The sequence below is a fragment of the Bos taurus genome, chromosome 9, assembly GCF_002263795.3.
Source record: "Bos taurus isolate L1 Dominette 01449 registration number 42190680 breed Hereford chromosome 9, ARS-UCD2.0, whole genome shotgun sequence".
In the NCBI taxonomy this organism is placed as follows: Eukaryota; Metazoa; Chordata; class Mammalia; order Artiodactyla; family Bovidae; genus Bos; species Bos taurus.
This window is the reverse complement of record NC_037336.1, coordinates 3,600,092-3,672,180: the sequence shown is the minus strand read 5'-3', so window position 1 is coordinate 3,672,180 and position 72,089 is coordinate 3,600,092.

Sequence of the window (72,089 nt, the reverse complement as noted above, 5' to 3'; positions counted from 1 at the left end):
AATGTTTAGAAAGATCAAATAAGGAAAGAGAAATGAGCTCCTATCTTTAGTTAAGAGTTAGAACAGCTGAAGGTAGTTGTAGGTTAGTAAAGAAATTGAAGATGAAGAAAATTTGATGTGTAAAAAGATTTGATGTAAAATAGTCAGAAGATCAGAAACTTTAAACACCAGCTAAACTGGAGGCTTCTATAAGTGTGTGTGCATGTGTATACACAGGTTAAGAATGTGAAATACACTACAGGAACTTCTCCACAGACAAAACACTTCCATTCCAAGAGCACATTCATAAGTCCAACAAAATTATCACAGAGAAAGAAAGAAAGTGAAATCACTCAGTTGTATCAGCCTCTTTGCAACCCCATGAACTGTAGTCTGCCATGCTCCTCCACCGATGGGATTTTCCAGGCAAGAATACTGGAGTGGATTGCCATTTCCTTCTCCAGGGAGTCTTCCCAGGGATAGAACCTGGGTCTCCTGCACTGCAGGCAGACTCTTTACCATCTGAGCCACCAGAGAAGCCCAAAATTTAGCCTAGGTACTCAGTTAACAGAAGCAGCTATATACTGCTGCTTTTATACTATCTTGAAGACAAGCTGAGCTTGAAATAAAGATACTGTACTACTGTATTGAGTTAGTTTCACTGAGTTAGAGTTAGACAAGGCTGTGATTCTAGTGTGATTAGACTGACTTGTTTTCTGTGATTATGGTTTCAGTGTGTCTGCCCTCTGATGCCCTCTTGCAACACCTACCATCTTACTTGGGTTTCTCTTACCTTGGACATGGGGTATCTCTTCACGGCTGCTCCAGCAAAGCGCAACTGCTGCTCCTTTCCTTGGATGATGGGTATCTCCTCACCGCCGCCCCTTCTGAACTTGAACATGGAATATCTCCTCTAGGCCCTCCTGTGCCCATGCAGCCACCACTCCTCGGGTGTGGGGTAGTTACTCCCGGCTGCCGCCCTTGGCCTGGGGCAAAGGGTAGCTCATTCCAGCCACCGCCCTTGACCTCAGATGTGGGGTAGCTCCTCTCGGCTGCTCCTGTGCTGTTGCAGCCTGGCACTCTTGGCTGCTGACCCTGACCTCAGACGCGGGGTAGCTCCTCTCAGCCACCGCCCCTGACCTCAGGCAGGGGTAGCGCTTCTCGGCTGCTCCTGCACTGTTTCAGCCCGGCACTCTTGCTGCCGCCCCTTGGGCATGAGGTCTTCCCAGCTTCTGCCCCTGACCTCGGACGTGGGGTAGCTCCTCTCGGCCACACTATATGCAACGTTGCAGCTGCCCACGCTATGTGCGCCATTGCAGCCGCCCATCAAGATGGGTGGGTTATGGTGGAGAGGGCTGACATGCAGTTCACTGGAGAAGGGAATGGCAAACCTCTTCAGGATTGTTGCCTTGACAACCCCATGAACAGTATGAAAAGGAAAAATGATAGAATACTGAAAGAGGAACTCCCCAGGTCAGTATGTGCCCAATATACTGCTGGAGATCAGTGGGGAAATAACTCCAGAAAGAATGAAGGGATGGAGCCAAAGGGAAAACAATACCCAGCTGTGGATGTGACTGGTGATAGAAGCAAGGTCCGATGCTCTAAAGAACAATATTGCATAGGAACCTGGAATGTCAGGTCCATGAATCAAGGCAAATTCGAAGTGATCAAACAGGAGATGGCAAGAGTGAACGTCAACATTCTAGGAATCAGCGAACTAAAATGGACTGGAATGGGTGAATTTAACTCAGATGACCATTATATCTACTACTGCGGGCAGGAATCCCTCAGAAAAAATGGAGTAGCCATCATGGTCAACGAAAGTGTCCGAAATGCAGTACTTGGATGCAATCTGAAAAACGACAGAATCATCTCTGTTCATTTCCAAGGCAAACCATTCAATATCACAGTAACCCAAGTCTATGCCCCAACCAGTAACGCTAAAGAAGCTGAAGTTGAATGATTCTAGGAAGACCTACAAGATTTTATAGAATTAACACCCAAAAAAAGATGTCCTTTTCATTATAGGGGACTGGAATGCAAAGGTAGGAAGTCAAGAAACACCTGGAGTAACGGGCAAATTTGGCCTTGGAATGCGGAATGAAACAGGGCAAAGACTAATAGAGTTTTGCCAAGAAAATGCACTGGTCATAGCAAACACCCTCTTCCAACAACACAATAGAAGGCTCTACACATGGACATCACCACATGGTCAACACCGAAATTGGATTGATTATATTCTTTGCAGCCAAAGATGGAGAAGCTCTATACAGTCAACAAAAAACAAGACCAGGAGCTGACTGTGGCTCAGATCCTGAACTCCTTATTGCCAAATTCAGACTGAAATTGAAGAAAGTGGGGAAAACCACTAGGCCATTCACGTATGACCTAAACCAAATCCCATATGATCATACAGTGGAAGTGAGAAATAGATTTAAGGGCCTTGATCTGATAGAGTGCCTGATGAACTATGGACGGAGGTTCATGACATTGTACAAGAGACAGGGATCAAGACCATCCCCATGGAAAAGAAATGCAAAAAAGCAAAATGGCTGTCTGAGGAGGCCTTACAAATAGCTGTGAAAAGAACAGAAGTGAAAAGCAAAGGAGAAAAGGAAAGATATAAACATCTGAATGCAGAGTTCCAAAGAATAGCAAGAAGACATAAGAAAGCCTTCCTCAGCGATCAATGCAAAGAAATAGAAGAAAACAACAGAATGGGAAAGACTAGAAATCTCTTCAAGAAAATTAGAGATACCAAGGGAACATTTCATGCAAAGATGAGCTCGATAAAGGACAGAAATGGTATGGACATAACATAAAAAGAATATATTAAGAAGATGTGGCAGGAGTACACAGAAGAACTCTACAAAAAAGATCTTCACAACCAAGATAATCACAATGGTGTGATCAATCACCTAGAGCCAGACATCCTGGAATGTGAAGTCAAGTGGGCCCTAGAAAGCATCAGTACGAACAAAGCTAATGGAGGTGATGGACTTCCAGTTGAACTATTTCAAATCCTGAAAGATGATGCTGTGAAAGTGCTGCAGTCAATATGCCAGCAAATTTGGAAGACTCAGCAGTGGCCACAGGACTGGAAAAGGTCAGTTTTCATTCCAATCCCAAAGAAAAGCAATGCCAAAGAATGCTTAAACTACCGCACAATTGCACTAATCTCACACACTGGTAAAGTAATGCTCAAAATTCTCCAAGCCAGGCTTCAGCAATACGTGAACCGTGAACCTCCTGTTGTTCAAAAGCTGGTTTTAGAAAAGGCAGAGGAACCAGAGATCAAATTGCCAACACCTGCTGGATCATGGAAAAAGCAAGAGAGTTCCAGAATAAACATCTATTTCTGCTTTATTGACTATGCCAAAGCCTTTGACTGTGTAGATCACAATAAACTGTGGAAAATTCTGAAAGAGATGGGAATGCCATACCACCCGACCTGCCTCTTGAGAAACCTATATGCAGGTCAGGAAGCAACAGTTAGAACTGGACATGGAACAACAGACTGGTTGCCAATAGGAAAAGGAGTACATCAAGGCTGTATATTGCCGCCCAGCTTATTTAACTTATATGCAGAGTACATCATGAGAAATGCTGGGATGGGAGAAGCACAAGTTGGAATCAATATTGCTGGGAGAAATATCAATAACCTCCGATATGCAGATGACACCAACTTTATGGCAGAAAGTGAAGACGACCTAAAAAGCCTCTTGATGAAAGTGAAAGTGGAGAGTGAAAAAGTTGGCTTAAAGCTCAACATTCAGAAAACTAAGATCATGGCATCTGGTCCCATCACTTCATGGGAAATAGATGGGGAAACAGTGTCAGACTTTATTTTTGGGGGCTCCAAAATCACTGCATATGGTTATTGCAGCCATGAAATGAAAAGATACTTACTCCTTGGAAGGAAAGTTATGACCAACCTATATAGCATATTCAGAAACAGAGCCATTACTTTGCCAATAAAGGTCACTCTGGTCAAGGCTATGGTTTTTCCAGTGGTCATGTATGGATGTGAGAGTTGGGCTGTGAAGAAAGCTGAGCACCGAGGAATCGATGCTTTTGAACTGTGGTGTTGGAGAAGACTCTTGAGAGTCCCTTGGACTGCAAGGAGATCCAACCAGTCCATTCTGAAGGAGATGAGGCCTGGGATTTCTTTGGAAGGAATGATGCTAAAGTTGAAACTCCAGTACTTTGGCCACTTCATGCGAAGAGTTGACTCATGAAAAAGACTCTGATGCTGGGAGGGACTGGGGGCAGGAGGAGAAGGGGATGACAGAGGATGATATGGCCAGATGGCATCACTGACTCAATGGACATGCGTCTGAGTATCTCCAGGAGTTGGTGATGCACAGGAAGGCCTGGCGTGCTGTGATTCATGGGCTCGCAAAGAGTCGGATATGACAGAGCGACTGAACTGAACTTAACTGACTTTTTTTTTTTTAATTTTATTTTATTTTTAAACTTTACAATATTGTGTTAGTTTTGCCAAATATCAAAATGAATCTGCCACAGGTATACCTGTGTTCCCCATCCTGAACCCTCCTTCCTCCTCCCTCCCCATACCCTCCCTCTGGGTCGTCCCAGTGCACCAGCCCCAAGCATCCAGTATTGTGCATCGAACCTGGACTGGCGACTCGTTTCTTACATGATATTATACATGTTTCAATGCCATTCTCCCAAATCTCCGCACCCTCTCCCTCTCCCACAGAGTCCATAAGACTGATCTATACATCAGTGTCTCTTTTGCTGTCTCGTACACAGGGTTATTGTTACCATCTTTCTAAATTCCATATATATGCATTAGTATACTGTATTGGTGTTTTTCTTTCTGGCTTACTTCACTCTGTATAATAGGTTCCAGTTTCATCCATCTCATTAGAACCGATTCAAAGAATTGAACTGACTTTCTTTGGAATAGAGTACTATACATCACAGTACACAAAAGCTCAATCACTTGTATAGAGGATGCGTACACATGACAATGTGCATCCTACAAGTGAACTAACTTACAAGATTGGACATTGAATGCATGCATGTTCACACTTTTGAAAGTTTGCAATATGAAGTTTTGCATCTGGAGGACTTAATGTATATCTAAATATGTAAGGATCATTGGCTAAAATTCAGCTAATATAATGAGGAAAGTATTCTTTTAATTACAAATGAAACTTAAAACATGTTTTTAGTAGAACCCAAACACTGATTTAGGGGCTTCCCTTGTGGCTTAGTGGTAAAGAATCCACGTACAATGTAGGAGACATGCGTTCTATCCCTGAGTCCAGAAGATCCCTTGGCGAAGGAAATGGCAACCCACTCCAGTGTTTTTGCCTGAGAATCTCATAGATGGAGGAGTCTGGTGGGCTCTAGTCCATGGGGTCACAAAAGAGACCTGACTTAGCAATCAAACAACAACAACCACAAACACTGATTTTATTCCATGTCACTTCTTAAACTAGTTAAGTGATTTCTCATAAACATTAGAAAAATGTAATTAATGAGTTTGGGCAAAATGTGGAAGTTCAGACATTAACTGAACCTTAAAATAAGAACAATAAGATAAAACTAGAGTGTTTTCTGGTGCAGTGACTGAACTGGCAGAGTGATTTAACTTGATTGAACAAATTCATCTCTTACAGATGGCAGAACTACAACTGCTTGAAGTCATTTGAGCTGCCAGTACTGAGATAGAAAAGATCCTTGAATTTCTACTTTGGAAAATGTGTGAAATACAGAAATAGCTTCCAAAGCAGTTCAAGGAAAAGAAGTTGTTCAGTCAAATTCAGAGAGTATCCATCATTTTCAAAGTGACTACACACAATTAGGGTCATGATCTACAGAATCAGTCTCTATCCGAATTAATTTGAGCTGGCTACACCTGCTCCAGAGAAGTGTCCTGATTTTCTGATTTAGAATACAGGAGTGGAGGATGGCAGTTCAGGGATCTCTGCTTCCATGGGTGACTTTCATCCTCAGTAAAGGCTTCTTTTAGAGAGATTCATAGTTGAAAGTGGTATAACAGGAACCCTAATCAGTTTCCCAAAAGAATGTGAATTTCCTTAGGTCGTTTCTAGCTACCTCCAAATTGAAACAGCACACTTAAACCAGATCACCAAACGGCCATATATATAACACATAAGGCTTCAGTCTTCAAATTCATAATCCTGGGGCATCTCAGGTATATCTGAAGTTACAATTTAGTTATCTACTCCTGTGATTTTTTAAATTTACATATTTTCCCATGAACTAATATATAGCCTTTGTTTTTCAGCATTATTAAAAAGCAAAGCAAAACAAAACAAACAAACAAACAAACAAACAAAAAGTCACTTTGAATCGAACCATAAGCAGGAGGGTTATTGAGATAATTCAGGCTTAGCATAGGATGTTTCTGTAGCCTAATAAGGTTACTTGTTGACATTTTAACATACAATCTAAAGGAAGTTCTAATTCTATTTATTTGCTTTATTTTCAATGATTTTTATCAAAATTTATGTGTGAAAATACTATGTATAAATCACTATATGATGTGAATAATTATTACTACACTGATATTACTCATACATAATCAGTACGCAATTACCATTTAACTACTGGCAATTTTAATTTTTTTTTTAAATTTCTAACCCATTAAGATCTGTAATGGGTTAGAACATTATGTAACCCCAATCCCAAATATTACTTGTTTACATCTACCTACTAGGCACCACACAAGTAGTTCAACTGAACATATTCAATTCTGAACAAAGGTTTATGAAATAACTCCCTAAATCTGACCTTTATTTTGTTTTCCCTACCCATCCTTCCAGTTGCCTAAGGCAGAAAGAATCCCTTTGCTTCTCACTTTTTTTTTTTTTTTTACCACTAACATACAAAACACATGTTAATTTCTTTTGATTGTACCTCTGACTTAGCTTTCCTAGTCATACTAACTTCAGTGTATAGAAGCTTCTACTACTGTTTTCCACCTTAACTGCACTGTTACTTTGAGATATGCTTGTTACTTCTAATACCTGACTCTTTATGGGGTTCTGTTGCTGAAATTTGAGAATTTCTCTCAACTTCCACCTTAATGTTTAGGTTTTTCTAATCTGTTTAGTTAATTTCCCCGTGTCTAGTAGTGTAATTGTTCAGCATTCTTTTGACTGTGTTCTCCCATCACATTGATTTACTCTAAACTTCATCTTAGTAATGCTATATGTGTATATACACATATATCTTTATAGTCATGCTATCAATTCTTAAATTATGTGTTAATGCATATGTGTTAATTTTTTGGGAACATCCCCTCATTCGTATAACTGAATAAATTCTCCTGCTACCTGATATCTTATCAGACTGTATCAGCCACCTTGTTACCTCTTTTTTGTCCCCAGTTGACTTCAAGCCCGTGAAGTACAGCAACAGTTTCTTTCTTCCCATTGTATCCTCAGGTCCTGACACAGTGTCTAGCATAATATGGACACACAATAATTTTTTGCTAATTATCAAATGGTTATATTATGATGCAAACACTGACCCCCAACAATATTAATCATTGTGCCCTTTGGTTAATTCATTAGAACCAGGCAGTTCTCATCTTAAACAACTTGAATTGCAATTAAACCATTTATTCTTTCATGTTGTTCCTTAATAAATTGTCACCATTTCCTATTCAAATGTCAACAAACACATTTTAGTCACTGCTTGTACAGTGACTATCTAGTTGAGCTAACTTCAGAAGGAATTGCCCTCTCAGAGTTAAATTTTAATAAGGTAAATTGGGCAAGTACATAAAAATGACAATACCATTTATTCATGCTTCCAGTTTTTCATTCATGAAGCAGATAAGTATTGAAGGCATCCCCTGTGTCCAGTATTGCTCTAAGGACTGGTAAACAAAACATACAAAATGCCTGTCATCCTGTGAATTATCTTGTAGCAGAGAAAAACAGAAAATAAACTCACAATAACTCAAATGGTGCTAAGTGCCATGGAGAAATGTGTAATAGGTAAAGTGATGGAACATACAGAGAAAGCTTCCTACATTCTGTGGGCTGGTCTGGGAAGGTCTCACTAATGGGGACATTGAGCAGGAGCCAAATATGGAAATGAGGAGAAAGGAGCTGTGTGGACTTGGAAGGGAACAGCATCCTAGGTATGGAGAAGAATGTGCAAAGATGAGCCAGGCTTGTTTTCAGAACAGCGAGAAAACCTCTGGCATGAGAGCACTGACTGTTGGATTACTGAAAGCGGGGCTCAGAAGCATAATTGCACCTGACTACACAGGTTCTCACAGATAATTCAAAACTTCAACCTCCCTATTGACCTAAATAAGAAGACTGGATGATTTTGAGTAGAGCCAAGACCAGACCTGGTTTATCCTTTGAAAGGATAACTATTTCCTCCATGGCACCTCTGGAAAAGGTGACTGGTACAGCTGAAAGAGAGAAACACAGCCCCGCTCAACCCAAAGGGAAAGAGTCTCTAACCACTCATGGAAAACACCCAGGACACAGAGAAAATTAGTCTTAAAGTACAGGTCAATTAAGTTAATGCACACTCACCCTCTCTAAAATACTAGGATTGTATCCCCATGGCACTAATTTGTGGACAATTCCTAACTTTGTTGATTCCAAGGTCTTATTCTCATGGAAACAATGAAACAAGTTTGCTGATTCACAAGATAGAGGAAACTTTTGAAACTTTAAAAATGGCTCCACAGTATCTATTATTAGATTGTCTACCTAGCACACATGTGACAGGTGATTTCAAATTAAAAAAAAAAAAAAAGATAATTACCAAAAACAGTAGTCTAACATCTTAAAAAATGTGTTATGTACTGAAAAGGTACAGCATTAGGTACTGAAAAGATACATGGAAAATAATAGTTTACATTATTGAAATGTATTAATAAATCCTTTTTTATCTCCCGGCTAAGAAGTCAAAATTATTTTTACTTATCTCCCTATATATTCTTATTCAGATTTTGAAACTTTTTATTTTTTTTTCAGTACTTTAACTCCTGGTATCAAAAGGCTGTAGAGTTCAGAATTTACTTCTAGAAATGTTTTATTAGCATTTACAAATGCGTGAGAATGATTCAATCAGTATGGTCTTAAGTTCTGGGACTTTAAATACTTGAAAAAGAACTACTATGTGTATATGTGTGTGTGACACTTTATAATAACTAACTTTTAGCTTGTTGTGTTTTATATGCACCTTTTTTTTTTTCTTCCATTTTTACAGTGAATCTGGAGCAAACAATATTGTTCTGGTTCATGTGATATTTTGGAGAGAATGAGTATTCTTGTAATCCCTTGTTTTCTTATATCCCTCAGGCCACCTATTGTTACAAACCGGCACATACAAAATGAGTAGTTAATTCTTGTCACTTAATATGCATAATTTGTGTAATTAATTGTGGTTTAAAACACATAGTAATCATCTCATCGTTTTCTTTGTGCTATTGTCTCTGTGTGCACCCACTGATTTTAACAAACCACCAGAACCACAACCCTGTGCCCTCAGCACAGATCTACATTATTCTTCTGATTATAGGCCCATTATGTTTGCAACGTAAATAAATCTGTTTCCACACAGAAAAGGGCTCCCTAGAATATTAATAATTCCACATAGAAACACCTGATGTAGGACAGTGACACAGAGCTACATTCATGGTTTACTTTGAGTTCTATAATATATGAAACTACAGTTTCTAAATGAATTCCCCTATTTTATGACCTAATCACTGAAGCCAACTCTGTATCCAGGCCAATTTGCTCATCTGGTTTGAGCCTGGTTCAAATAAAATAAATGTGTGTTTGATTTCCATATGGGCTACTTAGCTATTCCCAGAATAAGCCTGCTGCTGCTGCTGCTGCTGCTAAATCACTTCAGTTGTGTCCAACTCTGTGCGACCCCATAGACGGCAACCTACAAGGCTCCCCCGTCCCTGGGATTCTCCAAGAATACTGGAGTGGGTTGCCATTTCCTTCTCCAATGCATGAAAGTGAAAACTGAAAGTGCAGTCACTCAATTGTGTCCAACTCCTAGCGACCCCATGGACTGCAGCCTACCAGGCGCCTCCGTCCATGGGATTTTCCAGGCAAGAGTACTGGAGTGGAATGCCATTGCGTTCTCCAGAAGTGACTTAGCACAGCACAAATAAAATAACATGTATTTGGAAATTGAATGTCCACTTTTAAATAATGGTGTATCTAAGAAACCATAACAAGGAAAATTAGAATATATTTGTAATAGGATAAAAATGAATGAAGAATTTGCCCTAATTTGTTGCATGCAGGTGAAGCTGATTAATGCAATTAAATACAATGCAAAAGATGAATGAAAACAAATACTGGACACTAGCATAAAATTTTGTGAAATTTGAACACAACCTTTAGTTTATAATACTGTATCACTTGTTAAATTCCTGTTTTTGTTTTTTGCAAGATAGTGTTTCATTATATTCTCAGAATTGCATTAAAAATTTAAGCCTTATTTCAATTTTTAAATCACTAAGATGATAAATTTTTTAGATTTTCAATAGTAATATTTGATGTCAAAATACACAGAACTATATCAAAGTTTTGAGTGAATATAAATTAGAAATCTACTATTCTATTCATACTAAGTCAAAAAAGTGGAATCAAAATGTCATAATTTTTTTTAATCTAGGCAGAAATTCATACATTTTCTAAAAATATACGTATTATATTATAGATATAATATAGGTATGTGTGTATACAAAAGCTTTTCTAGGATCCTTGATAAAGAACAACAGCAACAGCACAACAAGAAAAAAGAGATGGAGAAATTGGAAAACATAAGTTAAATGAAATGGGAGCACTGAATATTAAATAGAAAAAGTGAAACAGGCTATATAAAAGATCACCATATAGTCCAGTTTTTTTTTAAACATAGCATTTGTATGTTTCAAAGAATTCCAAGATAATTCTGTAATGCATCTGGATTTTTAAAAGTAATTAAAAGCTTTTCTATTAAATGGTAGTTTTAGTGATATGGAAGTCTATTGTTTTATTTTGATTAATCATGATACAGTGGTATTAAACAAATAATAGTTACATAATTACAATAGTAAAAGATGTTTATCAGTTTTCACAATCAATAGCTAGATTAATAAAAAAAGACAATTGCAATTTCCAGTCATAATGGAAACATGAGTAACTTAACGATATAAAATAGCTACATACAATTTGGGAGTTAAGTAGAGTGGAAGTGGAAGTACATACAACAACAGCTTTATAGAAGTTCCCTTGTATATTATTTTCCATTGTTGCTTTTAACGTTTTATTTTTGTATTTTGTCATTTTGATTACTATGTGTCTCGGTTCATTCCTCCTTGGGTTTGTTCTGTTTGGGACTCTCCACACTTCCTGGACTTTGTCAACTACTTCTATCAGATGTTAGGGAAGTTTTCAGCTATTATTTCTTCAAATATTTTCTTGGATCCTTTTTCTCTCTCTCTCTTTCTAGGACCCCTATAACGTGAATGTTGGTGCATTTAATGTTGTCCCAGAGGACTTTTAAGCTATCTTCATGTTTTTATTTTCCATTCTTACTTTTCCAAATTCTGTTCTGTGACAGTAATTTTCACCATTCTGTCCTGCAGGTCATTTATGTATTCTTTTGCATCAGTTATTTTGCTAATGATTCCTTCTGGTGTATTTTTCATCACTGTTCTTTAGTTCTTCTAAGTCTTTGGTAAATATTTATTTTATCATCACAATATTTGCCTCTGTTATTTTTCCAAGATCCTAAATAATCTTTACTATCATTATTCTGAATTCTTTTTCTGGAAGATTGCCCATCTCCATTTCATTTGGTTGTTTTTATGGGGTTTTACCGTGTCCCTTCATTTGAGACAAAACCCTATGCTTTTTAATTCTCATTAATTTTCTGTGATGTGGTTTTCCTTCCAGCTGCTGGAGGATTGTGGTTCTCCTTCTTCTGTCTGCTCTCTGGTAGATAAGGCTAAGAGGCTTGTGTAAGTTTCCTGATACAAGAGAGGCCAATGACTGAAAAAAACAGTCTTGCTCTAGTGGGCAGGGCCATTCTCAGTTAAACTTTAATCCACCTATCCACTGATAGGTGGGGTTGCTCTCCCTCCCTGTTAGTTGACTGAGGTGACCCAGCCCTGGGGTCTATGGGCTCTTTGGTAGGGTTAATGGTGACCTTCAAGGAACTTCAAAAGGACTTACGCCAAGGACCCCATTCCAGGACTGCTGCTGCCAGTGTCCCTGTTCCCCACACCATCACAGAAGACTCTTCAACACTAGTAAATAGGTCTGGTTCAGTCTTCTGTGGGGTCACTGCTCCTTTCCCCTGGGTCTTGGCATGCACAAGATTCCGTTCCTTCTAAGAGTGTAGTCTCTGTTTCCTCCAGTCCTGTGGAAGTCCTGTAATCAAATACTACTGGACTTAAAAGTCAGAACCTTTGCAACAGTGGGAGAACTTTTTTGTTATTATTATTCTCCAGATTGTGGGTCGCCCACCCAGAGAGTATAGGATTTGATTTTACTGTGTTTTTGCCCCTCTTATCACTTTGTTGTGGCTCCTTCTTTGTTTTTGGATGTGGGGTGTCTTTTTTGTGGGTTCCAGTATACTCCTGTCGATGGTTGTTTAATGGTTACTTGATTTTGATGCTCTTATGGGAGGAGGTGAGTTCATGTCCTTCTACTCCACCATCTTGAACTGGAAGCCAGTGTTTTCATTTTTTATATAATGATTTTTAATTAAAAGGAAAATAAAACACACTCTTACAGGATGCTTGAGGCTTTGTTCCTCTTGCCTGAGTTTTTGAAACTAGAGCCTATTATACAGAGTGAAGTAAGCCAGAAAGAAAAACACCAATACAGTATACTAATGCATATATATGGAATTTAGAAAGATGGTAACAATAACCCTGTATACGAGACAGCAAAAGAGACACTGATGTATAGAACAGTCTTTTGGACTCTGTAGGAGAGGGAGAGGGTGGGATGATTTGGCAGAATGACACTGAAACATGTGTAATATCATATATGAAACAAGTCGCCAGTCCAGGTTTGATGCACGATACTGGATGCTTGGGGCTGGTGCACTGCGATGACCCAGAAGGATGGGATGGGGAGGGAGGAGGAAGGAGGGTTCAGGATGGGGAACACATGTATACCTGTGGCAGATTCACTTTGATATATGGCAAAACCAATACAATATTGTAAAGTTAAAAAATAAAATAAATGTATACTATTCAATACTCTGGGTAGTGGTGGTGGTGGTGGTTTAGTTGCTAAGTCATGTCCAACTCTCGTGACCCTGTGGACCCCTGCCAGGCTCCTCTGCCCATGGGATTCTCCAGGCAAGAATACTGGAGAGGGTTGCCAGTATGCATATCCACAATTTCCATATAAGATTCTACTTGTCTGGCCCTATTTACTTTCACAACATCTTTTAAGTTCTGTTACCCACATTAGATTAATTCCACCCATCTCTCTGTTGCACTCAAACATTTTGCATTCATTTTTTGAAAAGATTTTGCACTGCTTTCACTACCTGGAATATTCTTTCAGCTGATTCTTGCATAACTGTCTCCTTATTGAGCTTAGTGTTCAAATTAAATGTATCTTTCTCAGAAGGGATATGTATCATAATATTAGTGATTAGTCTGTTAACATGTATTAGTTGGTGTTAGTATGTTTGGGATCAAGTAACAGTCACTTCAAACCAGATTGTTTTAAATAATTTAAATTTTATGTTATATAAAAGGAAATCTGCAGGTACCAATAGATTTCAGAATTGATTGATGGAGTGGCTTAATGGTATAGAAGAAACCTACATTTAATCTTCCTCTGCACTACAACATCAATCAATTAACTTCTTCCTGACTTCTTTATTTGTTGTTATAGAATGGCTCCAAGTGATATGTTTTTCTGTTCACATCAATATGTTTGAGACAAAGAACCTATTAATCTTTGACTCATCCATGAAACAAAATCCTTTCTCTCTTTCTAATTGGACAAACATAGCTCATGTAACCACTATGGGACCTGCAAAGTCACCAGAGGAATATTTGCTAATTGACTATGGTTAAGTAATACTCATGCTGTAACTCTGAATGGAACCATCTTCCCTCTGATCACTTTTTGCTTCATGGTTGGACACATAATGATTATGGTATGTTGAGATGAAATAGTATCTTATGATACCTATTGGTATCTTAGATGGCAATGCAGAGCCTCATCAAACACTTATGCTAAATACACACTCCATGTGTCTCACGCCTCTGTGTCCTTTTCAGTTACAAGGGACAGGTGAAAGCTAATCATTTGCCTCAGATTGTGAGAGCCAACAGTCAGATTACAAAGTGTTAACGTTCCTAGTTATAGGTCCTGAGCTTACCAAGAGCTACTATTCCTTCCCAAGTACAAGTATTCCTGCTTCAGCAGCTGCCAGGAGCTCAGCAGCTTGGAAGTCCTTCACATAAATAGCACCTGAAATTACATTGCCTTAATTGTAGCGTGTATGGGCACAACCCTCAGGTATGTGGGTGTGAACTTGCCTTAGTCAGAGACTGGAGAGTCTGTTCCTTCAGATTGGACCAAGTTATAACCATCTTCCCAGATATCAGAGGTACATCACCCTAGCCATGCCCACTAAGCCACTACAATCGTGTTGGACTCTTTGTTACCATATGGACTTTAGCCATGGGATACTAGAATGGGTTGCCATACCTTCCTACAGGGGATCTTCTCGACCCAGGGATCAAAACCCCACATGTCTTACATTTCCTGCATTGGCAGGCTGGTTCTTTACCACTAGCACCATCTGGAAAGTCACCCTAACCATAGTTACCAAAAGAAATCAGCAGAGAACACAGAACACCAAGGACACTGTGCCAAGTAAATTCCTAATGAGTGTTAAAGAAGATACCATTCAGTATAAAATAGATCTTTCACCGATGCAATGCCCATGAATTTAGGCAAAGTTCAGGAGATGGTGAGGGACAGAGAAGCCTGGTGTGCTGTCCATGGGGTCGCAAGGAGTCGGACAAAACTGGATGACTAAACAACAATGAGATGAAATGAGAGAATGAATGTTGGATGGGCAACCAAAAACTATCCCCCAATTTACATTAGACACCCCTAACTTGTCACTTTCTAACAAATTCCTTTATTTTAGATTCTTCATACCACTTAATAATATCTTGATTTATGACTTATTTTATTTATCTTTTGCACCACTATTAATTTTAAGGCTCATGACAAAAAGGAATATATACACGATGTTTCTTACTATATCTCTAGATATCCCTAGAATAGTTTTGGCTCAAATTACACAATCAATGAATATTCACAAATTAATTTATCTAATAATCAATCAGCTAATGAGCAAATGTACTTCTTGAGAAAAAGAATGTACAAATTAGAAAGTTGTTATATTCTGACTCCATGTATGTGAATGTGGGTTTATACATGTTTATGTGTCTGCATAAATAAATAAATAAATAAATAAAGATCCAGAATTCTTTCCTTTTCAAAATTCTTTTTTGTGGCTGTTATGTAAACTGGCCTATGTCAGTAACAAATCATGACCTGCAAACATTAGTGTTGACTGAAAGATTATTCATTTCTCACAGGAATTAATCTATGCTTCAGAGAACTGACTACACTATGAGATCTTTTCCAGGATAAATATGAAACTTTCCCTCATCACAGAGATGAATGAAGCCTATTTGCCTACACGGCATGGAAATATCCAGTACATTTTTGTCCTCAATGCATTGAATGAAGAGGAAAGAGTTACTGTAGCTCCAAAAATGTACTATATATTCTGAATGAAGTTATTAAGAATATTTTAGATTCCATCAGGGAAAAATAATAAGTCACAAGTATAAATAAATTATGGCATCATTTAATAAATGGGGAAATTCAATGTGCTCTAGAGACAATTTATTGCAATAAATAGAGCATCTTTTTCTTGCAGTGAATTGTAGTGAATATAAATCAAGGCTTATTTTTTTCCTCAAAGAAAAACAGTCACTAATTTCTTATAAGTTGTACCTGAGGGCCTCATTAGGCTAATACTTGGCTCGAATGTTTCATTATCCTAGCAAGTGTTGTGTTATGGGGCATCTCTGATCCACATTGTTCCTCTTTAAAACCCTCCTCTTTCAGCTTATATGACATCTTGGCCTTGATTCTCCTCATATCATCTGACTTTTGCTCCTCAGTCTTCCTCATGACTTCTTCTTCTAATCATCTCCTAACTGTTGAGGGTTCCCAGAGCTTTCTTCCCAATATAATTGAGAAATTCAAAAAATATTTATTTATCCTAAAATTACTAGTCTTACCATAGTTGACCCCTCGTTTGGTGGCACAGCCTTTCAATCTTCTACTCAAGCTGGAATACTTGGGCTGAAAGCTCAGTGATTTTTTTTCCCTTTCTTCTCACACCCATTTAATTCAAACTCTGTCCTTTTTGTCACCAAAATATATTTCAGTTATTTACTCTTTGTCTATTCCTACCACGGTGCTAATGAATACTGTATTTATCTCTACTTTGAATTGCTTCCACATTTCTCCAGTCAATGTTACTCTGTTCTCCATACAGCTGAGGGACTGAGAATTTCACCCCAAATTCATTTCTTGTACTTTCAAAATTTTTCTAGAATAAGATGGAGTAAAAACTATACATTTAACTAATTAATCATGTCAGATTTTTGCCAAGTTTAATATTCTTAGGATAGGAAACATACCAACTTTGGTTTGTACATGATTTTCAAAAATAAATATTTAGCCACATCTCCGGAGTGTAATGATAAATATGGTATAATATAATATATAGAAAAACAGCATATGATGGTTTCAATGCTAAATTCTTCCTATGCAACTGATATTTAGGTAATCCTCCTAAAGCAATACACATATATTTGAGTTAATCTACTCATCTATACAAAAAATACTTCAAGTTTACATGTATATATATGGCTGAGTCCATTTGCTATTCACCTGAAACTATCACAGTATTGCTAGTAGGCTATATTCCAATACAAAATAAAAAGTTTAAAAACAAGGCAAAATTTAAGATTTTCTACCCGCCCCCCCCCCCTCAGTGTCTAATACCATGTCTAAGTGAGTGAATTTTTCAAAGCAATGCAATTTTGTCCCAGCTTATCAAAAGAAAAGTATCTTCTATGGCTCTCCTATAAAATATCTAATTTAGTAAATCTCTTTTTTTTTTTGGAACCCTCAACATATCTTGCACACTTTAACTTTTCCATTCTGCCCTTTGACTCACTTTTGAATATCATGTTGTAAACATTCAGTTTCATCCTTCAAACCCTGTAGATCTTTCCAGGCCTAAGTCAATTCTAACCACTTTTTATTAATTCATCCCAGAACTGTTTAGTGCCTAGAGCTATCTATCTCCACTGAACTCAGCAAGTTATCACCATCAGATGAGTTTCATTTGTTAACTAATTGCACACTGGCTGATGCAATTTTTTCAAATTTTTGCTACCATAATCTTAATTTAAATATAATTTTTTGGGTTTTTTTTTTACTATATCACCATATTTTGTTCCCCAGGGCAGACTGTATTTCTTAATTTGTGCTTAGTCACTCTGTCATGTCCAATTCTTTGCAACCCCATGGGCTGTAGCCCAACAGGTTCCTTTGTCCATGGGGATTCTCCAGGCAACAATACTACAGTGAGTTGCCATACCCTATTCCAGGAGATCTTCCCAACCCAGGGATTGAACCCAGGTCTCCTGTACTGAAGGAAGATTCTTTACCAATGGAGCCAACAGGGAAGCCCATTTCTTAATTTCAATTTATTCATTGCCTTCCATGCTTTATGTTGAAGATAAATATTTAACTATGATCACATTACCAAAGACCTCATTTTCCCATGTCTTACTTATACTCAAGTAACACAAAAGTCCAGCTTTGAAATAGTTCAGATTGTTTTCAAAAAGACACATTTAAATAGAGATTATGGGTAAGAAGTTGTACAGCATCTCTACTACTTCCACTTTTTCATGTAGATCCCTCAGCTTGAAATTACTAAGGGGGGAAAGATCTTTTCAATCCAATTTTACATAGGTATAATTAAGAATTATTTATTATTTATGTTTTACCTGAAAGTTAAATATAACCAGATGCTCTGTACTTTAATCTGTTAAATCTAACAACCCTAATGCCTATAACCCAAACTCAGTTCACACTTTTATGAACACACTCTGCTTTATTGACTATGCCAAAGCCTTTGACTATGTCAATCACAATAAACTGTGGAAAATTCTGAAAGAGATGGGAATACCAGACCACCTGATCTGCCTCTTGAGAAATTTGTATGCAGGTCAGGAAGCAACAGTTAGAACTGGACATGGAACAACAGACTGGTTCCAAATAGGAAAAGGAGTGTGTCAAGGCTGTATGTTGTCACCCTGTTTATTTAACTTATATGCAGACTACACCATGAGAAACGCTGGACTGGGAGAAACACAAGTTGGAATCAAGATTGCCAGGAGAAATATCAACAACCTCAGATATGCAGATGACACCACCCTTATGGCAGAGAGTGAAGAGTAACTAAAAAGCCTCTTGATGAAAGTGAAAGTGGAGAGTGAAAAGTTGGCTTAAAGCTCAACATTCAGAAAATGAAGATCATGGCATCCGGTCCCATCACTTCATGGGAAATAGAATGGGAAACAGTGGAAACAGTGTCAGACTTTATTTTTCTGGGCTCCAAGTTCACTGCAGATGGTGACTGCAACCATGAAATTAAAAGACGTTTACTCCTTGGAAGGAGAGTTATGACCAACCTAGATAGCATATTCAAAAGCAGAGATATTACTTTGCAAACAAAGGTTCGTCTAGTCAAGGCTATGGTTTTTCCTGTGGTCATGTATGGATGTGAGAGTTGGACTGTGAAGAAAGCTGAGCACCGAAGAATTGCTGCTTTTAAGCTGTGATGTTGGAGAAGACTCCTGAGAGTCCCTTGGACTGCAAGGAGATCCAACCAGTCCATTCTGAAGGAGATCATCCCTGGGATTTCTTTGGAAGGAATGATGGTAAAGCTGAAACTCCAGTACTTTGGCCACCTCATGCGAAGAGTTGACTCATTGGAAAAGACTCTGATGCTGGGAGGGATTAGGGACAGGAGGAGAAGGGGATGACAGAGGATGAGATGGCTGGATGGCATCACTGACTCGATGGACGTGAGTCTCAGTGAACTCCGGGAGTTGGTGATGGACAGGGAGGCCTAGCGTGCTGCGATTCATGGGGTTGCAAAGAGTAGGACACGACTGAGTGACTGATCTGATCTGATCTGAATCTTGTATAAATATGTATATTTCCCATATATATTCATATACATATAATACATATATTATATAACTATATCTGTTAGATAGTTAGAATAGGAAAAGTGAAAGTAGCTCAGTCGTGTCCGACTTTTTGTGATCCCATGGACTCTACAGTCCATGGAGTTCTCCAGGCCAGAATACTGGTGTGGGTAGCCTTTCCCTTCTCCAGGGGATCTTCCCAAACTAGGGACTGAACCTGAATAGGAAAAAGGAGACCTAAATGGCAGTAGCTAAAAGACAAAGAAAGGAAAAAAAAAAAAATGTGAAAATGGAAAAAAAGAAAATCCGAGGACTTGAGTGAGAACCTCAGGTGAAACAAACAGCCCTCCTGGCTGGCCCAATTTACATAAGGCAGGCCCAGGGGGAGGAGAAAAAAAAAAGAAAACATATAAAAAGAGGAGCCAAGATTTAGCCTCTCCTTTGGGGTCAGCCTGCCTTTGCACCTCAAAGATGTACTTTCCTTTGCTTGCCAAATAAAACTCTGATCTGTCACAGAGTTTTAACACTGGTTTGCTGTTTCAAACCTCTGCTGCAGTGAGACAGAAACGAGGAAATTACACACTCCCTAGACATACGTGATGCCATGATTCAGATTTAACCTGGCTGAAACAACCTCAGCTCAGCCCCAGTGAGGTGGAGACCAAGCATAGCAGAAGACCAACTTGGCAAAACCTCACGTGGAGAAAGCTGAATGAGAAGGAAGCCCAGTGCAGTGGAAGTGATGGAAAGCCCATTGTGCTGGAAATCAGGTTAGCAAAAACACACTCAGCAGGAAGTTCACACCTCTCAGTCTCAGGTTCCAGAAGACCTCCAGTTAAGGTAGGAGGTCCTCACCCCTGTGGATGGAAGGACATATGGCTAACAAAATTTTAATTCCTTTACAATCTCTTGTTTACACGAGTGGCAGTGGATGCGATTGAGGGACTCTGGTAGGGGCTACTCCCCCGTGTGTCCCAAAGACTCCACTATCTTCTGCGCCCCAGTAACTATTCCCCAAGCGGGTGAGCATTCTTTTGTCCTTAACCTCCTTTGTGTCAAGGATCAGGACAATGGAAATTGAGCACAGGTCAGGCATTTAACAGATTTTCCAGCAAGTTGTAAATAGGGGTTCCTTGGCAAGTTCTTCCCACTGCTTTTTCCTGCCATTCTTCAGGTCCTGTTTCCATCTATGCCACTAATTGGGCAGGTCATCATCTTTCCATTTCTCAAAGTTGTGTTTTAAACTGTTTACCTAAGATTGTGACTCAAACCCACATTGCAGGGACTGTGCTATGCTTAATCACTCAGTCATGACCTACTGGGACTTGAGCCCAGACAAAACACAAGGTGCCTGGTTTCAGGACCTAGTGAAACTTAGGCTCTTGATATCTCATTGCAAAAAGAATTCAGTGAGAGACACAGCAATAGGTAAGAGATAAATTTGTTTGGATTCAGAGAGAAGCACAATTCACAGAGTGTGTGCCCTCACAGAGGGTGAGTGTGGCGGCCATGAAATGTGGGGTTAGTTTTTGTAAGCCGGGTAATTTAGTATGCTAATGATTGGGAGGATCATTCCAACAATTTGGGAACCACCCACTCCTCGGTCTTTTGATAGTGCCTTGGAACTGTCATGATGCCTCTGGGTGTGTCATTTAGCTTGCAGATTGAGGATCAAGGTTTAGTTGAATTTGACTTGTTTTGCCATCTTGGGCACATTTGATTTTAATGCGTTTATTTTGTACCATTGTGCTATATCATTCTTTCAAAAATTGTGCCCTGCCCCCTTCCCTCCTGTTTCATCCTCTTTTCCTGAGCCCCATCCAGGCCCACAGTGTTGCCTGTACAATCTTCTGGAGGGACAACCAGAAAATGGCTAACCCTTGGGAGGGAAATACTGTACAACATCCAATCCCTCTAGAGATTCAGGCCTTCATCTTCCATGTTTCCTAAAACATGTGCAACAACAGGATCCCTCAGCGAACCCACTAGGGCAGGTCACAGGCACACAGTGCCTTCTAAAAGTCCATCTGTTGGTGGCATCCCTTCAAAAGCAACTGGGCTTCAAGGGACAATGTTTGCCACTTTGGGAGTTAGCCCTGCAGGACATTTGGGCCCAAACTCTTATCATTCTTCTCCTAAAGGGACTCAAGTCCTAACTAAAGTCTATCTGTAAAGATGGGCCCCCAAAGGCTCAACTTCAGCCCACATGGAAGGGCCCCTACCCTGTAATACTTTCTAGCCCCATAGCAGTCAAGGTAACAGGGCACTGTTCCTGGATTCATGTATCAAGCTGTAGAATAAAATAGAAGAGTACACTCAATACACCTGTGAGCCCCTGGGAGATCCAGATACTTATTCATGACTACAAATGAGTGTCATTCCAATGAACACCACCAAAATTAAATTCTGGGGATAAGATTTCTCAGGGTAGCTCTAAAGAGTCAGTAGAGCTTGGCAAATGTTGTACTCCAAAATAGACAGGAGATAGATCTCCTGATCTCTCAACAAGGAGACTTGAGCCATCTTGAATGAGACATGTTTTTGAGTAAATACCTCCAGCTAAGTTAAAGAAAGTCTCACAGTCCTCAGGAAAATATTCAGATTCTATGGGATCTCTAAGAATGAGCTGGAGAGTTCTAAGGATGGTGACAATCTCTCTTTAGGAGATCCTTCTCCTGGTGTAGGGAAATTACGCCACATATGATGTTCTACCCAGTGCAGGGCCAAATTTCTGTTGCCTTCTCTCTTGTAGATGTTTCCAATGTGTTTTGTTAATATTTATTCTGTGGAAACACTAAGGGACAAAGATTGTACATGCTTTAATGAAGATAAAAATTTAATTTGTTTCTATGACATGTTTAAAATAACAGCAACATGAAACAAAATTCATTCATGTGTGTATGCATGTATGTTGATATAGTGACTACTTTATTAGGAAGATGGTTAAGGTCAACTTCATGATGTGTGACCTGTACAGCCATAAAGAGCCCTGCACTGGGTAGAACATCATATGTGGCGTAATGCTCTATTGTCATCATATTAAAATTAGTAGTATTTTTTAAGCAAAGGATCTTATATTTTTATTTTACATTGGATCTCACTGTGATTAGTCCTCAGGATAGTTTACATAAGTTGCATATGACAACATAACCTATAGCCATAAACTTTAAAGAACAACTGCTAACTTTTGTTAAAGGTATTACCATGTCACAGAGACAGAAATAAGTTGGCTTTTTCATTGCTTCAGTTATCTAAGTAGATTGACGTCCCCTTGACCACACTTTCACGGGAATTGAACTTCTTTGAGTGTCCAGGGATATTCAGTTCAGTTCAGTTCAGTCGCTCAGTCGTATCTGACTCTTTGCGACACCATGAATTGCAGCACGCTAGGCCACCTTGTCCATCACCAACTCCCGGAGTTCACTCAGACTCATGTCAATCGAGTCAGTGATACAATCCAGCCATCTCATCCTCTATCGTCCCCTTCTCCTCCTGCTCCCAATCCCTCTGAGCATCCGACTCTTTTCCAATGAGTCAATGCTTCACATGATGTGGCCAAGATACCGGAGTTTCAGCTTTAGCATCATTCCTTCCAAAGAAATCCCAGGGCTGATCTCCTTCAGAATGGACTGGTTGGATCTCCTTGCAGTCCAAGGGACTCTCAAGAGTCTTCTCCAACACCACAGTTCAAAAGCATCAATTCTACCATGCTCAGCTTTCTACACAGTCCAACTCTCACATCCATATATGACCACTGGAAAACCATAGCCTTGACTATACGGACCTTTGTTGGCAAAGTAATCTCATTGCTTTTCAATATGCTATCTAGGTTGATCATAACATTTCTTCCAAGGAGTAAGCGTCTTTTAATTTCATGGCTGCAGTCACCATGTGCAGTGATTTTGGAGCCAAAAAATAAAAAGTCTGACACCGCTTCCACTGTTTTCCCATCTATTTCCCATGAAGTGATGGGACCGGATGCCATGATCTTCGTTTTCTGAATGTTGAGCTTTATGGCAACTTTTGCACTCTCCACATTCATTTTCATCAAGAGGCTCTTTTGTTCTTCTTCACTTTCTGCCATAAGGGTGGTGTCATTTGCATATCTGAGGTTATTGATATTTCTCCCAGCAATCTTGATTCCAGCTTGTGCTTCTTCCAGCCCAGCTTTTCTCATGATGTATTCTGCATATAAGTTAAATAAGCAGGGTGACAATACACAGCCTTGATGTACTCCTTTTCCTATTTGGAACCAGTCTGTTGTTCCATTTTCAGTTCTAACTGTTGCTTCCTGACCTACATATAGGTTTCTCAAGAGTCAGGTCAAGTGGTCTGGTATTCCCACCTCTTTCAGAATTTTCCACAGTTTATTGTGATGCACACAGTCAAAGGCTTTGGCATAGTCAATAAAGGAGAAATAGATGTTTTTCTGGAACTCTCTTGCTTTTTCAATGATCCAGCAGATGTTGGCAATTTGATCAGTGATTCCTCTGCCTTTTCTAAAATCAGCTTGAACATCTGGAAGTTTACAGTTCACGTATTGCTGAAGCCTTGCTTGGAGATTGTTAGGCATTACTTTACTGGCATGTGAGATGAGTGCAATTGTGCGGTAGTTTGAGTATTCTTTGGCATTGCCTTTCTTTGGTATTGGAATGAAAACTGACCTTTTCCAGTCCTGTGGCCACTTCTGAGTTTTCCAAATTTGCTGGCATGTTGAATGCAGCACTTTCACAGCATCATCTTTCAGGATTTGAAATAGCTCACCTGGAATTCCATCACCTCCATTAGCTTTGTTCATAGTGATGCTTCCTAAGGCCCACTTGGCTTCACATTCCAGGATGTCTGGCTCTAGGTGAGTGATTATCTTGGTCATGAAGATCTTTTTTGTACAGTTCTTCTGTGTATTCCTGTCACCTCTTCTTAATATATTCTGCTTCTGTTAGGTCTATACCATTTCTGTCCTTTATCGAACCCATCTTTGCATGAAATGTTCCCTTGGTATCTCTAATTTTCTTGAAGAGATCTCTAGTGTTTCCCATTTTGTTGTTTTCCTCTATGTCTTTGCATTGATCGCTGAGGAAGGCATTCTTTTCTCTTCTTGCTATTCTTTGGAACTCTTCATTCAGATGCTTATATCTTTCCTTTTCTCCTTTGCTATTTGCTTCTTTTCTTTTCGCAGCTATTTGTAAGGCCTCCTCAGACAGCCATTTTGCTTTTTTGCATTTCTTTTCCATGGGGATGGTCTTGACCCCTGTCTCCTGTACAATGTCACGAACCTTTGTCCATAGTTCATCAGGCACAATATCTATCAGATCTAGTCCCTTAAATCTATTTCTCACTTCCACTGTATAATCATAAGGGATTTGGTTTAGGTCATAACTGAATGGTCTAGTGGTTTTCCCTACTTTCTTAAATTTAAGTCTGAATTTGATAATAAGGCGTTCATGATCTGAGCCACAGTCAGCTCCTGGTCTTGTTTTTGTTGACTGTATAGAGCTTCTCCATCTTTGGCTGCAAAGAATATAATCAATCCAATTTCAGTGTTGACCATCTGGTGATGTCCATGTGTAGAGCCTTCTATTGTGTTGTTGGAAGAGGGTGTTTGCTATGACCAGTGCATTTTCTTGGCAAAACTCTATTAGTCTTTGCCCTGTTTCATTCCGTATTCCAAGGCCAAATTTGCCAGTTACTCCAGGTGTTTCTTGACTTCCTACTTTTGCATTCCAGTTCCCTATAATGAAAAGGACATCTTTTTTGGGTGTCAGTTCTAAAAGGTCTTGTAGGTCTTCATAGAACCATTCAACTTCAGCTTCTTCAGCGTTACTCGTTGGGGCATAGACTGGAGTTACTGTGATATTGAATGGTTTGCCTTGGAAACGAACAGAGATCATTCTGTCGTTTTGGAGATTGCAATCAAGTACTACATTTCGACTCTTTTGTTGACCATGATGGCTACTCCATTTCTTCTGAGGGATTCCTGCCCACAGTAGTAGATATAATGGTCATCTGAGTTAAATTCACCCATTCCAGTCCATTTTAGTTCGCTGATTCCTAGAATGTTGACGTTCACTCTTGCCATCTCCTGTTTGATCACTTTGAATTTGCCTGGATTCATGGACCTGACATTCCAGGTTCCTATGCAATATTGCTCTTTACAGCATCAAACCTTGCTTCTATCATCAGTCACATCCACAACTGGGTATTGTTTTTTCTTTGGCTCCATCCCTTCATTCTTTCTGTAGTTCTTTCTCCGCTGATCTCTGGAAGCATATTGGGCACCTACTGACCTGGGGAGTTCCTCTTTCAATATCTGTTGGGGGCCAGAGTGAGGTACTCCCCCCGTGACAAAGGTCATGAGGAAGGAGACTCGACATACGCAAAGGCGGGATCGAGCCTCAGGAGTCCCCCTGGAAATCCTCAAGCATCTACCCCCATAACCAGAGCCTGCCTACTTTACTACTTTGTGCTCTCACCTACATCTCTGACTTTACGGGGGGCTGTCCCCCACCACCTCTTTCGGAGAAGGAGTTAACTTAGAGCTCCAGTTAATAATAATTCCTGGGCGTGATAAGAGTGTTTTAACCTACAAACTCCTCTGAAGGTTCTCTAGCCTGCCTGACAGGCTTGTCCGGCCACATGTGATTGCTTACAGCCTCCCAACCGTGAGAGGCACGAGATGCTTTAAACCTTCTAAAAACAGGTTCCTTAGAAAAATTAGAAAACTATAAGTATAAGTATAGTGGGCTGATTAGAAATTATGTTGGTGAAGGGTTTTTCATTTGTTGAGCCAGTGTTTGTTGCTAAGTCTCCACATCCCCTGCCCTTACACACATTAATGAATATATAGAAGAAATAAGTATTAACCTTTGATATTAATCACGTTAGACCTTAGGCTAAGTAAATTCCTTCCTTAACTAAAACCCACTACACCCTCACCCTATAGGAATATAACTTTATTTGGGTGGTGTCTGTTTTAAGAATAATCACCCCTGGAGAAATAAGTGTCCTGGTTGACTGACCGTTGTCACAAGGAGAGGGTCATAAATTGTCAGCAGGCCACCTGGCCAGAAGATGATGTAACACCCCTAAGACCTCTGTATGCATTTGTGTGAAGCACCTGACTTTGATAAAAGTCAGGACTGCTGTCCCCACGTGACTTTTGTATAACATCTCAGTGTATAAAAACAGACTCTGGAAAATAAAGAATTGGGATCAGTTTCTCGAAATACTGGTCTCCCCATGTCGCTCTCTCTCTCACTCTGGCTGAGTCTCCATCTGGAGCGCGGAACCCACCATGCTTACTAATTATGCCTGGGCTTCTAAGATCCGACCGGGGAGGCCTCAGTGTCTCCTCTCCTTCGGGAGAACGGAAGGATGCCTGTGGCCTACGTAAGTGGTGCAAACTTCTTGTCTTGAAGTTTTATTGGTCTCCCGCGTAAACCAAGCTACTCAGCCTCTTTTCTCCACTGAATTTCCTCACTGAGCTAGCCTCATCCTATTACTCTTTATATCTTTAATTAATATCTAATTGAAGCTATTGTATCCTGACCCTCGCCGACGCCATCCCCGCTTCGAGTACCCTGGATCAGCCGGGGAAGGACCCCGGCAAATATCCTATCATTTTGCCTTTTCATACTGTTCATGAGCTTCTCAAGGCAAGAATAGTGAAGAGTTTTGCCATCCCTTCTCCAGTGAACCACATTGTGTCAGACCTCTCCACCATGCCCGCCCGTCTTGGGTCGCCCCACGGGCATGGCTTAGTCTCACTGAGTTAGACAAGGCTGTGGTCCTAGTGTGATTAGATTGACTTGTTTTCTGTGATTATGATTTCAGTGTGTCTGCCTTCTGATGCCCTCTTGCAACACCTACTGTCTTGCTTGGGTTTCTCTTACCCTGGACGTGGGGTATCTCTTCACAGCTGCTCCAGCAAAGCGCAGCCACTGTTCCTTACCTTGGAAGAGGGGTATCTCCTCACCACCTCCCCTCCTGACCTTGAACGTGGAATAGCTCCTCTAGGCCCTCTGGTTGGTGTGGGGTTGCTCTTCCCGGCTGCCGCCCCTAGCCTTGGGCGTGGGGCAGCTCCTCCCTGCAGCTGCCCCTGGCCTCGGGCGGGGGTAGCTCCTCTGGGCTGCTCCTGCTCCTGTCGCAGCCTGGCACTCTCGGCCACTGTCCCTGACCTCGGATGCGGATCACTCCTCTTGGTTGCCGCCTCTGTCCTGGGACGTGGGGTAGCTCCTCTCGACCATGCTCTGCGCGCCGTCGCAGCCACCCATGCTCTGCGTGCCATCAATTAGATCTCTCTATCTCTGTTCCCTTTCTCTAGCAAATAATGTTAGTGATATGCTCAGATTCCTTCCAATCCATTGTAACTTAAAGAGAATCTTCAGAGTGCAAGATTGTTGCTGAGCTGTGAAAGACACCGGGATTCTTGGCCTCCAGAGGAGATGAATTCAATCCAGGCCCAGTGATGAGGCTTGATCTCTCCGAGCTTTTGTGTAGTAAAGTTTTATTAAAGTATAAATTAGATAGAGAAACCTTCTGACGTAGACATCAGAAGGGTGCAGAAAGAGTGCCCACCTGCTAGTCTTTATCAGGAAGTTATATACCTACTAGCAGGTTACTAATTAGAGAAAGGAGTTGTCTTAAAACTCAGAGAGTGGTACCAGGCCCCTCACCCACAGCATGCATTTTGAGATAACATTGGCACAAGGTGCATCACCCCGGGCCATGAAATTATTGACATGAATCTTGAAGAAAAGCAAGTTTCCAGGCAAATATATAGTCTCATTAATGTAGCTTAAGAGAACATTTGCATGAGTAAAACATACTGGTTTGTTGAGTAAAACATACTGGTTTGTCAAACTGTTTCTGAGTCTTAGGCAAACAGACTAGAAAAAAGACAGTCTAAGATAAATACATCATTCATTAACATAGCTTAAGAAAAACATTTCCATAAGAAAAATGTAGTGGTTAGCTCAAGATTTGAGAAGAGTTTAGTTCAGATGGAACCAGGTGTTGTCATGGCAACTCAGAATTTTAAAGGAAACCTCCTTTTAATTTTGTATAGAGAAGGAGGAAAAAAAAATCTGACACTTGCAGTTTGTTTCCTCTGCAGCTTAAGAGAGATAAAAAATGTCTGACACTTGCAGCCTATTTCCTCCATTTGGGGATCCCTGCCCTTCCTGTCTGTTACCCTCTCAAGAGGACAAGTTTTGAACTTCCAAATCCAATTTATTGAGTCTGCTCACAGAACTAGAAGTTCCTAGGCATTATCTCCCTAACTTTCCCCCACAAGCCCCTAGCTAATTACAGATAGGCACAGGATTTTGAAAATCTAGTGTCCTTTCCTCTGTCAAAATAAATTATTTATTATAATATTATTTTATGATAATGATAATTAATCCAATATTATGATAATATTAATTATAAAAATAAGTTATATATTATACAAACATACAAATAATAATGTCCAGTAATGTCAGGCGAGTGTATGCTCCTCGATTCTGTCTCATCACAACAAAGAGTTGGAGTGACGGACATTAAAGCCCTCAGTGTGTCACAGCTCTCGGGTCTTGGACAGACAGTGTTACAGCTCTCAGGTCTCAAACAGACTGTTATAGGTCTTAGAGAAATCAGTGTTACAGCTCTGTGTTACAGGTCTATTTTATTTAAATAATAGCAGCAACATCCATCCTCGAGGCGTGAGGGCATGATGACCCAAAGATACGCACAAAAAAGCATGCAGGAGAGAGAGAGTCAGAGACAGAGAGAGAGAAAGAGAGGTACCCCAAGCCCTTTGGCTCCTCTTTTTATATGGGTTTTCTCCCCCTGGGCCTGCCCTATGTAAATTGGGCTAGCCAGGAGGGCTGTTTGTTCTACCTGAGGTCCTCACTCCAGTCCTCGGACCTTCCTTTGTTCTATTTTCACGGGCTTTTCTCTTCCTTGTCTTTTAGCCACTGCCATTCTGGACTCCTGTTTCCTATTCTAACTACCTAACAGTAACTAAGTAATAATATTAGAATTTTTCTGTGAGATCAGGTTGAAGTTACCTTAACAGGACTTTGTCTCAGTTTATACCTTTGCTTGGCTTCCTTCTCTTTCTTCTTTTATTTTCTCCAAACTTTACTGGTTCCTTCTAACAGTACTTCCTCAATTTCCTGCACAAGAATCCTTATTTGGGGGTCAGCTTCTAACAAACTCACTGACTTGGCAGGACCTAAAGACTTGTGTCTTATTCTTTTAAGATGGAATAATACCCCAAATTCTGACTTCTAAATACTGATTTAGATCCTAGGGAAATATGGGTTTCCAACCTCTCATTCAGGTATTTCTATGATCTCAGACCCTTTACTATTCTGGGTCTCCTGGGAATTTCCTGTACTATCTTATACATTCAGAAATGTATTTAAAATGAATTTATTATCAATTATCTAGAATTTGTGCATTTTAAGGCAATTGAGCTATTTACCTGGGCTGCCATAGTGCTGGAAGTATGTGATTTTGTGGTGTTTATTTCTAGATTTTATGCTGGATGTTTAGCTCATGTTTTTGGTCTTTTTTTTTTTTTTTTTTTTTTCCTTATCTATCGATTTAAAAAAGTATATAAGTCTCACACATTATGCATTGTTTCATTGTCACTTAGCTCTAAGTATTTTGTCATACAGAGGAGTTTTCTATCTTCAAGTGCTTTATTGGTTTAAAGACATAAATGATTTAACATTGTATTCTTTTGGACATTCACTTATCATTTTATGTGTTTTATGTATGTATAAGATAAATTGTACAGTACAATTTTTATTCTCTAGAATTGTTTAAAGATACATTTGAAGTCTAGTAAGTGATAGATTTTTGTGAATGTTTTAAATGTTACAGAAAATTCTCTATGTATCTCTGGATTGTCCTGATTCATAAACTCAGGAAAAAAAAAAAAAACCTTTCATTCTGGAGGCAAGCAAGATTAATGGGTCTGGATGTGGCAGTATGGTCAGTAAGTGAAATAGACAAAACGAAATATCACAAATCTATCTTCCAACTATGCTAAAATGTTAGCTGAAATGGTGTCCTCATAATTTAATGAAGGCATAAGGTAAGATGCTCAAAAGAATTCAAAACCTTAGATATATATTTAATTTTCAGAGATTAGGAATCCATAACAGATTTTTTTTCCATTCATTTTTAATGGTCTTGGATGGTTGGACATTTTTAGAATGAAAAGAGTGGGCAAATAGCAGTAAAATATTTTTTCCATTTTTATGGTTGCAGTGAGTTGTACTGGAGGTTTATATAGCTTGTTAAATATCTCTGCACTTTCCTGCCAATTTTCATCTGGAATACAATGCAATCCTTATATTTGAGCAATATATCTTTTGAAATTAGCATAGTACAGCACAGCCTTGGTATTCAGACTATCCTGTCATAAATTCTGCAGAGACTATTGTCGAAGAAAATTTAGGATTGGACAGGAGGAATTTAATGAAACTTTTTATGAAACATAATTCTTTTTCATTAAGTTAATACAGACAGACTCAGACTTGGCATTATAACAGTATAATGTGTAATTTTTTTTCTAGATTTCTTTAAGAACTATAAGACAATTCTGTTTTAACAATAAAGAAATAACAAACTTTAATTTATAAATTAAATAGCACCATATTTTATAGATTTGTGGGTCAGTAAAAATTTTGACCTATGTTTTGACCATTCATACAGACTTTTAAAAACATGAAAAAATTTTGAAACAAATATTTTAAGAGAAAAATACTTCCATACATTTCTAAAGAGTCATCCATGTATTCTGATGGAAGATGTTTCAGGATACAACATCTGGGAACTCTCTTTAAGAAAACAATGTCAAAAGTGATGTAGTAAAGGAAAAAACTTTCTCCTACCTCCCAAGTTCTGTGACTGAACTAACATGTTAAATGAACTACCTGTTACAATATGATAATAAATATGAGAAAAGCACACCCATTTTATTTAATAAATCCTTCATACACATAAGAGTCATTACAGGAAAATGAAGATTGAAAGGAGGCAAGTGCCCCAAATGCCAGGTTAAACAAAGTGGCAACTGTGGAAAAGTGACTGAAAGGTGCAGGGCAATCTCAGGAAGGTGGGATCCACTTGTAAAAGTCTGTTCATACAGAGTTCTCATTCTCTGCACCCCTTTCTCTGGTGATAAAGAATATTCCTTTCCTCCTGGCAGAGAGAAGGCATCACATCCTTGACATGGGAGTTTCATTTCCTACCTTCACGAAGAAAAGAGGAGATCACAGTGCCCTTATTACACTTGTCGTCTTTCAAATATGTTTAGCTCAAAATAATCAATATGCCAAAGTGGCGTATTTGGGGTTGCCAGTCCTTAATTGAGAGTTGGTAATGGACAGGAAAGCCTGGCATTCTGCAGTCCATGGGGTGGCAAAGATTCGGACAGGACTGAGTGACTGAGCTAACTGATTGAGTCCTTAACTCCTTTGCTAAGCATAAACTGAACCCAGAGGTAAGATTTCTTTACAAAGAAATTCTTGCATTGAAAATTATCCATTGAAGACTGCCCACCTTTAAATAAACTAAAAGTAGAGTTTTAAAATTATTTCCATATTTGAGAAGAAATAATTTTTTGAACTGAAAAAAATCATCCTCACAAGATGTTGCATATTTTCAGGATATCATTTCTTTGCTTGCATTGACTAAAACTCCTAAATTGTTGTGTAAAAATCTAATCTATGTGAAGCTGCTTATTTGTTCTGTTTATTCTTTCTCAAGTTTTTATTTATTATTATTATTTTTAATGTAAGTACAACTCATAATCAGGTTTAGGCAGACCTTTAAGGAAGGCATTTCCCTAGAAAAGTTACTCCTGAACTTTTGTTCATTTGTGGCATTACTTTTGGTGTATATAGAGATTCATATATTTGAAACTTTCATTAGCCCACTATAAAATTTCTCTGATCTAAAGTGGACTGTTGACTAAAGAAAATAATTATATCTAACCTGTGAGAAGCTATAGGAAAAATTTTAAAGTTACTTTCTTTTTTAAGTTGTCATATTTCAAATTGCTTCACTCACATGGCTTCTTTTGTGCATTTAATAAGGGAAACGATTGGAACTACAGGTCTACTACTAAAAAAGGCAAAGCAAAGCAAAGCAACAACCAAACAAAACTCTCAAACTCAAAACTGAAAATGACAAGGACAGAGAGAAGAAAACCATACTGTTGTTTTCGAAAGCTACATTTTCACCAAAGACAATAATTTCAGATTAAGATTTAATGATTTGTAAACAAGGAATCCTCATTCTCAGAAGATAAAATAAACCCAGCATTGAGGATCTAAGCAAAAGTCAGAGAACTTTTCTCTGAAAGAGAAGACAGTAAATAGTCTAGACTGTGTGGACCCTACTTTCTCAGTTCCTTTCTCAAACTCTGCTGTTGTGTCACGGAAGACCTCACAGATAGACATGAACAACTACCACCTGAAAGTCGTAGCTTGACAGTTCCTAATCCAGAGAAACAAACCGGAACTCAGACTACATATAGGGCATGATTTACCCTTGGTCAGAGAGATCTGTGCAAAGGGTAGTTGTAAGGCCTGAGCAGAAGATCTTGTTTCAAAGTAGAGAGCCTTAAACCATGCCAGCAAGAAGATATAAGGAGGCCCTTGAGGGGATCTTCAGAATGGACAATTCTACTATACCCCACAAATCACAGGGGTTTCCTTGGTGGCTCAGATGGTAAAGAATCCCCTTGCAATGGAAGAAACCTAGGTTTGATCTCTGGGTCAGAGAGATCCCCTGAAGAAGGGAATGGCAGATCATCGAAAAAGCAAGAGTTCCAGAAAAAACATCTATTTCTGCTTTATTGACTATGCCAAACTGCCGGGAGCCAGCGTGAGGAACTCCTCCTGTGGCAAATGTCATGAGGAAGGAGGCTCGACATACGCAAAGGCGGGATCAAGCCTCAGGAGTCCCCCTGGAAATTCTCGAGCATCTACCCCCATAACCAGAGCCTGCCAACTTTACTATTTTGTGCTCTCACCTACACCTCTGACTTTAGGGGGGCTGTCCCCCACCACCTCTTTCGGAGGAGTTAACTTAGAGCTCCAGTTAATAATAATTCCTGAGCGTGATAGGAGTGTTTCAACCTACAAACTCCCCTGAAGGTTCTCTAGCCTGCCTGACAGCCTTGCCCGGCCACATGTAATTGCTCACAGCCTCCCAACCGTGAGAGGCATGAGATGCTTTAAACCTTCTAAAAACAGGTTCTTTAGAGAAGTTAGAAAACTATTAGTGTAGTATAGTGGGCTGATTAGAAATTGTACTGGTGTAGGGTTTTTCATTTGTTGAGCCAATGTTTACTGCTAAGTCTCACATCCCCTGCCCTTATACACATTAATGAATATATAGAAGAAATAAGTATTAACCTTTGATATTAATCACGTTAGACCTTAGGCTAAGCAAATTATTTCCTTAATTGAAACCCACTGCACCCTCACCCTATAGGAATGTGACTTTATCTGGTACCTTTGGAAGGTGGCGTCTATTTTAAGAATAATCACCCCTGGAGAAATAAGTGTTCTGGTTGACTGACCGCTGTCACAAGGAGAGGGTCATAAATTGTCAGCAGGCCCCCTGGCTAGAAGATGATGTAACACCCCAAGACCTCTGTATATATTTGTATGAAGCACCTGACTTTAATAAAAGTCAGGACTGCTGACCCCACGTGACTTTTGTATAACATCTCAGTGTATAAAAACAGACCCTGGAAAAATAAAAAATGGGATCAGTTCCTCGAAAGACTGGTGTCCCCATGTCGTTCTTTCTCTCACCTTCTGGCTGAATCCCCATCTGGAACGCGGAGGCTCATCAAGCCTACTAATTGTGCCTGGGCTTCTAAGATCCGACTGGAGAGGTCCTAATGTCTCCTCTCCTTCAGGAGAATGGGAGGATGCCTGCGGCCTACGTAGATGACATAAATTCCTTAATTTGAAATTTTATTAGCTTTCCATGTAAACCAAGTTAATCAGCCTCTTTTCTCCACTGAATTTTCCTGCTGAGCTATCCTCATTCTATTACTCTTTATATCTCTAATTAATATTTAATTAAAGCCAGTGTATTCGCCAACACCGTCTCTCCTTTGAATTTCCCTGGATCCACCGGGGCTGGACCCCAGTACCAAACCATTTAACTGTGTGGATCTCAATAAACTATGGAAAATTCTGAAAGAGATTAGAATACCATGCAACCTGACCTGCCTCTTGAGAAACCTATATGCAGGTCAGGAAGCAACAGTTAGAACTGGAGATGGAACAACAGACTGGTTCCAAATAGGAAAAGGAGTATGTCAAGGCTGTATATTGTCACCCTCTTTATTTAACTTATATGCAGAGTACATCCTGAGAAATGCTGGGCTGGAAGAAGGACAAGCTGTAATCAAGATTTCTGGGGAAATATCAATAACCTCAGATATGCAGATGACACCACCCTTATGGCAGAAAGTGAATAGGAACTAAAAAGCCTCTTGATGAAAGTGAAAGAGGAGGGTGAAAAAATTGGCTTAAAGCTCAACATTCAGAAAACGAAGATCATGGCATCTGGTCCCATCACTTCTTGGGAAATAGATGGGGAGACAGTGGAAACAGTGGCAGACTTTATTTTGGGGGGCGCCAAAATCACTGCAGATGGTGATTGCAGCCATGAAATTAAAAGATGCTTACTCCTTGGAAGGAAAGTTATGATCAACCTAAATAGCATATTAAAAAGCAGAGACGTAACTTTGCCAACAAAGGTCCGTCTAGTCAAGGCTATGGTTTTTCAGGTAATCATGTATGGATGTGAGAGTTGGACTGTGAAGAAAGCTGAGCACTGAAGAATTGATGCTTTTGAACTGTGGTGATTGAGAAGACTCTTGAGAGTCCCTTGGACTGCAAGGTGATCCAACCAGTCCATTCTAAAGGAGATCAGTCCTGGGTGTTCTTTGGAAGGACTGATGCTAAAGCTGAAACTCCAGTACTTTGGCCACCTCATGCGAAGAGCTGACTCATTCGAAAAGACTCTGATGCTGGGAGGGATTGGTGGCAGGAGGAGAAGGGGACGACAGAGGATGAGATGGCTGGATGACATCACTGCCTCGATGACTTGAGTTTGAGTAAACTCCGGGAGTTGGTGAGGGACAGGGAGGCCTGGCACGCTACAATTCATGGTGTCGCAAAGAGTAGGACATGACTGAGCAACTGAACTGAAACTGAACCCACTCCAGTATTCTTGCTGGGAGAATCCCAGGAACAGTGGAGCCTGTCAGGCTACAGTCCTTGGGGTCGCAAAAAGTGAGACACAACTGAGTGACTAAGCACATACACCAAAAACCCCAAGAAAAGGTTATTGACTAAGTCAACCTAAAGTATTATTCTTTTGTTGCAAGAACAGGTAATGCTGCCTTGACCCACTGGTAGTAGAATCACAAAAAGACCAAGTCAGGGAAAATTATTTATTGGATTAAAAGACTGGGGAATTTTTAAAAACTGAGCATTTATATACATATATATATATACACAGACACACACACACACATACATACACAAACACACACATATATACACATAGTATAGGATCAGTAGACACTTATGGTGAAAATTTTGAGGTAAATTTTGGTACAACTGCTGTCATGATAAATCAGCTGTTTCTCCAGGTGTAAAAATTTGTGACAGCTGTTTACTCAGATGAGAGAACTGTTTACTCAAACACTTTTGTTGCAGCAATTTTCTGAAACAAACAATGAAATTATTTATTGGTTTTCAGTCTCAACTTCCTGGGTGAGGATTTCTTGGAGCAAATATTCAAGTTACACTGGCATGAGTCTCCTATTTCTGAAGTAGGAGGAGGCAAGTGAATATTTCAGAAAAAAAAAAAAAAAAAAAAAGGTGCTAACTAAGGACACAGATCTTCACCTTCTCAACTAGTCAGTGGACTCTGTGGAAACAAAAATGTAAACATTTTGAGATCCCAGATAATTATGATTGTTTAAGATATTGGATTGGCTAAAAAGTTCCTTCACGTTTTTCCATAGGATGTTACAGAAAAACCCACATGAAATTTTTGACCAACCCACAGGCTTATATGATAGAAAAAAAGTATAAGTAAGTGGTAAATGTAATGGGTTGTGTGATGTGCAACACACGTCTCTGTTCCAGAATGAAGATACTATTCCCCCACCTACTGAGTGCTAACAACTGGCAACTTCTGTCTATGAGCCTATACTGAAGGAAATTACTTTTTCTCAATATCATCTTCTTTCTATGGGAAGCCCCCTCCGATGACATATCATAAATATAAGGTCTCTCCTCTCAACTCGGGACAACACTGCCATTTTTATTCCAGAAATATCTATGATGTCAGATGAACTCTTTATTCGGCATGCATTGGCTCAACTTTTCCATACATCCAAACTCCTTTCCTTTTCTTCCCTTCTAAGGATGTTGATTCCAAGAGTATCAGCCTGCAAGTTCAGTTGTGTCTAACTCTTTGTGACTCTATGGACTGTAGCCCATCAGGCTCCCCTGTCCATGGAATTTTCCAGGCAAGAATACTGGAGTGGGTTGTCATTTCCTCCTCCAGGGGATATGCCAAGCTCAGGGTCTACTTCATGCATTATGCAACTCCTGCATTAGCAGGCAGATAATTATTATTATTATTATTAACCTCTGAGCCACCTGGGAAACCTGATTCCAAGAACACTACTCCATAAGTGTCCGTCACAGCTGGTAGCTTGGATTCCTCCTCCTGTGGAATCCTACTTGAATGTGTGTGGGAAGAGATGGCCAAAAATGAATTTTAAGAGGTAATTTTGCAGCCAAAACACTTAGTATAGTGACAACAATGAGACGTCTGTCATTGGAGATAGTTGAAACATAAACAGCACCTGACAAAAAGTAGCTATGTAACTTATAAAACTGTCAGTTGGTGGTAAATCAATGCAGCATATTGTAGAGGGAACATATTCATTGACACAGAACATGAAATGTTTAAATAAGAAGTGTAATTAAAGAGAAATGGTGGCAGCAAAGACAGTGGCCATAACTGTATGTATTGTTAATATAATCTGGAAAAAGAATAAAAAGCTGAAGACAATTACTTCTGATGAATAAAGAGTCCAAATAATTTCAAATTCAGGACTTTTTCTTTTCAAAATCATTTCATAGTTGAAATTGAAGGACAATAAACAAAAAAGTAACCAGACTCCAAGGATAAATGGTTTCTTTTAGGAAAGAAAAGATGTGAGTACTTGCTCAACGGGAGTGGAAGCAAGTGGATATCAGTAAGAAGAGCTTCAATAGAGTGGTTGAAAATAGATAAAGGCTGAATGTGACTTTTAAATATTTACATATAGAAAGAATAATTCTGTGGCCCGGGGCTACAGAAACTAAGTCTATTATTTTGAAGGCTATTTCTCTGTAAACTCTACCAGGCACTGTCAGAAAAGATCAGAAAGAGACCTAAAAAGGGTTCACTAAGGTGTAAACCTAAGATGTGGGAATAGTAGCTGTTCAGAAAGTGCAAGGAATTTCACCTAGATCTTTCTCCTCAACCTTTGCTATGAAACAAAGCTTTACTTTGGTTTTAGGGACACAATACATTGCTGCTCTTGAAAACTCATTGCACCTGGTGGAATGAGAAAAGATTTCTCCTAAGGGAAGGGCAAGAATACAAATCAGCCCACAAATACAGTTCCTGGAGGGTGAGGAGAGACATGGTGCATTCTTGAGACCTAGAAATGCAGTGGATACTTAAGGGTGAGATCTAGTTAGAAAACCAGAGAATTAACTCCTCCAACTGCCCTTCTCACTGCCCAACTATCAAAATTGGACTGATAAGCAATACCAGAGGAATCCTGGAAGGACAGAAAAGGAAGGAGAGAATACAAGAAAACTTCTATGAGGCATAGCACAAAGGGAAGCCTACATTTCACATTTCAACCCAATGGCTATAAAGAATCAATTTACACCTTAAACACTAGATAGATCTATAGAAATCTGAAGCCAGTTGCTCATGGAGGGTAGTTATAACAGCCAAAAAGTAAAAAAGAGAAGAGAGAGGAAAAAAAAATTCAACCATACTCTGATTATATTAATTTAATATCTTGCATTAAAGGCTCAGTAGAAGAAAAGCAGTGTCTGTTTCCAGGCAGACACCTCTTAACCTCTGCCTCTAACAACTTGTACAAGATGCTTGTGTACAAGATGCCTAGCAACAACAAAGAGACACAATGAATGACAAGAAAAAGGTCACTCAAAGATAAAAGAATCACACACAGTCATAACACTGATGCTTAATTATCCAACAGAATGTGCAATAACTGTAATTAATATTTTAACAGTACTAATGAAAATGGTGTCAGGTCAGTAGGATATTTCTTTCTTTCTTTTTTTTTAAGATGAAAATCAAAAGAAAGATCAAATGAAAGTGGCATATGCTTTTTAAACTATAATACAAATAGTTTTGGTAGGCACTTTAGTAGGCTGATTATATTCAAGGAAAGAATCAATGAACCGAATGATAAGTCATTAAAAATTATCCTAAAACATTACTGTGAGACGCAGTGGAGATAAAAGGAGGAAGAGGAAAGAGTACAAAAAAATTCAAGAATAGCTGTAACTCAATGTCATATATTGTAATATATGTGTTTGAATCTCAAAAGGAAAATAAAATGTATTTCAAAACATAATATTAGAAGATTTTCAAAGATTAATGACAAAGAGTAAGCCATAAATTAAAAATAAAAAAATATCAGAGTAAATTAACACAGGCAAAATATATCCCCAGAGGGGGAAATATCATCTAGATATATCATACTCAAAGATAAAGAAATCTTTATAAAAGGTGAAGAAAATTCTTGAAGGAAACCAAAGAAAAGAAACAACGTACATAGAGGGGGGAAAAAAAGAAAGCACTGTTTATAATAGCCAGGACATGGAAGCAACCTAGATGTCCATCAGCAGATGAATGGATAAGAAAGCTGTGGTACATATACACAATGGAGTATTACTCAGCCATTAAAAAGAATACATTTGAATCAGTTCTAATGAGGTGGATGAAACTGGAGCCTATTATACAGAGTGAAGTAAGCCAGAAGGAAAAACACCAATACAGTATACTAACGTATATATATGGAATTTAGAAAGATGATAACAATAACCCTGTGTACAAGACAGCAAAAGTGACGCTGATGTATGGAACAGTCTTATGGACTCTGTGGGAGAGGGAGAGGGTGGGAAGATTTGGGAGAATGGCATTGAAACATGTAAAATATCATGTATGAAACGAGATGCCAGTCCAGGTTCAATGCACGATACTGGATGCTTGGGGCTGGTGCACTGGGACGACCTGGAGGGATGGTATGGGGAGGGAGGAGGGAGGAGGGATCAGGAGGAGGAGCACATGTATACCTGTGATGGATTCATTTTGATGTTTGGCAAAACTAATACAATTTTGTAAAGTTTAAAAATAAAATAAAAATTAAAAAAAAAAGATATTTGGAGTGAAACTACTCAAATTAGAGGACAATGATATCAATAAGTTAATTAAAGGGGAATAAAACTTTCAATCCATAGCCCCAAATTCGATCACCATCTAGATAGAAATGTGCTGAAAATAAAGGATCAGTTCAGTTCAGTCACTTAGTCGTGACCGACTGTCTTCGACCCCATGAACCTCAGCACCAGGCCTCCCGGTCCATCACCAACTCCCAGAGTTTACCCAAACTCATTTCCATCGAGTCAGTAATGCCATCCAATCATCTCTCAATCTGTCGTCCCCTTCCCCTCCTGCTCTCAAATTTTCCCAGCATCAGGGTCTTTTCAAATGAGCCAGCTCTTCGCATCAGGTAATCAAATATTGGAGTTTCAGCTCCAGCATCAGTCCTTCCAATAAACACTCAGGACTGATCTCCTTTAGGATGGACTGGTTGGATCTCCTTGCAGTCCAAGGCTCTCAAGAGTCTTCTCCAACACCACAATTCAAAAGCATCAATTCTTCGGCACTAAGCTTTCTTTATAGGTCAACTCTCACATCCATACATGATTACTGGAAAAACCATAGCCTTGACTAGATGGACCTTTGTTGGCAAAGTAATGTCTCTGCTTTTTAGTATGCTATCTAGGTTGGTCATAACTTTCCTTCCAAGGAGTAAGCGTCTTTTAATTTCATGGCTGCCGTCACCATCTGCAGTAATTTTGGAGCCCAGAAAAATAAAGTCAGCCACTGTTGCCATTGTTTGCCCATCTATTAGCCATGAAGTAATGGGATGAGATGTGATTATCTTAGTTTTCTGAATGCTGAATTTTAAGCCAAATTTTTCACTTTCCTCTTTCACTTTCATCAAGAGGCTTTTTAGTTCTTCTTCACTTTCTGCCATAAGGGTGGTGTCATCTGCATATCTGAGGTTATTGATATTTCTCCAGACAATCTTGATTCCAGCTTCTGAGCCATCCAGCCCAGGATTTCTCATGATGTACTCTGCATATAAGTTAAATAAGCAGGGTGACAATACACAACCTTGATGTACTCCTTTTTCCGTTTGGAACCAGTTGGTTGTTCTATGTCCAGTTCTAACTGTTGATTCCTGACCTGCATACAGGTTTCTCAAGAAGCAGGTCAGGTGATCTGGTATTCCCATCTCTGTCAGAATTTTCCACAGTTTATTGTGATCCACAGTGGCAAAGGCTTTGACATAGTCAATAAAGCAGAAATAGATATTCTTCTGAAACTCTCTTGGTTTTTTGATGATCCAGTGGATGTTGACAATTTGATCTCTGGTTCCTCTGCCTTTTCTAAAACCAGCTTGAAGATCCTGTATTATATTGTTCACGTACTGTTGAAGTCTCGATTGGAGAATTCTGAGCATTACTTTACTAGCGTGTGAGATGACTGCAATTGTGTGGTAGTTTGAACATTCTTTGGCACTGCCTTTCTTTGGGATTGGAATGAAAACTGACCTTTTCCAGTCCTGTGGCCACTGCTGAGCTTCCCAAATTTGCTGACATATTGAGTGCAGAACTTTCAGAGCATCATCTTTCAGAATTTGAAATATTTCAACTGGAATTCCATCACCTCCACTAGCTTTGTTAGTAGTGATGCCTCATAAGGCCCACATGACTTCACATTTCAGGATGTCTGGCTTTAGGTGAGTGATCACACCATTGTGATTATCTGGGTTATGAAGATCTTTTATGTATAGTGCTTTTGTGTCTTCTTGCAATCTCTTCTTAATACGTTCTGCTTCGGTTAGGTCCCTACCATTTCTGTCCTTTATTGAGCCCATTTTTGCATTAAATGTTCCCTTGGTATCTCTAATTTTCTTGAAGAAACCTCTAGTCTTTCCCATTCTCTTGTTTTCCTCTATTTCTTTGTATTGATTGCTGAGGAAGGCTTTCTTATCTCTCTTTGCTATTCTTTGAAACTGCATTCAAATGGTTATATCTTTCCTTTTCTCCTTTGCTTTTCACTTCTCTTCTTTTCACACCCATTTGTGAGACCTCCTCAGCCATTTTGCTTTTTTGCATTTCTTTTTCTTGGGGATGGTCTTGACTCCTGTCTCTTGTATAATGTCACAAACCTCTGTCCATAGTTAATCAGGCACTCTGTCTATCAGATCTATTCCCTTAAATCTATTTCTCACTTCCACTGTATAATCATAAGGGATTTGGTTTAGGTCATACCTGAATGGTCTAGTAGTTTTCCCCACTTTCTTCAATTAAGTCTGAATTTGGCAATATGGAATTCATGATCTTAGCCACAGTCAGCTCCCAGTCTTGTTTTTGCTGACTGTATAGATTTTCTCCATCTTTGGCTGCAAAGAACAGTATGAAAAGGCAAAAAGATAGGATACTGAATGATGAACTCCCCAGGTCGGTAGGTGCCCAATATGCTACTGGAGATCAGTGGAGAAAGATCTCCAGAAAGAATGAAGAGATGTAGCCAAAGCAAAACAAACACCCAGTTGTGGATGGGACTGATGATAGAAGCAAGGTTTGATGCTGTAAAGAGGAATATTGCATAGGAACCTGGAATGTTAGGTCCATAAATCAAGGCAAATTGAAAGTGGTCAAACAGGAGGTGGCAAGAGTGAACATTGACATTATAGGAATCAATGAACTAAGATGGACTGGAATGGGTGAATTTAACTCAGATGGCCATTATATCTACTACTGTGGGCAGGAATCCCTTAGAAGAAATGGAGTAACCATCATAATCAACAAAGAATCTGAAATGCAGTACTTGGATGCAATCTCAAAAACTACAGAATGATCTCTGTTCATTTCCAAGGCAAACCATTCAATATCATGGTAATCCAAGTCTATGTCCCAACCAGTAATGCTGAAGAAGCTGAAGTTGAACGATGCTATGAAGACCTACAAGACCTTCTAGAACTAATACCCCAAAAAGATGTCCTTTTCATTATAGGGGACTGGAATGCAAATAAAGGATAAAAGAAAAAATATATATTATGTAAGAAGAAAGCATAAAAGAGTTGAAATGGTTAAATTAATCCTATTAAAGTGGGTCTTTAAACAAAACATGCTGCTGGATACAAAGAGACATATTTCAGAATAACAAAAGTGTTCATTTTTATAAAGATACAAAATCTGTAATTATACATAAAAATAAATGCAAAGCTCAAAAGTATAGAAAGCAGATATTAAGGGAGCTGAAGGGAGAAATAAGCAAAGCAATAGTAATGATTAGCGATATCAATGATGGATAAATTTACTAGACTGAAAGTCAGCAAAGATGTGGAAGACATGAACAGTAAGTGAAAGAGTGAAGCAACCCCAGCCTGAGAAGGACATGGCAACTGATGCCTTAAAACCCTCAGGCATAAAATTTGGTTTATAAGATGAAATAAATCCCAAGAAGACAAGGGGGACTGAAAATTGGTAGCAGAGGATGAAGATGATGACTGTCTTGCTGTGGTCCTGATATTAGCTGCAGAAGCAAAGACTTAAAGTTATTCCATTAACCTTCATTTTTGAAGTATCTCAGCAAGAAATGTCCATTGGAAGACATTTAAGTTCTATTTGCAAATTGCTACGCTGGAAAATTTTGCCAGACCCACATTATGAATCCTTCCAATGGCAGCCTCACATGTTGGCTGATCAACATGACCTCATTCTAGTTCTAATTTTGGGAATTCGGGGTGGGGGGGCATCATACCACATAGCACCCAAGACTCCTTTTTTGTTGGGAGTGTAACTCATCTCCTCCCTCTGCCCAGTTTTTATTTCCCTCCCTTTCATGGGTGTCAGTCTCACGAGAACTCAGGAATAAATGTGCTTCAGGCTAATCTCTGTCTCAGAATTTGTTTTCTAGCACCTGGGAACCCAACCTTCCAGTCAGGTGAGGAATTATTTATTTATTTTTTTCCTCATTTTCATTGTAGAGCATTAAGCTATTTTCTCCTGTCAGTGGGCACAATTCTTTCCTCTTCATAATGTGAGTGTTAAAAATGATGCATTTTCTGTTCTTTATCATTTTTAAGTCTCAGCTCAGCTTCAATCAGGTTTAAGTAGTTTAAAATGTTTGATAATTTTATGTATATAAGCTTTCAGCATAGCAATACCTTAAGTAACTACTCAGATTTCCTAAGTATTTCTTCCTTTTCTTCCTCACTGATATTGCCTCATACTGTTTTATCATAAATTATTTTCACACATTTTACTACTAATTTTAAGCTATGGTCACAGCTACAGGCTGTTGAAATTTTATATTGTACTTCTCATGACCTTTTCTGTAATCTCCTTTCCTAATATATTTTGTTCAATTCTGAAGATTATTCATATTACTATTATTGTTTATTATAAATGCTAAAATGAAGCAGTTTGTTCCTTTTAAGCTTCTTTCATATTATAAGCTTGTTTACATATTTGGTCATATTAAACCGAAAATAGTGACATTATTGTCACTTCTACTTTCAAAGAGATGACAGTATTCTATTTTACTCTCTGCCAATGGATTTTACCTAGTTAATATAAAAATTTAAATAGACAACTTATTTACACTATTAAAAACCCCATGTAATACATCATTTGATAATTTATTATTTTCACTCTTGCTGTAGTCAATTTTCCATATATGTAAAATTTGCTATAAATAATTTTATATTTGGTTTTATTTCAATCCCTCAAGTTTATACATGACTGCTATTTTTTATGAAATGCAAAACTGTCTTAAAAAGCATTGAAGGATTAATGAAGATCAAACACATATAAACGTGTTTTATCATAATAAATATTTATTAATGTGTTTACACATTAATAAAATGATCAACTTTTCTTTCATTTTTTAATTTATTCACTCCCTAAATATCAATAAGTGCCTTCTATGTTCCACATGCTATCAGAGGATTTGAGGTTATAAAAGTAATAAAGTGGAAAAAATAAAACTAAAGAAAAAAATATGTGCTTCTTCTGCTTTTATAACCTACAGAAATATGTGATACATAAGAAAAAGTGAATTGTTTAGGGCATGAGCTGGCAATCACTTTTTCTGTAAAGGGCCAAACAGTAAACACTTTGTTGGCCATATGGTATGTCTTTTTACTAGACAAACCTGTCACTGTAAGGGAAAATCAATCATAAACAATACATAAATAAGTAAACACTGCTATATGCCAATAAAATCTTACTTACAAATAAGTAATAGCATTTAGAGAAAAATTAAGTAGGACAAGGGCATAAGGAAGTGTGTGTGCAATTTTAAATAAAGTGGCCAAATAATGCTCACTTTGAATGTGCTATTTGAGTAGTTTAAAAAAAAAAAATGTCAGAGTGTAAATCATTTGGATATACAAAAGAAGAATGGTCCAGAGAGCAAAGGACACATGCAAAAAACAAAGAAACAAACAAACACTGTTAATTACTAAGCAAAAGTGTTAAGTCGGTGAACTAAAATGAACAAGAACCAGTGAATTTAATTCATCTGACCATTATATCTACTACTGTGAGTAAGGATCCCATAGAAGAAATGGAATAGTTCTCATAATCAACAAATGAGTCTGAAATGCAATACTGGGATGCAACCTCAAAAATGACAGAATGATCTCAGTTTCCAAGGCAAACCATTCAACATCAGAGTAACTCAAGTCTATGTCCCAACCACCAGAGTTGAAGAAGCTGAAGCTGATCAGTTCTATGAAGACATAGAAAACCTCCTAGATCTAACACCCATAAAAGATGTTCTATTCATCCCTGGGGATTGGAATGCAAAGTAGGAAGTCAAGAGATACATGGAGTAATAGGAAAGATTGGCCTTGGAATATAAAATGAAGCAGGGCAAAGGCTAACAGAATTCTTCCAAGAGAATGAACTGGTCACAGAAAATACCATTTTTCAACCACATAGCACATGAATTTACACATGCACATTACCAAATGGTCAATGCCAAAGTCATATTAATTGCATTCTTTGTATGTGAAGATGGTGAAGTTGTGTAAAATCATCAGAAACAAGACCTGGGGCTGACAGTTTATCAGCAAAATTCAGGCTTGAACTAAGTAAAGTGGGAAAACCGCCAGCTCAGCAAGCTATGACTTAAATCAAATCCCCTATGAATGTACAGTGGAGGTGATAAATAGATTCAAGACATTAGATCTAGTAAACTGTGCCTGTAAAACTATGGACAGAGGTCTGTGATATTGTACAGGTGGGAATGAACAAATCCATTTCAAAGCAAAAGAAAAGCAAGAAGGCAGAGTGGTTATCTGAGGAAGCTTTACAAATAGCTGAAGAAAAAGATGAAAAGCAAGGGAGAAAGTGCAAGGTAAACTTAAACACTGTGTTCCAGAGAATGGCAAGGGGAGATAAGAAGGCCTTCTTCAACAAACAATGCAAATAAGTGGAGGAAAAGAGCAGAAGGGGAAAGACTAAAGATTTCTTCAAGAAAACTGGAAATGTCAAATGAATGTTTCTTCTAAAGAGAGGCACAATAAGGACAGAAATGGTAAAGACCTTCAGGAAGTGGAAGACATCAAGAAGAGATGGAAAGAATACACAGAAGAACTGTGTATTTTGTATAGAGAACTGTACCAAAAAGTTCTTAGTGACCCGGATAACCATGATGGTGTGGTCATACCCACACCCATACCCAGAGCCAGACATTCTGGGTATAAAGTCAAATGGGCCTTAGGAAGCACATATGTCAATAAAGCTAGTGGAAGCAATGGAATTGCAGTAGAGCTATTTAAAATCCTAAAATATGACACTATAAAAGTGTTTCACTCACTATGTCAGGAAATCGGGAAAACCCAGAAATGATCACAGCACTAGAAGAGGTCAATCCTCATCCCAATTTCCAAGAAGGGCAGTACTAAAGAATGTTCAAACTATCAGGCAATTGCATTCATCTCCCATGCTAGTAAAGTTATATTGAAAATCCTACATGCTAGGCTTCAGCATTACATGAATTCAGAAATTTCAGATGTCCAAACTGGGTTTAGTAAGGCAAAGGAACCAGAGATCAAATTGCCAACATCCGCTGGATCATAGAGAAAGCAAGGAAATTCCAGGGGGTGGGGGTGGGGCAAGCACTTGACTCTGTTTCATTATTTCATCCTTTGACTGTGCGGATCATAAAAAGCTGAAAAATTTTAAAGAGATGGGAATACCAGACCATTTTACCTGTCTCCCTAGAAACCTGCATGTGGGTCAAGAAGCAACCTTAGACCCCTGTATGGAACAAATGACTAGTTCAGGACTGAGAAAGAAGTACAACAGAGCTGTCTGTTCTCAGTTTAGTTGCTCAGTCATCTCCAACTCTTCGCGACCCCATGAATCGCAGCACGCCAGGCCTCCCTGTCCATCACCAATTCCCGGAGTTCACTCAGACTCACATACATAGAGTCAGTGATGCCATCGAGCCATCTCATCCTCTGTCGTTCCCTTCTCCTCCTGCCCCCAATGCCTCCCAGGATCAGAGCCTTTCCCAATGACTCAACACTTTGCATGAGGTGGCCAAAGTACTGGAGTTTCAGCTTTAGCATCATTCCTTCCAAAGAAATCCCATGGCTTATCTTCTTCAGAATGGACTGGTTGGATCTCCTTGCAGTCCAAGGGACTCTCAAGAGTCTTCTCCAACACCACAGTTTATTTATTTTTTTTTTTTCTCTAATTAAAAAAAAAAAAAAACAAAAAAAACACCACAGTTTAAAAGCATCAATTCTTCAGCGCTCAGCCATCTTCACATGTATGGATGTGAGAGTCCAACTATCACATCCATACATGACCACAGAAAAACCATAGCCTTCACTAGATGGACCTTTGTGGGCAAAGTAATGTCTCTGCTTTTGACTATGCTTTCTAGGTTGGTCATAACTTTCCTTCCAAGGAGTAAGCGTCTTTTAATTTCATGGCTGCAGTCACCATCTGCAGTGATTTTGGAGCCCAGAAAAATAAAGTCTAACACTGTTTCCACTGTTTCCCCATCTATTTCCCCTGAAGTGATGGGACCAGATGCCATGATCTTTGTTTTCTGAATGTTGAGCTTTAAGATAACTTTTTCATTCTCCAATTTCACATTCATAAAGAGGCTTTTTAGTTCCTCTTCACTTTCTGCCATAAGGGTGGTGTCATCTGCATATCTGAGGTTATTGATATTTCTCCTGGCAATCTTGATTCCAGCTTGTGCTTCTTCCAGTCCAGCGTTTCTCATGATGTACTCTGCATATAAGTTAAATAAGCAGGGTGACAATATACAGCCTTGATGTACTCCTTTTCCTATTTGGAATCAGTATGTTTTCCCATGTCCAGTTCTAACTGTTGCTTCCTGACCTGCATACAAATTTCTCAAGAGGCAGATCAGGTGGTCTGGTATTCCCATCTCTTTCAGAATTTTCCACAGTTTATTGTGATGCACACAGTCAAAGGCTTTGGCATAGTCAATAAAGCAGAAATAGATGTTTTTCTGGAACTCTCGCTTTTTCCATGATCCAGAGGATGTTGGCAATTTGATCTCTGGTTCCTCTGCCTTTTCTAAAACCAGCTTGAGCATCAGCAAGTTCACGGTTCACGTATTGCTGAAGCCTGGCTTGGAGAATTTTGAGCATTACTTACCAGCATGTAAGATGAGTGCAGTTGTGTGGTACTTTGAGCATTCTTTGGCATTGCCTTTCTTTGGGATTGGAATGAAAACTGACCTTTTCCAGTCCTGTGGCCACTGTTTAGTTTTCCAAATTTGCTGGCATTCTGAGTGCAGCACTTTCACAGCATCATCTTTCAGAATTTGAAATAGCTCAACTGGAATTCCATCACCTCCACTAGTTTTTTTCGTAGTGATGCTTTCTAAGGCCCACTTGACTTCACATTCCAGGATGTCTGGCTCTAGGTCAGTGATCACACCATCGTGATTATCTGGGTCATGAAGATCTTTTTTGTATAGTTCTTTTGTGTATTCTTGCCACCTTTTCTTAATATCTTCTGCTTCTGTTAGGTCCATACCGTTTCTGTCCTTTATCAAGCCCATCTTTGCATGAAATGTCCCCTTGGTATCTCTAATATTCTTGAAGGGATCTCTAGTCTTTCCCATTCTGTTGTTTTCCTCTATGTCTTTGCATTGATCACTGAGGAAGGCTTTCTTATCTCTTCTTGCTATTCTTTGGAACTCTGCATTCATATGCTTATATCTTTCCTTTTCTCCTTTGCTTTTTGCTTCTCTTCTTTTCACAGCTATTTGTAAGGCCTCCACAGACAGCCATTTTGATTTTTGCATTTGTTTTCAGTGAGGAATTGTCTTGACCCCTGACTCCTGTACAATGTCACGAACTTCAGTCCATAGTTCATCAGGCACAATATCTATCAGATCTAGGCCCTTAAATCTATTTTTCACTTCCACTGTATAATCATAAGGGATTTGATTTAGGTCATACCTGAATGGTCTAGTGGTTTTCCCTACTTTCTTAAATTTAAGTCTGAATTTGATAATAAGGAGTTCATAATCTGAGTCACAGTCAGTCCTTGGTCTTGTTTTTGTTGATTGTATAGAGCTTCTCCATCTTTGGCTGCAAATAATATAATCAATCTGATTTCAGTGTTGACCATCTTGTCATGTCCAGGTATAGAGTCTTCTCTTTTGATTTTGGAAGAGGGTCTTTGCTATGACAAGTGCATTTTCTTGGCAAAACTCTATTAATCTTTGCCCTGCTTCATTCCATATTCCAAGGCCAAATTTGCCTGTTACTTCAGGTGTTTCTTAACTTCCTACTTTTGCATTCCAGTCCCCTATAATGAAAAGGACATCTTTTTTGGGTGTTAGTTCCAAAAGGTCTTGTAGGTCTTCATAGAACCGTTCAACTTCAGCTTCTTTAGCATTACTGGTTGGGGCATAGACTTGGATTACTGTGATATTGAATGGTTTGCCTTGGAACAAACAGAGGTCATTCTGTCATTTTTTAGATTGCATCCAAGTACTGCATTTTGAACTCTTTTGTTGACCATGATGGCTACTCCATTTCTTCTGAGGGATTCCTGCCTGCAGTAGTAGATATAATGGTCATCTGAGTTAAATTCACCCATTCCAGTCTATTTTAGTTTGCTGATTCCTAGAATGTCGACACTCACTCTTGCCATCTCTCTTTTGACCACTTCCAATTTGCCTTGATTCATGGACTGACATTCCAGGTTCCTATGCAATATCACTCTTTACAGCATCGGACCTTGCTTCTATCACCAGTCACATCCACAGCTGGGTATTGTTTTTGATATGGCTCCATCCCTTCATTCTTTCTGGAGTTATTTCTCCACCCATCTCCAGTAGCATATTGGGCCCCTACTGACCTGGGGAGTTCCTCTTTCAGTATCCTATCATTTTGCCTTTTCATACTGTTCATGGGGTTCTCAAGGAAAGAATACTGAAGTGGTTTGCCATTCCATTCTCCAGTGGACCACACTGTCAGATCTCTCCACCATGACTCACCCGTCTTGAGTTGCCCCATGGGCGTGGCTTAGTTTCATTGAGTTAGACAAGGCTATGGTCCTAGTGTGATTAGATTGACTAGTTTTCTGTGAGTATGGTTGCAGTGTGTCTGCCCTCTCATGCCCTCATGCAACACCTACCATCTTACTTGGTTTTCTCTTTCCTTGGGCATGGTGTATCTCTTCGTGGCTGCCCCAGCAAAGCGCAGTCACTGCTCCTTACCTTAGAAGAGGGGTATCTCCTCACCGCTGCACTTCCCCATTTATTTAACTTATACACTGAGGACATCATGAGAAATGCTTGGCTGGTTGAATTGCAAGCTGAAATCAAGATAGGTGGGAGAAACACCAACAACCTCAGATATGTGAATGATGGCAGAAAGCAGAGAAGAACTAAAGAACCTCTTGATGAGGGTTAAAGAAGAGAGTGAAAAAGTCAGCTTCCAACTAAACATTATAAAAGCTAAGATCATGGCATCTGGCCCCATTACTTCACAGTAAATAGAAGGGAAAAGATGCAAGCAGTGACATATTTCCTCTTCTTGGACTCTAAATCACTGTGAATTGTGACTACAGCCATGAAATTAGAAAATGATTGCTTCTTGGTAGGAAAGTGATGACAAAACTAGACAGTGAGTTAAAAGGCAAACATCACTTTGCCAAGAAAGGTCTACATAGTTAAGACTATGGTTTTCCCAGTAATCATGTATGGTTCTGAGATTTGGATGGAAAAGAAGGCAGAGCACCGTAGAATTGATGCTTTTGATGGTGGTGCTGGAGAACTCTCTTGAGCGTCCCTTGTAAAGCAAGGAAATCAAACCAGTTAAACATAAAGGAAATCAACCCTAAATATTTATTATAAGGATTGATTCTGAAGCTGAAAGCTCTGATAATTTGGTCACCTGATGCAAACAGCTGATTCATTGGAAAAGACCCTGATGTTGGGAAAGATTGAAGGCAGAAGGAGAAGAGAGTAACAGAGGATGAGATTGTGGGATGGCATCACCCATACAATGGACATAAACTTGAGCAAACTCTGGAAGATGGTGAGGGACAAGGAGGCTTGGCATGCTGCAGTCCATGGAGTTGTGGAGAGTTGTACATGACTGGGTACAACAACAATAATGTGAAATACCAAGGCTGATATTTTGTAAGTTTGTGCAATATGGTTGTATTTTTGTTTGTTTTTTCAACTTGTGTCTTTTCTGTGACATATGACATTTTGCAAGTTCTTTAGACTCTCTGTGCCTTAGTTTTTTCATCTTTAAAAGGAAATATTAATACTATCTATCTTTTAAGTTTGTTAAATGATTTAAATAACTTCAAACTGGTAAACAAAATTTGACACAAATTATAGTCCATCTAGTCAAAGCTATGGTTTGTCCTGTGATCATGTATGGATGTGAGAGTTGGACTGTGAAGAAGGCTGAGTGCCGAAGAATTGATGCTTTTGAACTGTGGTATTGGAGAAGCCTCTTGAGAGTCCCTTGGACTGCAAGGAGATCCAACCAGTCAATTCTGAAGGAGATCAGCCCTGGGATTTCTTTGGAAGGAATGATGCTAAAGCTGAAAGTCCAGTACTTTGGCCACCTCATGCGAAGAGTTGACTCATTGGAAAAGGCTCTGATGCTGGGAGAGATTGGGGTCAGGAGGAGAAGGGGGTGACAGAGGATGAGATGGCTGGATGGCATCACTGACTCGATGGACGTGAGTCTGAGTGAACTCTGGGAGTTGGTGGTGGACAGGGAGGCCTGGCGTGCTGCGATTCATGGGGTCGCAAAGAGTCCAACACGACTGAGCGACTGAACTGAACTGAACTGAACTGATAGGCTATTTAAGAAGTGTTTGTTAAATATATGTATTATTATTTTGGAAAATTGAAACCATACACAATATACTTCAGTTGTATCAATTCAGAGTTGTTGAGAGTCATGAGGAATGGGAATAAAAAAGTATGATTCTTCCAGTCATAAATATAAATATAGCATGTGCAGGTTCATTTGCTTCAGTCATGTCTAACTCTTTGCAACCCTATGGGCTGTAGACTGCTGGGGTCCACAGTCCATTGAATTTTCCAGGCAAAATACTGGAGTGTTGCCATGCCTTCTGCCAGAGGATCTCCCCAACCCAGCAACTGAACCTGAATCACCTGAATCTTCTGCACTGCCGGCAGATACTTTACCCACTGAACCACAGCTGATCTTTTAGCAAAAACTTTGCCACCCACACAAGAATGGCAGACTATATTTATACTACTGAAAAGCAGAAACCCAAAATCAAGATTACTCTACCCAGCAAGGATCTCATTGAAAATTGATGGCAGAATCAAAAGCCTTACAGACAAGCATTAGGTAAGGGAATTTAGTACCACCAAGCTAGCTTTACAAAAAGTAAAGGGACTTATATAGACAGGAAACACAAGAGAAGAAAAAGAGCTAAAGAAACAATCCTCAAACAATTAAGAAAATGGCAATAAGAACATATATATTAATAATTACTTTAGATGTAAATGAATCAAATGTTCCAACCAAAAGATACAGACTGTCTAAATGCATACAAAAACAATATCCACATAAATACTGTCTAAAATAGACCGATTTCAGACCTAGAGACACGTACAGACTGAAAGTGAGAGGATGGAAAACATATACCATGCAAATGAAAATCAAAACAAACATGGAATAGCAATCCTCATATCAGACAAAATAAACTCTAAAATAAGAATGTTTCAAGAGATAAGGAAGGACACTACATAATGATCAAGGGCTAAATCCAACAGGAAGACATAACAATTGCAAATATCTATGCCCCCAACATAGGTGCATCTTAACACATAAGACAAACACTAATAAACATAAGAAGAGAAATCAACAGTAACACAATAATATTAAGGGAATTTAACAACCTTTGGACAGATCATCAAAAGACAAAATTAATAAAGAAGCATAAGCATTAGATAATACACTAGACCAGATGGATCTCATTGGTATTTTCAGGACATTCCATCCAAATACAGAAGAATACACTTTCTTCTTAAGTGCACATGGAGCATTCTCTAGAATAAGCCACATCTTGGATCATAAATCAAACCTCAGTAAATTTAATAAAGCTGAAATCACACCAAACAACTTTCCTGACTACAACACTATGAGACTAGATAGCAATGGCAGGGAAAAAAACTGAAAAAAAAAAATACAAACACATGAAGATTAAACAGTATGTTTCTAAACAACAAACAGGTTACTGAAGAAATTAAAAAAAAAAAAAAATCCTAGAAACAAATGATATGACAACTCAAAACGCAGATGCAGCAAAAGCAGTACTCAGAGGGAAGTGTACAGCAATAAAGTCCTAACTCAAGAAATAAGAAAAACATCAAATAAACAACCAAAATTTATACCTGAAACAACTGAAAAAAAAAAAAGAAGAAGAAGAAGAAGAATGACAACAACAAAGCACCCAAAGTTAGGAAAAGGAGAGATAAAATACAGAGCAAACATAAATGGAAAATAAATGAAGGAAACTAAAAGCTGATTCTTTGAGAAGATAAACAAAATTGAAAAACCTTTAGTCAGAGTCATCAAGGCAAAAAAAAAGAGAAAATTCAAACTGACACAATTAGAAATGAAAAAGAAGTTACCACAGACAATACAGAAATACAAAAAAATCATAAGAGATTATGATCAGAAACTATATGCCAATAAAATGGACAAACTGGATTAAATGGACAGATTCTTAGGAAAGTTCAATCTTCCAAGACTGAACTAGGAAGAAACAGAAATTATGAACAAGCCAACTACAAGCACTGAAATAAAAACTGATCAAAAAACTCCCCAAAAACAAAAGCCCAGAACCAGGTAACTTCACAGGTGAATTCTATCAAACATTCAGAGAAGCACTAATGACATCCTTCTAAAACTCTTCCAAACAATTACAGAGGAAAGAACACTGCAAACTCATTCTATGAGGCCAGCACCACCCTGATACCACAACCAGACAAAGACATGACAAAAAAAGCAAATTATAGGCCAATATCACTGAAGAACATAGATGCAAAAATCCTTAACAAAATTCTAGCAAACAGAATTCAACAACACATTAAAAAGATAATACATCATGATGAAGTTGGGTTTATCCCAGTAATGCAAGGATTCTTCAACATACTCAAATTGATCAATGTGATAGACCATATTGCCAAATTAAAAGATAAAATACAAAATATGATAATCTAAATAGATGCATAAAGGGTCTTTGACAAAATTCAGAACACATTTATGATTAAAAAAAAAAAAAAAAACTTCAAAAAATGGGCACAGGAAGAACCAACCTAAACACAGCAATTAGTATACATGATTAACCCACAGCAAACATTAATCTCAATGGTGAAAAACTGAAAGCATTCCCTCTAAGATCAGGAATAAGAAAAGGATGCCCACTCTCACCAGTACTATTCAGCATAATTCTGGAAATCCTAGCAGAGAAGAAAAATAAGTAAATAAAAGGAATCCTTTTGGAAAATAAGGTGTAAGACTCACTGTTTGCAGATGAAATCATACTATACACAGAACACCCTAAAGATACTATCAGAAAATTACTAGAGCTAATCAGTGAATTTAGCAAAGTCAGTCCACAAAAAACACTTGCATTCATATACACTAGCAATGAAGAATCATAAGGAGAAATTAAGGAATCATCCCCATTCACCATTGCTACAAAGCAAAAAATATTCCTAGGAATAAACCTATCTAAGAATACAAAAGTGTTGTATATAGAAAAGTATAAGACACTGATGAAAAAAGATCAAAGACAACATAAACAGATGAAGAGATACTCCATGTTCCTGATTGGATGAATCAATATTGTAATAAGAAATATACTACCAAATACAAGCTACAGATTCAATGTGATCCCTATCAAATTATCATTGGCAGTTTTCACAGAACTAAAACAAGCAAACAAAAAAATCTCAGAATTCATATAGAAACAAAAAGGACTCTGAATAGCCAAAGCAATCTTGGGAAAGAAGAATGGACCTGGTGAATCAACCTTCCTTGACTTCATATTATACTACAAAGCTACAGTCATCAAAACAATATGGTACTGGATCAAAAACAGAAATACAGACCAACAGAACAAAATAGAAATTCCAGAGATAAACCCACACACCCACGGGCTCCTTATTTTTGACCAAGGAGGCAAGAATATGCAATAGATCAAAGATAGTGTCTTCAATAAGTGGTGGTGGAATAACTGGACAGTTATGTACAAAATAATAAAATTAGAACACTTCCTAGTACCATACACAAAGATAAAACTCAAAATGGATTAAAGACCTAAATGGAAGACCAGACTCTATAAAACCCTTAGAAGAAAACATCAGCAAAACACTTTGTAACATAAATCACATGATTCTCTATGATCCACCTCCTAGAATAGTGGAAATAAACAGGTGGAAGCTAATTAAACTTAAAAGCTTTTGCACAGGAAAAGAAACTATAAACAACACAAAAAGACAACCCAGAGAATGTTAGAAAATAATAGCAAAATGAAACGTGACAAAGGTTTAATTTCCAAAATTTATAAGCAGCTAATACAAGCCAATACCAGAAAAACAAACAACCCAGTCAAAAAGTAGGCAAAAAAACTAAACAGACATTTCTCCAAAGAAGACATACAGATGGTTAATAAACACATGTAAAGATGCTCAACATCACTCATTATTAGAGAAATGCAAATCAAAACTACAATGAGATATCGCCTTACATCTACCTGAATGGCCACCAACAAAAAGTCTACAAACAAAAAAATGCTGGGGAAGGTATGGAGAAAATGGAACCCTCTTGCACTATTGGTGGGATAAGGTAAATTGATGCAAGCCACTATGGAAAACAGTATGGAGATTCCTTAAAAAACTAGAAATAAAACCACCATGTGGCTCAGAAATCCCACTACTAGGCATATACTCTGAGGAAACCAAAATTCAAAAGACACATGTATCCCAATGTTCATTACAGCAGTATTTACAACAGCTAGACATGGAAGCAACATACATGTCCATTGACAGATGAATGGATAAAGAACTTGTGGTACAATACAATGGGATATTTATTCAGCCACAAAATGGAACACATTTGTGTTAGTTCTAATGAGGTGGATGGACTTAGAGTGAAGTAAGTCAGAAAAAGAAAAAAAAATCGTATACTAATACATATATATGGAATCTGGAAAGAGAGTACTGATGAAATTATTTGCAGGGCAGCGATGGGGACACAGACATAGTGGAGAGACTTATGTTCACAGTGTGATGCAGGGGAGGAGAGAGTGGGATATGTGGAGAGAGTAGCATGGAAACATACACTACCATATGTAAAATAGATAGTGAATGTGAATTTGCTATATGATTCAGAGAACTCAAGTCAGGGCTCTGCAACAACCTAGAGGGGTGGGATGGAAAAGGAAGGTTGGAGGGGGTTCAAGAGGGACCAGACATATGTTGATGGCCGATTCATGTGATGTTTGGCAGAAACCAACACATTAATATAAAGCAATTAGCCTTCAATTAAAACTAAATACATTTAAAAACAGGATAAAAAGAGTTTCACGTTTCAAGTAAATAGCATTATCCCAGTGTTTCACATACAATGATTACTATACACACATTATTACATATGATTCTAATATCATTATCATGTGGTAGCAATTAAAGTTATTGTTAACCATGCTTTATTGATGAATGCTGCTGCTGCCTTGCTTTAGTAGTGTCTGACTCCGTGCGACCCCTTAGACGGCAGCCCACCAGGCTCACCCGACCCTGGGATTCTCCAGGCAAGAACACTGGAGTGGGTTGCCATTTCCTTTTCCAATGCGTGAAAGTGAAGTCGCTCAGTCTTCACTGAGTCGAAAGTGTCCGACTCTAGCGACCCCATGGTCTGCAGGCTACCAGGCTCCTCCATCCATGGGTTTTTCTAGGCAAAAGTACTGGAGTGGGGTGCCATTGCCTTCTCCGTTATTGATGAATAAAGGGACACAAAAGAGATTTGCAAGATGTTAGTAGTAGATCTAGACTAAAATCCCCTGTATTTTCCATTACAGACCCCTAAAGAGCTTATTAATATATACTTCTTAACATTTATCCTAATTACTATCTTCCAGCATATTTCATGGTAATCAAGAGAGATTGTGTGAACAGAATTTCATTAATAGGGAAAAAATAAAGTTTCAGTTCAGTTCAGTCGCTCAGTCGTGTCCGACTCTTTGCAACCCCATGAATCGTAGCATGCCAGGCCTCCCTGTCCATCACCAACTCCCGGAGTTCACATAAACTCACCTCCATCGAGTTGGTGATGCCATCCAGCCATCTCATCCTCTGTCGTCCCCTTCTCCTCCTGCCCCCAATCCCTCCCAGCATCGGAGTCCTTTCCAATGAGTCAACTCTTCGCATGAGGTGGCCAAAGTACTGGAGTTTCAGCTTCAGCATCATTCCTTCCAAAGAAATCCCAGGGCTGATCTCCTTCACAATGGACTGGTTGGATCTCCTTGCAGTCCAAGGGACTCTCAAGAGTCTTCTCCAACACCACAGTTCAAAAGCATCAATTCTTAGGCACTCAGCCTTCTTCACAGTCCAACTCTCACATTCATACATGACCACAGGAAAAACCATAGACTTGACTAAATGGACCTTTATTGGCAAAGTAATGTCTCTGCTTTTGAATATGCTATCTAGGTTGGTCATAACTTTCCTTCCAAGGAGTAAGCGTCTTTTAATTTCATGGCTGCAGTCACCATCTGCAGTGATTTTGGAGCCCAAAAAAATAAATTCTGACACTGTTTCCTCTGTTTCCCCATCTATTTCCCATGAAGTGGTGGGACCACATGCCATGATCTTTATTTTCTGAATGTTGAGCTTTAAGCCAACTTTTTCAGTCTCCACTTTCACTTTCATCAAGAGGCTTTTTAGTTCCTCTTCACTTTCTTCCATAAGGGTGGTGTCATCTGCATATCTGAGGTTATTGATATTTCTCCTGTCAATCTTGTTTCCAGCTTGTGTTTCCAGCCCAGCGTTTCTCATGATGCATTCTGCATATAAGTTAAATAAGCAGGGTGATAATATACAGACCTGACATATTCCTTCTCCTATTTGGAATCAGTCTGTTGTTCCATGTCCAGTTCTAACTGTTGCTTCCTGACCTGCATACAGATTTCTCAAGAGGCAGGTCAGGTGGTCTGGTAATCGCATAAAGTTTACCTGACTTCAATATTTTAAATCAATAGAGATAAATAGAGATTTAAATGTGGAATGGGTGAAATAAGTAGAGGGATAAATGAAATATGCTCTCAAGGCAGGATTTACTAGATTCCATCTGTTTCCAGAAGTGTTTAACAAGGAGGTGATGAAGGAAGAGGTGAGAGCAGGAAGGACAAAGGGTCAAAATCTCCTCAGGATGAATTTTTTAATCTTAGCAAAGAATGAGGGTAGAATTCTATTTTAGTGAGTGGTATCTAGAAATGAAATGTTCTGCAATGTATAGGAAAATTTGCACCACTCCTTCCTTGCTCGTTTGCTCAGTCATGTCTGATTCTTTGCAGCCCCACAAACTGTAGCCTGCTAGGCTCCTTTTTCTTTTGAATTTTCCAAACAAAAATACTAGGATGTGTTGCCATTTCCTACTCCAAGGGATCTTCACAACCCAAGAATCAAACCCATGTCTCTCATGTCTGCTGCATCGACAGGCAGATTCTTAACCACTAGCACCACCTGGGAAGCCCATAGGTAACTCCTAACCACAAATTATTGTCACACCCAAAGTCCCAATGATACTTCAAAGCCAATATATATTTTTTTTTCTAAAAAATTGTAAACAATGTGACTATTTCATGGATTACAACTTGTATAGAATGTATTTTGCCATATATGCTTGCTTACGGGGTTCTTAAAAAAATTTATAGTTCTTTATTATTCACTAACACTTTTCACAAACAAGTAGAAAACATTTGGTTTAGGATTTAATTTCCTCTATGCTTTTGGAAACTGAAATAACTGGCAACACCTTCTTTCCTAATAACCCTTCTGTTGTTGAAATGAAAAAATAAATTTACATTTCAGATTGGTTCTTTTGGAAAATTACAGTTTTTTATAAATCATTATTATAAACATTTTTTTTTTAAATCTGTGTCACCTCTCTAAGAATGATGTATCAATTTGCTAGACTTGGAGTAACAGAAAACAAAAACTTATTCTTAAAATAAAATAGGGGCTTATAAATCTCACAAATAATAGAATATACAGTTGGGCTGTTCAAGTCAACTCAACAATGTTTTTCTTTCTTCTATGTGTGTGCTCTGAATCCTGAAGTTCCATTCTCAAAGTAACCTTGTGCTTACAAGATGACAACCAGTATTCTCATCATCCCATTTGCTTTTCAGGCAGTAAGAAAGAGACGTATGCCAGTTGACTTAAATACCCTCCTTTTTTGAGTTCCCAATGTACATGACCAGAAACTACTGATAAATGTCACCAGCCAAGACTTGGTTACATCCAGGTCAGCCTTATTTGTATAGGAGACTAGTAAATACAGTTTCCTTTGCCAGACATATTCTACCCCCAACAAAATTAACTTTCTGTTGGTGAGGAAGAAGATGAGAATCGATAAAGAATAGGAAAAATCAATTTCTGTCCTAAGGATTAAGGACAATAATTAGACAATTCAGAATAGATGCTAAGGGGGGAAAATGAGCCTGCAGGATTGGGTGAGGGAGACTGGGTCATTTGGTGTGAAGCCCAGGCTCTGAATGTCAGGAGGCTGGCCAAAAGCAATGGCAGTGACCCAGCAGGTGTGCCAGCTTGTTGATAGATCTGAGCAAGCAGGACATTTTGGCAATGGGATCACTGGCTCCAGAAAAGATTATGTCTGCAGTGTTAATTGTGAGTAGTTCAATTTGGAATAAGGATCCAATCATAGAATCTGTACAGCTAGCAATTTACCAAACAGTCACAATTATATTTCTCATTTGTTTTCCTTTTTCAAATTTTCCTCCAGGGAAAATGACTTAGAATATACAAACTATTTTTTTAAATTCAAGTATCATATTAACATATTTTCTTTTTATCATTGCTAAAAGAAAATTAATTAAATTAATTAAAAATTATTTGCCACTCTTGCATATGTAACAATCTTGTGAAATTTTGAATATTAAATAACACAACCAAAATCCAAATCTATTTCTGTCTCCTACTGACTCTCATGTGTTTAACCACCATTTATATAGCAATCTCTCTAGGATTTTTATGAACTGTTACATTAATGGATATAAAGTAGCTGAATGATGAAAGAAAATCAAACTGCTCTTTCCATACCTCAAAGCACATGGAAAACTGCTTAAACCTGAGGGTTATTAACAAACCACTGGACCACTCAAATGGAAGAGGGATTTAAACTGTCCATTCTGGGACATATTCAAGGAAGGAGACACTTGGGAAAGAGAATAGAGGAGGACTCCTTGTAGGAAAGTGATTAGAATTATTTGGATTCATCCCGAAACATAGGACCAGGTCTTGTGGTGGAATCTACAGATAAATGAAATGACTCATTGAATCACCAAAAGACTGTAGGACATCAAAAGTATTCCATGTCGGGGGTTGTATAAGCAGTCTGAATAATTATCTATATCACATATTTTCAGTGAACCACCTAGTTGATTAGCATTCTCAAGGCTCTAGGAAAAACAGAAAGCTTATTTAAAAGAGCATTGCTTCCAAAGTAGGATATCATTCCATTATCATCAGATTCATATAACTACTATTACTTTAAGTTGTAAATTAATATGATTACTTTATAAAATATTTTAAAATAGGATGGAAAAAATTAAGTAGAAAATAACTAGCTTAGTTTCCCAGAAATAATCTTCTCCTCTTCCCTAATTCTTAACCAGAAAATTTGCCACACTAATAGCTACTTAAGGTGTATCAGCATTGCCATAGTAAAATGGTGCTGTGTTCCAGCAATTAAAGGAAGAACAGCCAAGTTTCAAAATTCTGTCTCCTGCTGAATCTTGCTCACTCTTGATTCCAAACTGTTCATTACCACCAACCCCAAAACAATTCTTAGAGAGTGAACCCCCACGTCCTCAAACAGTAAACCTCTTTTGTTTATTTGTCTGTTTTCTCTGTCTTCTCACAATATTACTTAGTACAAGAACCTCAGAGTCAGTCTCCATTTTTTCCTTCTCTTCACCTTCCTCATTCAGGTCACCATAACTCCTGTTTATTCTCTCTCCCAAACATAGATCAAGCTGTCTGATTTTCCACACTTCCAGTGCAAGCTGCTAGCAGAGAGAAACAGAATCTCTTACCTGAACTTGGAAAGGAAACCCTGCCCAGGAGTCTGCACCTCTCATCTCCTTCATAAAAAAACTGTATTTCCCTGCCTACACTTCCAGTATCTTCCCATTTAGCTTCAGAAATAAAGACCAAATACACATTCTGAATTGCTCATGTTTTGTTACCTTTTGTACCATTTTCCTTTAGTTACTAAATACTGCATTATGTTATATGATTATTTTAGTATGTCTCCCAAAATATAATGTAAGTTCCTGAAAGCAAATATTGTTTCTGTCTTATTCACTCTGTAGATGTTCACTATTTTTTTGTTTGTTTTGTTTATTTGTTTGTTTGGTTTTTTGGCCACATCTCATGGTATGCAGGACCTGAATCTTAGTTCCCAAAACAGGGATTGAACCTGTGATCCCTGCAGTAAAGTCTGGAGTCTTGACCACTGAACCACCAAGGAAGTCCCAATCCTCACTAGTTTTTGAATTATAGTTGAATGCATGATGACTGCTAATACTTTTGCATATTCAATCCAGTTTTTCTCCTTGTTAATATTTCAAGTATTTTTGTGGTCATGTCATAATATATGTTCACTTAAACTTTTGAGTTATAAAAATGCTAATAAATATCAATTATAGATGAAATATTGGTTATTCTGAGTATTACATATAAGAAATATATTTTTAGTTTATTAACTTATAATGTTGTTTCCTAGTCATTTGTATAAATTTTAACTTTAAAATAATTTGTAAATTACAGCATATTTGCAAAAATAATACAGAGCTCCTGTATACCTTTACTCAACTTATTCTAATGTCAAAATATTATATAACCATAGTTCTAAGTTTTATTTTAATTTCACCCATTTTTCCACTAATGCATTTTTTCTATTGCTGAACCTAAGAATCCAACATTGCATTAAGTTGCTATGTGTTTTGATCTGCTATAATTTTTTCTAAACTTTTATTTTGTATTTTTTGTAACAAGCAATATTGTGATAGTTTCAGGTGAACAGCAAAGGGACTCAGCTGTACATATACATCTCTATTAAAAGTTATGTAGCAGTGTGTATGGGAAGGGGGTTTGGGGGTAATGGATATCCTACAGTTTTTGACACTCTGTTAGCCTCTGACTTTTAAGAACATAATACTTTTGAAAAAACTTTAGTCAATTCTTTTACAGAAGGTGCCTCGATTTGCTTTTGTCTGATGTTTCCTTGAAATTAGATAGAAGCTTTGCATTTTGGCCAAGAATGTCATAGAGTTCATGAGTGTAAGATAACACATTATACTACTGGTAATCCAGTGGTAACATTATATCATTTTTATTATCATTATTATTATTATCGTGACTACTATTGCTACTACTATGTAGACAGTTACATTTATGACCTTTGGAAGCACTTTGAGTTTGGATTCTATTTTCTGTAGACAACCTTTCATCCTTTCTTAAAGAACTCCCTCACTGTTTGGCACTACATATGTTCCATACTCATACATTAAGGTCCTGATATGCAAATCCCTTATGATTATACAGTGGAAGTGAGAAATAGATTTAAGGGACTAGATCTGATAGATAGACTGACTGATGAACTATGGAATGAGGTTCGTGACATTGTACAGGAGACAGGGATCAAGACCAGTCCCATGGAAAAGAAATGCAAAAAACCAAAATGGCTGTCTGGGGAGGCCTTACAAATAGCTGTGAAAAGAAGAGAAGCAAAAAGCAAAGGAGAAAAGGAAAGATATAAACATCTGAATGCAGAGTTCCAAAGAATGGCAAGAAGAGATAAGAAAGCCTTCTTCAGCAATCAATGCAAAGAAATAGAGGAAAACAATAGAATGGGAAAGACTATGGATCTCTTCAAGAAAATCAGAGATACCAAAGGAACATTTCATGCAAAGATGGGCTTGATAAAGGACAGAAATGGTATGGACCTAACAGAAGCAGAAGATATTAATAAGAGATGGCAAGAATACACAGAAGAACTGTACAAAAAAGATCTTCACGACCCAGATAATCACAATGGTGTGATCACTGACCTAGAGCCAGACATCCTGGAATGTGAAGTCAAGTGGGCCTTAGAAAGCATCACTACGAACAAAGCTAGTGGAGGTGATGAAATTCCAGTTGAGCTATTCCAAATCCTGACAGATGATGCTGTGAAAGTGCTGCACTCAATATGCCAGCAAACATGGAAAACTGAGCAGTGGCCACAGGACTGGAAAAGATCAGTTTTCATTCCAATCCCCAAAAAAGGCAATACCAAAGAATGCTCAAATTACCACACAATTGTATTCATCTCACACGCTAGTGAAGTAATGCTCAAAATTCTCCAAGCCAGGCTTCAGCAATATGTGAACCATGAACTTCCTGATGTTCAAGCTGGTTTTAGAAAAGGCAGAGGAACCAGAGATCAAATTGCCAACATCTGCTGGATCATGGAAAAAGCAAGAGAGTTCCAGAAAAGCATCTATTTCTGCTTATTGACTATGCCAAAGCCTTTGACTGTGTGGATCACAATAAACTGTGGAAAATTCTGAAAGAGATGGGAATACCAGACCACCTGATATGCCTCCTAAGAAATTTGTATGCAGGTCAGGAAGCAACAGTTAGAACTGGACATGGAACAACAGACTGGTTCCAAATAGGAAAAGGAGTTCGTCAAGGCTGTAAATTGTCACCCTGTATATTTAACTTATATTCAGAGTACATCATGAGAAACGCTGGACTGGAAGAAACACAAGCTGGAATCAAGATTGCCAGGAGAAATATCAATAACCTCAGATATGCAGATGCCACCACCCTTATGGCAGAAAGTGAAGAGGAACTCAAAGGCCTCTTGATGAAAGTGAAAGTGGAGAGTGAAAAAGTTGGCTTAAAGCTCAACATTCAGAAAATGAAGATCATGGTATCCAATCCAACCACTTCATGGGAAATAGATGGGGAAACAGTGGAAACAGTGTTAGACTTTATTTTTCTGGGCTCCAAAATCACTGCAGATGGTGACTGCAGCCATGAAATTAAAAGACGCTTACTCCTTGGAAGGAAATTTATGACCAACCTAGATAGCATATTCAATAGCAGAAACATTACTTTGCCAACAAAGGTCCGTCTAGTCAAGGCTATTGTTTTTCCTGTGGTCATGCATGGATGTGAGAGTTGGACTGTGAAGAAGGCTGAGTGCTGAAGAATTGACGCTTTTGAACTGTGGTGTTGGAGAAGACTCTTGAGAGTCCCTTGGACTGTAAGGAGATCCAACCAGTCCATTCTGAAGGAGATCACCCCTGGGTGTTCTTTGGAAGGAATGATGCTAAAGCTGAAACTCCAGTACTTTGGCCACCTCATGCGAAGAGTTGACTCATTGGAAAAGACTCTGATGTTGGGAGGGATTGGGGGCAGGAGGAGAAGGGGACGACAGAGGATGAGATGGCTGGATGGCATCACTGACTCAGTGGATGTGAGTCAGAGTGAACTCCGGGAGTTGGTGATGGACAGGGAGGCCTGGCGTGCTGCGATTCATGGGGTTGCAAAGAGTCAGACACGACTGAGTGATTGATCTGATCTGATCTGATATATAGTTTTTGAGATACATATGTTTCTAGTGATATCAAGAAACACAAGTATAAAAAATATAACTTTGTTCTTCTTACAACATAATCAACAACCAGAACAATACTGCAGCATCAGTCACTTAAAAAATGACCCAAGAAGAGCTGAATACAAAAACCTTACCCAGGTCTAAATGCTCATATGTATTTCATTTCTGTGTGTATCTTTCTATCTATCTATGCTTTATTCAACACTATAAGTTCCTTCCAGCACTCCTCCTTTGTTTATTTTCAGTTTCATTCCCTGGCAGTGAGAAATCTGGGTTAAGATTCTTTTAATGTTAACACTATTCTGGGCATAAACTTTTTAGCATAGCTACAAATATCAATAATTCCTAGATTAAAGAACAACTTACAAAACTAAGCACTTACACTTGTTAGTTTTCCCAATTAAGGGCAAAGTTACTTATATATTCATGAAACTCAAGTTTAAAATTACTAGCAATTACTTGGGGTTAGCAATCTTCTTGTCCTAAGCAAAGGGTATATTATGACATTTATAATACAATGTGACCTTTTTTATGTAGTCAACCGTCTACTTTACTTTGCAACTATGTCTACAGCACATTGGGCCTCCCCTGCTGACTCAGTTCTAAAAGAAATGCAGGAGACCACAAGCAATGCAGAAGACAGCCAGCAATGCAGGAGACCTAGGTTGGGAAGATTCCCTGGAGAAGAACATGGTAACCCACTCCATTATCTTTTTTTCAAAATTTTATTTTGCTTGCAATTGGAGTATGATTATTTTTCAGTAGTGTGATGGTTTCTGCCATACATCAACATGAATCAGCCATAGGCATACATATGTCCCTTCCTTCTTGAACCTCCCTCGCACCTCCCTTCCCACCCCATCTCTCTAAGTTGTCACAGAGCACCAGTTTTGGATTTCCTACACTATACATCAAATTCCACTGGCTATCTATTTGGCATATGGTAATGTATGTTTCAATGCTACTCTCTCAAATCATCCCACACTTTCCTTCACCCGCTGTGTCCAAAATCTGTCTGTATATCTACATCTCCATTGCTGCCCTACACACAGATCATCAGTACTATCTTTCTAGATTCCATATAAAATTCCATGGACAAAGGAGTCTGGCAGGCTACAGTTCATGGGGTCACAAGAACTGGATACAATTTATCTAGTAAACCACTACCACTACACCACATTGAGCCCCAACACAGATGTGACAAAGAAACCCATGATCTTGTCCCAGAAAGGAACAGGTCCAGTGTACGTGCTTTTTTTTTTTTTTTTTTTTTTGAGGGTGTGGGGTGGTGTTGGGTGTTAGTTTTCACAGTGAAGGAGAAAGGAAACACACATAAGAAGAATAGACATTCCTCACCACTCCTTTTCCAGTGTCTGAGTGATGCACGTAGAATTTAAGCTCTCCTTAACTCTCTTCTCTCAGTCAGTCGATGCTCAAGTATGAACTCTGGGCTGTATAGGCCAACTGAACTTAGGCAAAACAAGAGAGCATTGTTTAAAATAACATCCACACAGTGCTGCCCAAAATAGGCAAAATGTGCTTTTCCATTGCTCTTTTATTTTTTTCTTGTTCTAGGAACTCTTAAAAGTTTAGATGATATCAGAAGTATACCACCACAATCACTCCACAGCATTTACTCAGTGTAGAATAATATTTTATTTATTTATTTATTTATTTTTTAATGGAGGCTAATTACTTTACAATATTGTATTGGTTTTGCCATACATCAACATGAATCCGCCACGGGTATACACGTGTTCCCCATCCTGAACCCCCCTCCCATCTCCTTCTCCGTACCATCCTTTTGTTAGGAAAGACAATTCACTAAATATACAAGGCACAATAGACTACATTGGATGATACAAATACAGAAACACAATTTAAGCTCCTTTATGTTTATTTCTTTTCAATTATGACCCCACAGAACTCTGCAATATATAATGAAGACTGAGAATATCCTCTTTATGTTAAAATCAAATGTTTAAATCTAGTTCCTTATTTAAAATTGGCATTTAACAAATTGATTTTTGCTCTCATATTTTCTTTTTGAGGTGTGTATGTACATGTTCAGCCATGCCCAGCTTTTTGCAACCCCATGGACTACAGCCTACCAGACTCCTAAACCCTTATGCACTTACTTCAATACTTAACCTCTCCCAAAAAGGAATGAGAAGGCTGTAAGCAGTCTTGGTCTGGGGACTCACCATGCCCACATTCTTCCTCTCTTTGACCAGTGTGATAATGACAACCTCAGGCAGGTTTAAAGGCATAGAGTCATAGCTGGGGGTCAGGGTAGTTGGCAGGAAGGCCCCCTGACAAAATTTGGTTGTATGCTGTTCCTAAAAGTTGAAAAAGCATTTATGTAATAAGAGATGCATTTTTTTTTTGTTTTAAATTCTATTTGTTATTCTATTTGTTAATAGAAGGCACATGCCTAGGCTTCTCTTGTTATCAGAAGTAAACAGTTCCTTATGTGGCCAGTAGTCTTAGAACCAAGAATGGAATTATTCTTGTAAATATTGAGATTTATAAGTTAAAAAAAAAAAGTAGTCATCCTCATCTGGGTGGGCCAGACATGGCCCCTGCTGGTAAATTCCCCTCTTGTCCAGGGAACCTCAGCAGGGGGCTCCCAGGCTGTCAGGGAGCTGCCAGGATACAGTGGCTTTGGCAGTTTGGGAAAAGAAGCTGCATTTGAGAGAGCCCCCTCTCCTGACTAGATGTACACTGAGATGCTGGAGCCCAGTAATGGGCATGCCTGGATGCCCATAGGCCATTTACGTCTTGAAGAAGGAGGAGGCCACATGAAAGAAGAGTGTGGTCTCTGGGTACTGAGACTGATCCTCAGCTCAAGGCAAGAAGACAAAACTTCAGTGTGCAACCACAGAGACAGAAATCTACCAACAATCTGAATAAGTCTGGAAGTTTAGATTCTTCTCCAGAACTTCTACGTAAGAGCTCAGCCTGGCCAACATTTAATTTTGATCTCATGAGGCCATATACAGGGAACATATCAAGCCCACCCAGTTTCTGACCTACAGAACTATGAACTAATGAATGGATGCTTAAGACACCAAGTTGTTGACAATTTGTTAGGCAGTAGTTGAAAGCTAATACAAACTGCCTCTTAGCATTCCAGCTGAGGCTTCATCTAAGAAAACTTCAATGCCCTAGGATTTTGGTTCAACCCAATAAATCATGTGGCAGGGGAGGGAGTGAAGGTGAGTTGTAAGTAGGAAAAAAAAAAAAAAAAAACAGGCTAGTTACTTTGGTGTGAAATAATAATAATTATTATATATATATATATATGAAGGCAATGGCACCCCACTCCAGTACTCCATGGGGTTGCTAAGAGTCGGACACAACTGAATGACTTCACTTTCACTTTTCACTTTCATGCATTGGAGAAGGAAATGGCAACCCACTCCAGTGTTCTTGCCTGGAGAATCCCAGGGACGAGGGTGCCTGGTGGGCTGCTGTCTATGGGGTCACACAGAGTTGGACACGACTGAAGTGACTTAGCAGCATATATATATATATATATATATATATATATATATATATATCTTGACATGGTTCTTGATGCAGAGCTCTTAAATGCTTTGTAAAGAAGGCTGACAGGAGAATCTTTTGTTCTAACTTTTAGTCCTTCATCCCAATTGCTGGCACAGAACTCATGAGACTGTTAAAATTTCCTGAGTGATAAGAACATCTGACACCATGCTCCTAAATCCCCTGGAGTTTCCTGGAGTATCTTTTGTTATAATGAAGTGACTCTTCCTAGGTTCCTGGGTGGGGGATTGTCACCAGAAAGACCAAGCTATAATTAAAAATTTGGGACTTTCAGCCCCATCTTTCATTCCTTAGAGAGAGGAGAGGTATTATATATGGAAATAGTAATTGGTCATGCCTTTGGTATGAAGCCTCAATAAAATCCCAGTAATATGAGGTTCAAAGAACTTCAGGGCTACTGAAGACATCCCTATGCCAGGAGGGTGGCAGCCCAACCCACTTGCTGAATGTCATCTTCTGTGCTCCTGAGAAGCTCAATGTATCTTTTATCTAACAAGTCCTTGTGCCTCCTCAATGTGTTCTGGGCTCAGCAAAGAAGATATAAGCCTTCCCTGCTGGCCTTCCATCTGGGTAGGTGACAAAGAGGATGCATTCCATCTCTCCAGTGATCAGGACATGCTTTCCAAAAATGGTTCCTTTCTCACGTGTGCCCATGGGAGGGAGCCCCACATGCAGGCAATGACTTGACTTTCCCTGCAAGGGAAATTGAAGTACCTCTTCAAGAAATTCTTCACCTGCTTGCATCATAAATCCAATTGTAAACTCATCACCCCATGCAGTATCTATGGCTATGCAATGCCAGGTCTCTGAACTCCTCACTCAAACACCTAGCTAGAATATCTCTACTCCTTTAACCCTGGGATTTCAACTTGTTGGACTTCCTTTGGCAATATTGAGTTCTTTGAAGAATCCTGAAATAGCTTGAAATGAAGGCTGCCAAGATGAACTCCAAGCACTAACTATAGTCTCATTATCAATAATCTTGCTGCAAGTACCACTTTCATATTTATAATTTGCTCTCTCTGAATCTGAAAACCTCTGGTTATAAGGTTCTGAAACTATTTCTTAAATTAAGTTCCTCAAGTCCCCCTGCCTCCACTGTCCACTCATCCTGCACCTGCATGGTGGACCCTAAAATGCTGCATCCCGAGGAAGCCTGGCTGAACAGAGACCTTGGCTGGACCTGGAGTCCCTGACTCATTTCAGTACCAGCAATGCCACCCTCAAAGCCAAATCTATGAAATTTTTAGAAAAAAATAAAACATCAAGTATTCATCATTCAAAATAAGAAATGGAGTGTCTATAACTATTTTCAATTCAAAAATCCTAGATTCTTATTCATCAGTATTGTGGATATTATCTGGGTATTATATGTATGTTTTCTTAAATAGTGACAGAAATAAAGGAAAAAAAAAATAAGCTTGAAATGACTACAGGGAGCAAAAGGAATATTCACCTTAAAACAGAATGGAAATGGAATGGATTGTCTTGGCAGGCCAAGATTTCTTACTGCAGTAAATAGAAAAGAGAAGAACACATTGAAAAAAAATTTTTTTTTTAATATTAGAAATGAAAGTTAGTAACTGTCCGTGGGGTCACAGAGTTGGATATGACTTGGCGCCTGAACAAGACAATAAGGAAACCCCATTTATGAAGGCTTCCTCTCATGATCTAATCACCTTCTAAAGGCCCCGCCTCCTAAGACCATCACCTTGGAGAGTAGATTTTTCACATATGAATTTGATGGTGGAGGGTAGGGATCATAGCAGGACCCATCTGTGGATTTGGGGAAGAGAAAGTGCTCTGAGTCTATCCTGAAAACCTGCCTAACCCTGTTCATTCCCCTTTTAGAGTACCCTTATTGGCCCCTACCCTATCTACCCCATCCTAGAAAGTGTACACCCTACTCTGGAAGTGATCTGAAGCCTCTATAGTCAATTCTATGCATGTGGTTGTTGATTCTACATCTGAGTTAACATATTAAATGTTTTTGCTTCTACTTCCCATTAGTATTAGAAGGAATTCCTCAAATGGAAAAAAGAAAAAAAAAAAAAAAAGCAGATGTAGACAATTGCTGGGAACTTTGGGGTTAACATCATTAAATGAAGATAATAGGTGTCTTCTTTGGGTCCCATTGCTGTAACAGTCCTTAGAGGTGTGAGTCTCTGTGCTTGATGATGTTGATGATAGGCACCTCAAGAAATGGGAAGGAGCCCCTGCCTTGAGGATTTGAGCTCATTATATCCCTGGCATGACAAATGGACATGTTTGTTGGTTTGTTTTTTCAAAGGCACCCATTAGCTTATTATTAAACTTTGGTATAAACAGAGCACGCTTCTCATGTGGTGCATTGGTAAAGAATCCACCTGCCAATGCAGGAGATGAAAGAGATACAGGTTCAATCCCTGGGTCTGGAAGACTTTCTGGAGTAGGAAATGGCAACCTGCTCCAGTATTCTTGCCTGAGAAATTCCATGCACAGACTAACCTGATGGGCTCCAGTCCCTGAGGTCTTGAAGGGTCATATACAACCAAGTGACTGAGCATAGCACAGTACAACCTGAGCACATGTACCATGGTCTCGCAACTGCTGAGATGATATTCCTTTCTGGGGGTAGATCAACTCAGGCTCAATGATTAACAAAGAAAATAGGTACTTACCTAGTTAAACATAAAAGTTATATTCAAAAACACTGTTTATTTAGCCCCAGTGACTCCTCGATATTTTTGTGAAAAAGTGGCAACTATCTTATGACAGAAAATTTCATATCCGTTCCATTGACTGGAGCAAAGCTGATCTTCAACAAGGCCCTTAACTCATAGAGCTTCAGTGTGCTTTGGCCAAGGCAGAACTTGATGGTGTCCACTAGGCTGCTGCACTCTTCTATGCTACACAGTTGAGAAAGGCATGGTTTCTATTTAATGGGCTCAGCCTAAGGCTGTTCTTATTTATCTGGCGAATTCTACCCTTAATTAGTCTATTATATGTTCAGTGTGCTTGAGCTATTTCCTAAAAGATTGGATTCCAGTTTAATTTCACACTCAGAAAACTACAGATTGGGGAATTAAAGATACCACTTTTGGAAGATACACATGGCCATTTTCCAAAAGATGAAATTCCACCTGTGAGATAAATGTCAAAGTTACTAGATCATCACAGAATGGCCACACTAAGAGCTGCTTAACTGAAGAGGCCAAATGCAGTCAAGCTCCTGATCAAGAGACTTAAAATTAAAATTGTTGCTACTATTGCCTTATGCTCATAATTGTGCCAGATATGGCAACAAAACTACTCTCCTAGACTAGGCACAAAGTA